At 48.3% G+C, this 60,948-nt stretch overlaps 1 long non-coding RNA gene and 1 other non-coding gene across 2 annotated transcripts; one reads left to right on the forward strand and one right to left on the reverse strand.

Moving 5' to 3' along the window:
- Positions 1–16,947: 16,947 nt before the first annotated feature.
- Positions 16,948–32,763, reverse strand: LOC134477937 (uncharacterized). The gene is made up of 3 exons (XR_010050256.1): positions 32,365–32,763; positions 20,590–25,584; positions 16,948–19,150 (listed from the first exon to the last, which is right to left on the reverse strand). It is a non-coding gene; the product is annotated as an uncharacterized LOC134477937 (long non-coding RNA).
- A 27,123-nt stretch (positions 32,764–59,886) lies between these two features.
- On the forward strand, positions 59,887–60,023 carry LOC111754648 (small nucleolar RNA SNORA2/SNORA34 family). Its single transcript, XR_002789330.2, has one exon. It is a non-coding gene; the product is annotated as a small nucleolar RNA SNORA2/SNORA34 family (small nucleolar RNA).
- Positions 60,024–60,948: the final 925 nt, after the last annotated feature.

The raw sequence follows: 60,948 nt of genomic DNA on the forward strand, positions 1-60,948 counted from the left end.
TTTAAATGCTTATTTTCTGATCCTGAAGTGCAAATAAACATTCGGTCACATGGTGAAATTATCCATGGTGTATCCCAGCACAGGCAGGCGCTGACTAATTGGATCCTGGAGGCTGCCTAAGAAACAATCCTACTTTTTAAATTGGGCATTCTTTGCAGGGAAGCAGTTGACAAGGACAGAGTTGGTGGGCAAGAAAGGAGATGTTCTAGTGAAAAGTCCTTGGAGTTTGCTGTTGGGGTATCAAAAAAATAAACCCAAAAAAAGGACAAAACCAATCTCCTCATCGTTGTCTCTTCTTTCCTAAAATCTGGGTAAAGTGCTCTTGAGTTCGCATCTAGGTCTGTCGGATTTTTAAGAACACAGAATTCGGTCACATCAGCATGTACTACTTTTGTGCTGGGCATGAGCGCTAGGGGCAGGGACCACTAAAGAAGGAAGACATAGATGCTGGTGTCAGGTGCAGGATATGGAATAAATGAAAAATATGAGAGGATGCGGTGGCATCAGCTACAGCTACACATGTCAGCGATAAGTACCCCAGCACGGGAGAGAGGAAAAGGCTTGCAAAATGAACCAAGTTTACATGTACTTTGGCGGAAACCACTTGTCTCCACCTTGGACAATGCACTTAACCGCAATGTGTCTCAGTTTCCTCATCAGTAAAATGGGCTGATTATAATACTGGGCTCACTCAACTCTGCCAGGCAGGGTGTGAGCAACACACTTGTGGTCCCAAGCACACTGGGAGACTGAGGCAGAAGGGTGGGCAATTGAGTAACTTAGTGAACCCTGTCTCAAAATTTAAGAATAAAAAATAATAAAAAATAGTAGCCAAAGGGTTGGGGATATGACTCAGTGCAAAGGTGCTGGATTTAATCACCAGGACTGAAAAAGTAAAACAAAATAAAAAGAACTTGCATCGGCGCTTGGAACATGGGAAGCACTAACCTGTGTAAGTTGGCAAATTCTTATAAGAGAAGAGGTCGCTATGGAGAACACTAAAGCCAAAAGCCAGAGCTGAAAGTGACTCTGCTGACGTAATGCTTGACTTTGTCTGCTTGAGTCCCCATCATGTCGGTGACACAGGACACTCAGGAGAGCCCCTCAGGACAGGGCCTGCCTCCTCCCTGCGGGGAGCCCTACTCCTGTGCTTGGAGCGACTCCAGCACTTACAGGGGTGCTGCAAGGCTCCAGAAGCCGTGTCTCTGTCACGCCCGGTTTCCACTCATCCCTCACCGTCCTCCAGATCCATCTGCATGCAAGCAGCAGAGCTTAACCTCAAAGCAGCTTCTGCAGGGCGTTTGCAGAAGGAGGCTGAGTATCCCCAGCTGGAGCTTTGGAAAGACAGACGAGCAGCACTGAAGCCATAGCCTGCCCAGACTCTTCCCTCTCCTGTCTGTGCTGGTCGGCTACGATCCCTCGGCCTGGCTTTCTCAGGAGGTGGGAACCTTGGCCACCAGCACCTTGTGACTCACATCTTCCTGCTTTGTCACAAAAGGCAACAGATTCCAGCTGAAAAATCCCAGAAAATGACTCTCACTAGGTCTGGCTCCCATATCCACTTCCTGGACCCATCCCTGTGGCCGGAAAAGAGCTGAGATACTGTGGCCCGGCCAGCTGTCTTCTCTGGAGCAGCTCAAGGCCAGGTGTCAGGAATCAAACAAGAAGATGCTTTGGGGTTGGAGGTAGACGGGGTCCCCGGCTCAGTGAAGTGCTGTTCCCACAGGCAGGGACAGATGTCAAGACAGCGAACCCATGGAGAGCGGTCTCAGTACAGCGTGGCAGTGTGAATAAGTGAAAGCACTTTTATGAATAAAGACTTGTAGAAGTGGGTAGAGTGTGTGGCCATCTCTTTCCCACATTCTTTATCTTTCCTCCTTTATGATAAGTCAGTCTCTACTATTTATCTCATAAAGGCAAAATGCTTGTGTGTGTGTGTGTGTGTGTGTGTGTGTGTGTGTGTGTGTCTGTGTGTGTGTTGGGGAGATAAATATCACAGATGTGGAGGGACTTCATTCACGTCCCACCCGGAGTTAGGGAGTCCCTCAGGGCCTCGCACAGATGGACACTTGATTAAGGGCTGGTCATTGACCACAGGAGTGAATGACCGTGATGTACTTTTCTTTCTCAAATGCAACAGTGGAACCGCAGGAAGATCAGTCACACACCTATGTTAAAGTACTTGTTCTTTTTTCTCAGCCTAAGGCAAGTCATGCAATCAGCATAAACCTCAGCTTCCTCATTTTAACAGGCAAAGATAGCAATCCGCACCTCAGAGGAGTGTCCCAGGACTCCACCTGCTAAGGAATATGATGGGGAGCAAACATTATGTGCATGACTCTTTTCCTATTAGCTTTGCCTTTCTTTTTCTTAATGCGCTGAGGTAAAACAGTGCTTAGTAAAAAAAAAAAGAATTTAAAACAATTTACTTATGTTCTCAAGTGCAAATTACTACCTTTTGGTAAACTATAGAATGTATTTTTAGAGGCCTCTGAGCACTTCTAACTTTTGTTTTCTCTCCTCATGCTGAAGTTAATGCAAGCACATTCTAAATAAATTAGATGACCATCAGAAAAGCAAGTACCGCCTCCAAGCTCATGTTGGCACTCAAGATCTTTTGTGTGATAAAGAATTTTCTAAAGAGATTAAGGTTAAACTTTTTTTCAGATCTCACAAGGATAGATGAATAGATAGGTGGGTGGATGGGTGGATGAGTGGATAGGTGGATGGGTGCATGGGCAGATAAGCCAATAAAATTTTTCTATCAATAATTTAGGTTATTTTCTACTTTTCTCTGTAGACTACCTAATCTAAAAACAAACACATAGAATTGCTTATACAAATTCAAATTACTTACAAGAATGGAAAGATTTATAAAGTGTACTTAGCAAACTTTTTAACACACAAGTACTTCTAAAAACAACTTAAGAAGGTTGACAATTACCCTTAGACAAGAACAAGTCATTTTTAAAGAAATCTACCATTTCCTGGCACATCTTACAATTAGCACCACAGTAGTGAATGGGTTTGCAAGTGTTTTCTTACTTAATCCTTGCAGACAGTTACCCACAGATAACCCAGGGAGATGCCTCTGTGGACCTCTCAGACCTCTTTCCTCCCATCCCAGCCTGTCCTCCTCTGTTGTACCTCTAAGCCCTGAACATCTGTGTAGAGCTTCCTGCCATTTCCTGAAATTATTTGTCACACACTTGTCTATGCTGCTAGACTGTGGGTTCTCTGAGGATGGAGGACTTACCTATCTTTATATCCTTACCCAGTACCAGATAATCTGTGACTTTATGTTGACTCAAACCGAGTTGATCCAAAAACAACCAAGAAGGCAGGAAAGAGATTCGTGAAGACGTAAGCTCTCCAGAGCCTTCTCCTTGCTGCTTTTGTGCTGGCGATTATCCCCCGTGTACAGCTCTATAGGTCCTGGAGAACCCACCTTTGTAGAAATTGCCCTCGTGAGTAGTTTTTCTTTTGTTTCCATTCCTCCATTCAACAAGTATTTATTCAAAGTTTCTAGACACATTCAGGGGGAAAAAAAACTATGAAGCAAAGGACAGAAGGATGACTGCCTTACATAAAATGTGGTGTCAGAGAAAAGAAAAAGCAAGTAAGGTGGGGGATCAGAGGGTGCCGCCCGCAGGAAGGATCGTTTGAGCCACGCCTTGAATGGGAGCTGTGAAATAGCGTACATATGTGTTCTCTAAGTCCCATGCAAAGAAAAGGAAAAGGTATTTTTCCAGGCCGAGGTTTATAAGTAAAATTGCCTTTAATATCTTAGTCTGTTGTATATTACTTAGACTGCATAATCTATAAGCAATAGAAGTTTATTCAGCTCGTGGCTCTGGAGGCCAGGGTGTCCAAAATCAAGGAGCCAACCTCTGCTAAATGACAGCATGGTGAAAGGCACCATAGATAGGACAAGAGAGCAAAAGGGCTTGAAACTTTAAACACTTCCTCTTCTTACAAAGCCACTAATGCCATCATGGATGCCTCCCTCTCATGACTTCATGTAAGCTTAATGATCTTCCAGAGTTTCCAATTCCAAATAACCACAGCAAATGAATTTAGGGCTGTTTTCCACACTCAGGTTTGGGAGGGAGACACAGTCATACCATCACACTTACCTAGAAAAAATTTTAACCACAGCATTGCCATTTCTTTTAATGTCTCCTAAAGCTACACCAAGAACCTGGAAGGCATCTTCTGCCAGTGGTGACAGTCCCTCCACAAAATCAGTCCTTACATTGTTCAGCCTGAAAGATACTGCAGCACTGAAACCGATGACTTTGTGCTGTGCTGACTGTATTAGTATTGCGAGGACAGAGCCAAGATAAATTAAACCTTAGAACACGTGTTCAGAAAACAGAAAAGGTCCTTGCATCACATGCAAGTCAGAAAAACAAAACAATGCCAGCACAAGACTGCTAAACAGGGAGACAGCATCCACAGGTGACAGAAAACACGGAGCCTGCTGTATTGTGTTATAGCGTCTCCATTTCAAACAAAAATGGCCAGGTGCTTAACAAAACAGGTGGCTTTTCTGGGTGACTGCAGCCCCCAATGAGCCTCATGAAGGGGCTGAAGGAATCCACAGTTGAACCCTCTCAGGGGTTTGTGGGAAGGCAAGCGTGGGGGGCCAGACCCTGGGAATTTGGTGAGTATTATGTTTTCCAAAAAGTACGCCTCTTGAGTCTCAGCTCGAACCGGAGCCACGGATGCCAGCCACTGTTAAGAGCTACTTGGGCCCAAGTAGCCTCGTGAGGTGGACCCAACAGGAAAGCATATTACATGAGCACCTTGCAGAAAGCAACCTCCCATAAGGAAAGAGGCAGTTATGCTGAGAAAACCGGCCCAGCAAAAGCGCTCTGACTGTTGGAGGCCATGAGGTTAATGGGCGCAAGGGCAGGTTCAGTGTCAGCTAGGAAGGCCCTGTACCTGCTCTGCGGAGAAGCAGCAGGGTCCAGGAAACAACAGGACCGAAGGATGGCTATATGTCTGTGTTTGTTTTTATAAATCCTTTCTCTGAGCTTGGCTGCTGGCTACCCAAAAGAGATCAGAGCTCTGGATACTCAGGGAAATTAACATGGGCTGGTGTGTCCTAGCGTTTAAAATTTGTAAAGAATGGCAGAAAAATTCCAATGCATTTGCATATTCCTCACGCTTGCTGCACGTGTTTTTAAACTTTCTCCATCTTCCCTTCTGATAGGAGAAGGCGGCAGCTCCACATACAAAGTTTCTTTCAAAGCTCTAGCACTGGGCAGAGATTGTGCTAATTATTTTTGCATGGCGTGCTGAGAGACACGGGCTGCACAGCCAAACAAAGATCCACATACTCCCTTCTGGAAGTCAGGGCCATGTGGAAATCTGCTCTGTCTCCTTCCCTTGTCCTAGAAAGAGCAGAAACTCAGGCGGGCTCAACAGCTCGAAGTGGGACTGATATTTGTCAGATGCACCTTAAGGCTGCATCTGCTGTGTTTCTGTAAACCCAATACTTTAAATGGACACAGTGAGAAGGTGCTAGCACTTGGGCTTTACCCCTGGGCTTCGATTTAATGACCTCCAAGATTCTTTCCAGCTCTCCAGCATGTTTACTTTGAGAGCTTTATAACTTCTGATGCGATATGGAGGCACACCAGGGTCTCGAGCACTGCTAATAAATCTGTGTTGCACATGATAGTCCGAAGAACATGGGCGTTCTTATCAATAAGTAACCGAGGAGCAAGTGTTAGGGCTCAGGCTGGGGTTTATTAGACTGAATCAAAAGTCTTAAAAACATGCCTACGCTTTGACACAGCAATGCCACCCCGAAACCGTGCCTGGGGGCAATGGTTAAGAATGTGCTCAAAAAACTTAGCACTAAAATGCTCACACGATGTATTTTTGCAAAACCGGAAAACACTTACACATTCAATCGCAAAGATGAGTGTGGTAAATTGTGGTACAACTAACTGTACACTAGAATACTGTGTGGTCATCAAAACTAGGCCATAAGTGTGCATTTATGAATGTGGAAGAACAGGCTTTAAATTCTGTATTATGTCAAGTACATTGGCACATACCTATAATCCCAGCTACTTGGGAGGCTGAGGCAGGAGGATGGCGGGTTCGAGCTGAGCCTGGGCAACTGAGCCAGATCCTGTCTCAAAAAAAATAAAAATAAAAATAAAAAATTGAAAGGCTGCAGAAGTAGCTCAGTGCTCCCTGGATTCAATCGCCAGTACTGAAAAAAAATATGAACAAACAAATAAAAGCAGTATTATGTTATGGTCTGGTGCTTTTAGCAGACATATCCACTTATACACTGAAAAAAAGATTTTTAACAGAATTACACCAAAACATTAACCGTCCTACATTATTACCTCTGGGGATGGGGTAAGAGATGATTTCTATTTTCATCTCTTTATATTCCTTTTCTAAATTTCTACAATGAGAAAAAAATCTGTGTCACAAAAATAGTTTATAAGAACCAAGTATGCCTTCATACATGCATTGATTTCTGTATTCCATGATTATTTATCAAATTCCCATGGATCACAAGGACTTATAGATGTTAATGGAACATATGTAAAAACTCTATAAAATTTTTATTAACCACTTGATTGCTTTCTTTGTAACACATAAGAGAAGGAAGCTCAGTCCAACGATGAAAATCATCCAAAAAGGTGAAAAGCTTATTTAAAGTCACATAATGAATTCAAAACAGTAGCCAGGATTTTTTACCTCAGATTTGCAAAGCTGAACCCAAAAACGTAGAACTTCTCTTATTAGTCTTAATTTCTGTTCAGTGCCCATTGGAACTGAAAGGGCTCTTGGTGTGGTCAATATTTTGAAGAAAACGTTGGTCACAACACCCAGCAGCTGCTTCCATGAAGTGTGGTCCATTCCCCCACCCCACCACGGGGCTGCTGTGGGTCTTAATGGTGCCAAGTCTGAGTCTCAGCCCCAAAAGCTGTTGCAACATCTCTCATTTGGACCCTCTGTGACCGCATGAATCAGCCTGGACCAGCCCCCTGGAGAACAAGCAAGCTTAGGAACAAAGGTCCCAGTCACCCTGCCCTCTGATCCTCAGACACAGCCAGAATAAAATATCCGGCCCCAACTCCCCAGCCAGCTGACCGCAGACACATGAGTGAGCCCAGCTAAGGTCAGGGGAGCCCAATCTACCCCAGAAAAACCACCCAGGGGAGTCTGCTTCCAACTGTCAACCCACAGTACAATGAGCAAAATAAACATTTGCTGTTTTAAGCCACAAAATGTCGGTGTGGTTTGTCACGCAGCACAAACTAACCGATACATAGGTCTGGGCTCAGCTAACCTTCCTTGTTCAAATGAGGACACCAAGGAGGTAAAGCAAGGACCCTGCTCAGAGCCATATAGCAAAATCAACATAACTGGGAGGAAAAAACAAGTCCTCTTGTCCTCCCATCCGGCATCCTACTCTGAATGCTTTTTCTGAATGTTTCAGAAAAAGGCAAACACAGTTCACACTCACAGATTGTACAGAAGCCTTGGCAAAGCACACAGTCATTGGACTTCTGGTCACCATGAGCTTCATGTTTTTCTGCCAGCTCCATAGACTGGCTGCCCAAGATGGGCAAAAACACCACTCTGTCCTACTGTGGTCCTGGCAAAGCCAGGCTTCCCCAGCCTTCCCAGAGGCCTTGGAAGCTGCCTCTGTTTCCGTCTCTGTCTCTGTCTCTGTCTCTGTCTCTGTCTCTCTCTCTGTCTCTCTCTCTCTCTCACCACTCCCATGACTCATACCCACCTCATTCCTTGACTTCTCCCACTTCCCATGTGCCTGACAGAAAAGCTAATCAAAAATCACCACCCAAACTGAGCCTCAAAATTGCCCTAACAGCTAATCACCACCTGCAGCCCTTCGGAGGAGCAGTCCCAAACATCAGCCAGTTAGTCCTCACAGACACCTTGGGTGCCATGAGGCTGCACTATTGGAGAGACAAAGCCAGGAGGAGCAACTGCTGGCCCTGCAGCCCCGGTGGCACACCCAAAGCCTCCCGCTCCCCCTGCTGCTGGCCTGAGCGTTCCGTTTCCATTCGCCCACAGGTGTGTTTTACCACAGCCTAACTAGCAGCTACTATTTATTCTCCGAGATTTTCTAAAAATGTGCTGTCGGAGGCCTGCATTCCCAGCATCGCTCTTTATTAAACCGAGCCACAGAAACGTATTGAAAATCACGAGCGCTGGGAAACATACTGAGTCCTTTATGACTGAAATAATCTAATAGACAAGCTGTTGTTAATTTACAACCTTAATTTTCAGACACACTTCTTGAGTCAAAAGTACTTCCTGGCCCGTAATTCCTGTAGGGATACAGGTGGCCGGGACTAAGTACACATCTACTGTACGTTCGAATGTATTTCTTGTTTAAACATTTCTGAAATCTCAAGTTTATGTCTAGACTATTTTAATCAGCTAAATGTCATAATAAGCCATATGTTGGTCTTGATCGGTTACATACACCAGCCCTACTCATAAAGCACCAAAAGGTGTTTTGAAAAAGAAGTCTGCGTTTGTTTTACCAAGAAAAGGGTACTTTCAGCCCATCCTATCAGGCCTGCTGGCAAGCTGAAAGGGCCCTGAGCTCCCTGGGGGAAATGGGCTTCTGCCCTCCTGCTCCTGCGGGCACCGCTGTATCAATGCTGACTAGAGACTTCAGTTTCGAAGCACTACACTGACACTGGTTTCAGATGTCACTTGGTCAGGCAAGCAGGACTGCGTGGAGCTGATACTTCGGTTCCTGGCTGCACAAGGGTTCATGGTCACCTGGCTTGGCCTGCAGCCCCAAGGACAGGGAGGGCAAGATCATCGCTTGCTAAACCAATACCCAATGCTAGCCGAGAGCCTGTGATGGTGGAGAGGCTGACAGAACAAGGGAGTCCTGGCACCTGTTCTGGAGCGTGCAGTTTTACAAGGGCAGGGGCACATGTCAATCAGTGGCAGAAATGCATTTCTACGTGAACACACTGGGTATTCTAGAAGCTCATCCCAAAGACGCAGTTAGTCCAAAGGGTCAAGGAAGTTTCCCCAAGGCAATGATGCCAGCCTTTGAGCTCAGGAATGAGAGCAGTAAGCTGGTCAGGTAGGAACTGGGGTCCAACCTGAGGGAGGGTGACTGAAGAGATAAGAATGGGATTAGGAAGGGACGGAGGGCAGGAGGAGCAGAGGGGAATGAATGGGAGATGAGAGGAGAAGCAGGAGGAGGAGGAGGAGGAGGAGGAGGAGGAGGAGGAGGAGGAGGAGGAGAGAAAAGACACAGGCAGAAGATATGAGCCAGGAGATGAGCAGTACAGAGGAGAGGAGGAGAGGGGAGGGGAGGAAAGGGGAGGGGAGGGGAGAGGAGGGGAGGGGATGGGAGAGGAGGGGAGGAGAGGGGAGAGGAGGGGAAGAGAGGGGAGGGGAGGGGAGAGGGGAGGGGAGGGGAGAGGGAAAGAGAGGGAAGGGGAGGGGAGGGAAGGGGAGGAGACGGGAGGGAGAGAGGGGAGGGGAGAGAATTGGACAGGACCAGAAGTGGGGAGAAAGAAAGAATTCAAGTCTGTTAACTTGATCCTCGTATGCGTTTAGAAACCATCAAAAGCTGTCTAAAGTAACTGTGCTCCCAATTCTAAATAAGCACAACAGAAAGAGCACTTATTAATCAAATTACAAAATATAAGCTTTCTTATCAATCTCAAGGGCTCTTAATCCAAACTTGAAGAGAAAAAAGTACACATGATGATACTTGAAGGGAAATAAGCAAATTGGATTTTAATGTTGACACTTGATAAAACTTTATAAACTGTGGATTATGAATAAGGATTCTTGGGTGTAGCCAAGCATGAAGGTACATGCCTGTAATCCCAGCACTTGGGAGGCTGAGACAGGAGGATCACCATGAGTTGGAGGGCAGACTGGGCTATAGAGGAAGTTTGCGGCCAGCTGGAACTACAAAAAGAAGATCTTGCCACCAGAAAAAGAAAGAAAGAAAGAGAGAAAGAGAGGAAAAGAAAGAGAAAAAAAGAAAGAATTCTTGCATGCAGACTTTTTTTTTTTAACGGTAAGAGAAGTCATGAAGTTTGTTCATTTGAGCCTGGCTAGAAACACAGAAGGGCTGGGGTTCTCATGGTGCCATTTAACTAGATGATTGTTCTTGGTTGGCAGGAAATGCACTGTAATGACAGTGTTTTTAAGTGACGGTGTTTCTCTGGGCAAGCTCTGGCTTCCCCAGCTGGAATAAGCAATTCCTGAGCAGAAGGCTCGCCATGGTTCCATGTGTGTCTCTCTCATTTCTCGAGAGTACGTGACACTCCATGGATGACCCCTGCTCAGCAAGGATCCGCACTCTGCCTCACCTCGTCTGGCCACTGAGGTGTTACGGGGAGTAGTTCACGGGCTCTTCCTGGGTCTTCTCCTCCAAGGCAGAGCATACAACTGGCCTTTCCCATCTCCTTGGATGAGGATTGGCCACTGGACTCGCTTTAATCAATGCAATGTCCACAGAAGTGGTGAGAATTACTTCGGGGTGAGCATTTCAGTGTGGCCACCAGGTTTATCTCTCTGCCTTCCCCTAGAGGGGTGATTTTACAAGCACTTACAAGATGGGACTCTGTCATTCTGAGACCTAAGTGGTTACAGAGTACCCTGCCACCTATCTTTAAGAAATTAAAGATCTTCCGTTAACCTCCTGAGACCGAAGGGTCATTTATAATTATGTTCTAGTGCAGTCCGGCTACCCTCCTGAGAATTGATGTCATTTTCACCGTGCTCCCTTCTCTTGTACCAACCACCCTTACACTCAAAATTATTTGTCTACTTCCTGTGCAAATGCACCTGGCAGTCCAGGAAGTACCAAGCATATATTTATTGAAACTCAAAAATTGCTGCCTCCAAAATAGCAGCATCCTTAGAAAATAGTGAACCAGCAGTAACAGGCAGCCTTTCTGCTTTGGACCTGTCCAGGGGAGCATGAGCAGGAAGGGGGAGAGGTATCTGTGTCACCTCATCTCCATCCTATAGCTGTAGAGAAAAGACACTTGCAGAACACACTCTGTCCTTCAGTCTGCATGCACTCAATTCCTGGCCCTGCTGTTTATTATCTAAGACGTTGGGCACATAACGTATGCTCTTCCTGCCTCCAGTTCCTCATCGATAAGGTGAGAGTTCTTGGTGGTACATTGAAAGAAGCAATCGAGACAGGGAAGGTAAACCATGAGTCCGTAGCCGGTGCTCAGTCATTCCCTCTGCCATTCCTGTAATGTTCAAAGTCCCCCTTGTCTCTGGTGTCACCTCTCATCCCCACCACCACAGCCATTCCTGTAGACTCTTCACACTCGTCTTCCCCTTCCAAAGCCGTCCAAGAGTCTCATTCAACTTTCATTCTGCTGCAACCATAAACCCCGCCCCAGCACTCTGACCTTCCAGGGAGGAGGTTCTGTCCAAGTGTCCACCCCTAGGCTAGGAGGGAGTGCATCTCCCCTGAGAATGAATGGCCCTGGAGGGAAAGTGCGATGGAGAAGAACCAGCAGAGGTGGCACAAGCAGCGGGCAGGTCACTCTGAGGGAATTCTTGCTCTGATTAGTGAGGCCCTAAAAGAACTACAGAATGCAATACGATGCCTTTTCTGATGAGCTGAGCTGAAATAAAGATTCTAACTGCTTGTCTGTGTCAGATACTAAATTTGTAATTGTTCTGACTGCACAGCATACTCAAGTTGCTCTTTCTAGGGGCTGCACATGCATTGAGGGCTTCGACAAGCCCTTCTCTCTCCATGTGCCTCTGTTGGTGTTTTCCTTGCACCATAACACGCCATAAATTTCCTAGAGACCTCTCATTTCTCACATACAGCTACACATTGCCTGACAAAGGGGATCCATTCTGAGAAATGTGCTGGGGAATTTTTGCAAACATTGCAGAGTGTACTCACATGAGCCATGACATCACTAAGCAGTTTACCGTTATGGGGCCACCATTGTATACAAGGTCTGTCACTGACTAAATGTCATATGACTCTACCTCTATATCTTGGTCTGCTCAGGCTGCTATAACAAAATATCCTAGGTTAGATGGTTTAGAAATGGACATTTATTGTCTCTTAGTTCTGAAGATTAGAAGTTCAAGATCGAGTTCTTAACCAATCTGGTTCTTCTTGGATTTGGGGCAGCCATCTTGCTTCTAGGCAGCCATCTTGGTTTCCAGGCAGCCATCTTGGTTTCCAGGCAGCCATCTTGGTTTCCAGGCAACCTGTGTGCTCACGCCATGGTGAGAAGTTTCCCAGGGATTCCACCCTCGAGACCTAATCTGACTGTAAATACCCCTCAAAGACCTCATCTATAAATACAGTTACTACAAATATAATTAGAATGCAATTACTTCAATACTCTGAGAAAAATGCAAATGTTCCTGCTATAAAACTATGTAAGAAGAAAAAGATTGAAATTGTAAATAACTCTGACTTTCAAGATTTGCAACATCAATTTTGTTCTGAGCAATCTTTTAGCTTATTTTTGCTTTTATTGGAATACCGTGTAGTCCCTAATAATTAATTGCATGATGGGGGAGGGGGAGTTGGTGTGTGTGCATAACACGTCTTGATTCTTTTTCTGCCCACTCCCAGCTCCTCCCTCCCTTCTCCCTCCATTTCCTGGTTCTAAGCAGTCTATTTTAATGTCACTCCTTACCAAGCATCCATTGTATAACACACTGTGTTAACAACCAAAGGGAAATACTAAGAATGAGGCTTGATATCTACCCTCAAACCTAAAATCTCCAACCTAAAATCAGAGAAAACTTCAAAGAAAAATGAAAAATACCTTGAATTAAACTGACGCCTATCTAAGTAACAAAGCTACTATACAGTATTTAGAGGAAGTAGAACAGCATTGTGAGAGAGAACCCAGGTTTTGGAATCAGATAAGAACAAGATTAGGCTAAAACTAATTAATCATTCAAAACCTGTTTTTCCACCTGTAAAATGGGGCTAATGACTTGCCACCTCTGGGGTGTTGTAACAACAGCAAAGCACTTAACACAGCAGCAAGCCTGAGGGAAACACGCAGGAACCACTAATTAAAATAAGTGTGCGTGGGGGCAGGGTCTCCAAATAAGACCTCAGGACGGCAGGGAGAGACTCCCAGAAGACAGCAGGAGTCCATGTGAGTCCTGGCTTCCAGGCCCCAGGCAGTAACAGGCAGGACTCCGTGAGCTGTAGAGGACTTGGGCAGCCGGCTGGGAAGCACAGCATCTGTGGAGCTGTGACAGAGGTGTCTGGTTAGAGGGGACCACGTAGCTAGTGAGCCATGAAGAGGTAGACCAGCAAGCTCGGCTGGGCTGCGCCCTGGGTGTCCTTCCAAGCTGGATAGACCAAGGCTATGTTTCATCCCACACTGTCCCTTCGTCAGCAGAACACAGCACCTTGTCCTCAGAGCTTGTGAAAACTGTCTTACCTCCAAGTACATTTTCCTACTCAATTCAGATACAATCACATAAAAAACATCTGGTTTTCCCCCTTTACATTGTTTAAGAGCAAGTCCCAGTTTGATTTTATATTCAGAAGCTTGTTCTGCACTAAGGCAAAAAAAAAAAAAAATACATAATGGGACTCAAGTGGTACATGAAGTGATTTCAAAGGAATTTTAATTTTAAAAATCACTAATGAAGCTCCTTCTTAACTCCTAAGGCACCAAAGATAAGCAAGTTCTCGGGCTTTTCCTCCTGTAATGGCAAAAGCTCTTCTACAAGAACAAATGTTCGTGCAAAAGTGATTTGATCTAACTGGTATGGCCATTCCAAGCTAGAGAAGCTTCTGAATTATTCACTACATTTCAGGTTATCTTAATCCTTTGTAGAACAATAGGAATCATAGATTAACAAAGAGTTTGCCAGGTAGGCATCTTAATGAACAGATAGTCATTGGCAATCGTGCCTTAATGAGTTCACTGCAAATGTATTTTGCTAAAATGGTTTAAAGAATGAATGGAAAAGTTGTTTGCTCTTTAAATATAATCATTTATCCAATTAGTCTTAACCACAAAACTGAATGAGGTAGATCCCCTACCCTTTGGTAGCTCCCAGTCTAAATTAAGCAAATGGTAACAATAGTCTCCAAACATTATAGTAGAAGTAAAACGATCATCTTATCCAAGCACTTAACAGACAGCCCCTGCATTTGTATTGTTGGTTTAGTAAACCCCGTTTTGAAGAACAGTAGAAGACAACACTATTCAATATGAGTGCATTCCACTCCCAGTGACTCTGAATTAATGGATTTCCAAGACATGAGATCTTCATGCATGAAATACATTACACTCAGCTTCCTGAAAAATCTGACCAACAGAAGCACCATCTTTGGCTCCAATTTTCTTTGCCCTTGACACTGAAAGTGTTGAAGGAAACTGTTTCCATGCCTCGAGGGTGCCCGCTTCCTGATGAGAAGGATGCAGCGCCAGTGTTTTCCATTCCCTAGAACCTAGGAGAAATCAATCCAAGGGGAGAAAGGAAGGGAACCATGCGAGGGAGGGAGGGAGCAGTTTAGGGGGAAAGGACTAGAGGATAATGGTTTCATTTCGGAAATTTTACTAATAGCCGGATGATCATACCATAACAGACAGTAACTACTGAGTTTCACTGTGCCTTGGTCTTCGGCTTCTTGGTGCCATATTTGTGTTAGCTGAGCAGCTCTGCATGGCAGAACATGGTCATCGTACAAGTGGAGAAAAGGGGAACAGAAAGGCCCGTAATTTGGGGGACGTGGACTGTCCATCAGGTCTTTACCTGGTGGCCCCCAGAGGGGCATCAGGAAACCTGCCCCTACTTTCTATGTTTGTGTGTGAGTCCTGGGAAGGAGCCATCTTTTAGTGAGATGCCCAAAGTGGCCCTGACACCCCCTCTCCCAAAACTCTAAGGTTACGTTTTGTGTATTTCAATCTCAACTTAGATGTCAGTGTTTAGTGAGCAAAAGAGTCACACAGTAAACTATCAGTCTGGTGATGATATTTGAAGCTTTCCCACACTCCAGTTTCATTTCCTCCACATTTTCTTTTTTAAAGTAAATGCAAAGGCAAAGACACTTAGACAAAGTAATCCCACCAAAGCTCCCTGGATGGCCCATTGAACATGCCCACAAGACTGAGACTGAGCAACACACTCAGGGTGTGCAGAGGCAGCCACCAGTGGGCCAGGCCCAGGAGCACCCTCCCAGGTCCCTCGGCCTTTGGGAAGCACCAGGAGTCCTGCTTTGTTCTCCTGTCTCCACGTCTGTCTTTAGTTGTCCTTCTGTCTCTCTGCTTCCTTCTGTCCAGTGCTGTGGGGTGGGGTCCCCAATCCCAGCCCTCGCTCTCTTCCTTTCCCCAAGCTTTTCCCCCAAGCTCTCCTCCAGTCTCATCCTCGGGCCCGAGGTGCTAGCCACACCGCCCTCAGTCCTCAGAGGTCACTTCTGACCTTCCTCCCAGGAGCTGGCTAAGCACGCTGGACCCCACCCTGGTCAGTTCTCACGGACATTCCATTTCCCCCTCCAGTTAACGCAGCTGAAACCTGACTCAGCCTCTGCTCCACTGAGCTCTCTCCATTTACTGTTTCTCGTTCACCAAGTTCCCATCAATATCAAGATCGGGCTTGGAATCAAGAGAGCACTCAGTGTGACCTCATTTCCCCACAGCTAAGAACCTCAAACCCCCTCCAAACTCATCTCCGGGGTTTGCGTGTGCTTGGTTCTCCTTGGTTCTCATCACTACTCCCTGAGCATCCTTGGCCTGAGTTCCATGTGTTCCCTAAAAGTTCCTTGAGACCTGGGAAGTGCTCTTTTCCACCAGTGGAACAGACTTTCCATGAAAAGGTGGACGAGCTCCACGACCCCCTATTTGACAGACGAGGAAACCGGGCTCAGAAATATTCAGTGCCTTGCCCAACAGCACGCAGTGGATCTGTGAAGGAGCACTCTGGAGACAAAGACTCTTTACTCTTGATCAAGGCTACTGCGCCCCATGCCGGGCTCCCACTTCCCAACTTGAGCTGTGCAAGAGCTGCCTGTACTTCTTCACAGCTTCCTTCATGGCCTGTGCACTGTGCTGCACAGCAAACACTCAGCAAAAATATAAAGTGGAAAGAGAGCCATTAGGCATGGGGAAGGAGAAGAGGACAACAGGGGCTGGACAGCTCAGCTCAGGCGCCCACGAGGGCCCTCTACTGGCCAGGACCCAACAGCCACCACCCAGCCAGCCCTCATCTGAGCCGAGCGTAGAGAGGTGGCCCAGGGATCACACCTGGAGCCGCAGGGACAGCCCAGCCCGGCCTCCAAGTCGTCGCCTGCCTGGACCCAGTGCGGTGGCGGGACTTTCCCACCCTTAGGCTTGCTGTGTGGCTGGTGACTCAGAGCTGTTCCTACTGCCCAAGGTATCATTTGTAAAGTGCTTTCTTGGAAGAGAAAATGTTTGGGACAGCTGGACACAGCTCCCGGGCCGGAGCCACAAGGAGGCCTGTTGTGTGCAGGAGAACACAAGCTTCTTATTTTCCTCTCCCGCTCTTCCCCTTGGCTGTTTATTTAAAGATCCCACCATCACCAGGGGATGGGGTGGCGGGGCCTTCGGGCAGAGCCCCCGAACCACCAGGGAGCAGGGCGGCCGGCACTTACTGCAGGCACCGCAGCCGCCATGGGCCAGGCACAGGGCCAGGACCGGGGAGCCGGGCCAGGGTGGCGGGAGGCTTCGGGAGAGAGCTGCTATTGTGTCTTGGGCGATCCTGTAGTTCCCGTGTTTGCTGTTATGATTTCTCTCCTCTGTTGCCATTTCTCTTGGTAAATCTGTTCCTGTCTTCTACAGAGAGACCTTTATAATTCTATATAGACGATCGAAATACACGTAAACATTTAAATTAATTTTTAAATGTATCACACTGCCAGGAATCTCCCTCCAAATTCCCCCCCTTGTGTCAAATGCACTTACTCCATTGTTCTGGCCACTTTGTTTTGTTTTTATTTTTAATTTTAAGTAGAAAAAAATAACAAAATTTCAAAACATGACGATTAGAGGGTACCTGGTTATACATGGCAGATTGCTATCTTTAAGTTAATTACTGAGTCCAAGCTATCTGCATTTAATTGTCCAAACAATATTAGCACAAACCTTTCTTTGCAATGAGCTAAGAGAAATTAGCAATATAAGTACCTTAACTATCTTGGACAGTTACACATCTATGTACACATACATATTTCTGGAAGTCTTCTTTGACGGGTGCCTCGATGTCCCAGGTTAATTCAGAATGTTTTCCTCTCCTCCGCTTTGGGTTGGAGTCAGAAGTCGCAGGGCCCCAGCTCTGGTGAATGAGCTGGGTGAGACCTGCTCCTGGTTTTGTGAGCTTGGCTTTCTGGATCGGCAACAGCATTCACTATATTTTTCATAAAACCCCTCAAAAAATTTTAAAAAATAAAAAGAGGGCTTCCAGAGCTGCTCTGGAAAGCGGCAGGAATGACAGTTCACAGCAAAGGGGGAGGGTTTGAGGCAATTAAAGGCGATGTGCCTTCTGCTGAAGTAAATGTTGTATTTCAGCATTAACTATATTTTTCGATCCTCCTTGTGTGTGTGTCTACATCCAGTCACCAGGCTGTTGGGGTCACTCCTCCAGCACCTTTCACAGGAAGTTGTGGCCCTGGGCAGCTCGCGGAGGAGGTGACTGAGGGGGCCCCCCCGGCGAGTACCCCCCAGTGCATTCACCACTTCTGACATCCGATGGTCAAGAGAGGACAAGAAATAGTGTGGCCCAGGGTCTCTCCCTTGCTCATTCCTGGGGCCTGGAGCCCTGGCATCTCAGGACAGAGGACAGGTCAACAGAGGCCAACACCGGCGAGGCTTGGTTTTAATATTCTCTCTGTCTCTGTCTCTCTGTCTCTCTGTCTCTCTGTCTCTCTCTCTCTCTCTCTTTCTCTCTCTCTGTATCTATCTCCCTCTCTCTCTCTCTCCAGTTCCAAGAGAAGCTCCAAAGGCAAGCAGGATTAGGGCTTTTTACAATGGGGAAAAACATCTTACTAATCACTGTAGCATACTTTCCGGACTAGGAGAGAAAAAGAAACTTACGTTTGGATCTCCAAATCTGATAGAGTTTCACAGTGGAGGGCAGAACCTTCAGCTCTCGCCAAGGCTGCCTCCACCGTTCCTGGCAAGTTTTAAGCAAAATTCTAATTTTCAAGTTTTTACCTGCCAGTGACTGGTTAGATCTTGGGTATTTATACAAAGAAAGAAAAACCTATTTAAGATCATTATTTGACACTTGTAAATTTAGTTCCTTTTTTCCCCCCTGTCAAGACTAATGATGCAGGAAGCTATGCGGGACCCAGGAAGAGAAAAGGCAGCTAGCACCTCCCATGAGCCACAGGTAGGTGGGCTGAGAATCAAGAGCCACCCCTACCCCACCCCCACCCTGTAAGCAAGCGGTTGTTCTGAGGACAGGCTGAGCTGATAGCAACTGAGCTACCAAAAACAACTGAATGCTTGCATTGTCTGGAGGACTTTGCAGGCCTGAGGGCCTACAGGGAGGATGACAGTGTGCCATACAGCAAATATGGGGATTTCCTTCTGCCTCATTCTTGAAGTCCAATATTATTCTGTTTTGTTTTGCTCCAATTAATTGTTTTGCTTTATTCAATGTTCTATTTGGTTGGTTTTATTCTGTTTTGTTCTGGCTTGATTCTGCTATGTCTGATGGTATAGACAGCTATTGTAAAGATAAGGAGATAAACTATGGTAGCATTGTTGATTTCCTACTGTCCTGCTTCGAAGTTTCGCTGCTTTGTTTTGATTGGCTTATTCTGTTTTGTTTTGTTGGTTTTAATTCTCTTTAAAATTTAAAAACGTTTTAAAACAAAGACCAATGATGCAATGAACATATCCCTACAGGCAGTGTCTCTGGCTTGGCTCCCACCTTTGGGATAAGCACGCAGGAGACCGTGGCTGAATCCAGCAGTAGGAACACGGCCACAGCTTCCAGCGCCCATGCAGCTCACGTGCAGCTCCCGGTCCTCCAGGGCTGGCAGAGTCCAGTCCAGGGTGACAGCCCGCCTCATACCTGATGACAGAATCCCACACCAGGTGCTCTTCTCGCTCCGCGTTGTCTGGTCATAGGCGCTGTCGTTATTTTGGAAAATGTTCAATGACTTCTAGGACAAGAATCCTCTGGTTAGTTTTATTAGAATTGTGTATTTATAAGTGGCAATGATAACTCCACTGATTAGCTTTAAAAAGAAAAGAAAAGATCTTGGGCACCTTGAAGACTCGGTGTTCCCATTCAAAAGTGCCATCTGTATATCCACGGTTTACTCCCCCTGTGGCCCGTGGTGACCGTGACTGGCGGGTGCCCAAGGTAGCTGGGGCTGTGCAGCCGAGCCCCGCACAGTGAATTATGGGGAAATTCATGGGCCACATGCAGGCCTGACTGTGACCCCACCATGACAGCCCCACCCTCTCCCCTTCTTGATTCTCATCCAGACAGAGGCAGAGGGTGCAGGGCCCTTGGCTCCCTGGTCACCATGGAAACCTTTGCTCTTAAGGTGTGTACCACTGATAAGATTTGGCCCAACTGCATCACTGCAAAGATTCTGCCCAGCTGAAAGCCTGCATTTGTGGTTAGAATCACAGGAAATCGTGTTTGCTCCTGAAGCCCCTAGCGTGACGCTTGTCCTGGGAAAACAGTGACCCCTTTCCCCACTTCCTTCAGGGCTAGTGGGGCCTCTCTTGGACCAGGGACCCCTGAATAGCATCCCAGCCCCCCATTCATCTGCAGATCATCCCTCAGTGCACAACTGGTCCCCACTTAAGAGTGGTTCCACTTAAGGCTTTTAGGCTTTATGTTGGTGAAGAAAAGATACACAATCGGTAGGATCCTTACATTGACATTTTGTATTTCTGTTTGTTTGTTTGAGCCAGGGTCTCGCTATGCAGTCCGAGCTGACCTGGAGCTCATTTTGTAGCCCAGGCTGGTCTCAAACTCCCAACGATCCTCCTGCCTCAGCCTCCCAAGTGCTGGGATTACAGGCTTGCACCATCACAGCCAGCTCATACTTTGACTTTTAAATCTTGATCTTTTCCCAGGCTACTAAAATACACGTCCCTCAGATGCTGGGTAGGGTCCGTGAGCAGGACGGAAACTGACTGAGTGAGTATCTGCAGTGTGTGATGGAGGGGAGGCTAGGAGTCTGTATCTGACTTTTTTTTGGCAGTACAGGGAATTGAGCCCGGGGCCTTTGCTGTGAGCTATATCCCAGTCCTTTTCCTTCTTTTCTTTCTTCCTAAATTGCTAAATTATCCAGACGAGGCTGAAACTCGTGATCCTCCTGTGTCAGACTCCCAGCGTGCTGGGCTGACAGGCGTGTACCTGTTCTTCCGGTGTCAAAGTTTACAGTATTTACAAAAAGCAATGGGCTTTTCAGGAGGTGACCCAACACAAGTCAGACGCGTCCACTGGTACTTAGCTTATTTAGGGTAGAAGCATTATTCAACTGCCACACAATTCAGATTTGATTTTAAATCTATTTTTTTTAATTTTTTTAAAAAAATTTTTTAAACCATATAGGCACAGTAAAGTTAATGAGATCTTTACCTTGACCTGGTTAACAAACTCTGTGTCTCTGACTCAAGGCCCATTCTGTTGTATCCACTTCACAGCCGTCTTCATTTCCAGGACTCCTGTAACAAACAGCTACAGGCAGGTTGGCTTTGGCAGTAGAAATTTATTTTCAAATGGATCTGGAGCTGCAAAGGCTGAGATCAAGGGGTCAGGCAGGCTGGTCTCTTGGGAGGCCTCTCTCGGGCACGGGGAGGGCCTCCTTCTCCCTGTGTCTGCACACCTGTCACTGTGTCCAGATCCCCTCGCCTCAGCAGGACACCGGCCACTCTGCCTGGATTTTAACATCATTACCACTTTAGCCAGGCTGAGTGGCACATGCTTGTAATCCCAGCACTCCGGGGCTGAAGCAGAAGAACCGCCAGGAGTCTGAGGTCAGCCTAAAGTGCAAGGCAAGACCCTGTTTCCAAACATTTCCTTCCCTCAAGGCTCTCTCTCCAAACACACTCACGTCTGCAGTTACTGGGGGATTAGGACCTCAGTGTGAATCTGGATACAGAACAGCCCACTCTGTAACTCCTGCTATCTTACTGACCACCTGCACCCTGCCACCCTCAGGGAGCAAGAAGAGCAAGGAGCAGGGCTGTGTTCCTGTCCCCTGCTCTGCGGTGCTTCAAGGGACCTGATCCTGCCTGGCTGTTACCCACTCATTGTGCAAGAAATAACAAAAGACTGGAGCACACACACACACACACACACACACACACACACTCACGGAGGAGGTCGATGCAAGGCCCGGTATGTGGGATTCGCAGACGACTCACAGTAGAAAGGCAGCCTGTAGCTTGGGAATCAGGAAAGGTCAGGGTTTCGGTTTAAGCCACTTAGGGAGATCTCTAGGTTGATATCTATCAACCTTCTTCCCGTACCCCCAGAATGCATGAACTGTATCAGTAATGAGCATGCATGTCGATGAAAGAACCATAAGCCTTTAATTGTCACCCCAAAACCAAAGAAAAGCATGGGAAGACGGCGCACACAGAGAGGTAGACACCACTCTGAATTGTGAACAGGTTTCTCAGTTGCAAAGGGCAGTGGCTCATGTTACTTACCATTTAAAAATAACTAGGACTGAAGAAATGAAATGAGACATGTGATTAGCGCGTCAACTTCAGCCAGAGTCCCTTTGATAGTTGGAAGAAAATAAAAGCCAGCCAAGAAATAAACATTTCAAATTCAGGTGCTGTGCAATCTGTGCTCCAAATGTTTTCCCTGAGCTTGCGAAGAGGTGGCCCGCCTGGCTCGCAGCAGACAGATTGCTGGCTTTACCCGTGGGGTCCTTACCTTCAAAATAAGAGCACTGAGGGGCGGGTGCAGCCTCGCCCAAGCCCACTAGAAAGAAAGGGCAGAGATGGACAGACATGGGGGTGGCACCGAGGTCCCTGGGGCCTGCAAAGAGACATTTGAGGCTGAGGACTTAGCTCAGTGGTGCAGCACCTGCCTGCCAAGCTTGAGGTCCTGAGTTTGAGTCCGCACACACCCTTCTGCTACAGAGATGGCTGTTTCCATCTCTATTGGGAATCCAAGGAAGGGAAAGAGTCTTCTGTGCTGAAATTAAAAGATGCCCATAACTGTAAGAAAGAAATGCAGAGACAAGACCATTCTTTTGTTATGTCTTTTTGAGACAGGGTCTTGCTATGCAGTCCAGGCTGACCTTTAGCTCAATTTGTAGCCCAGGCTGGTCTTGAACTCACAACAATCCGGGGCTCAGCCTCCTGCAAGCTGGGATTGCAGGCCTGCACCACCATGCCCAGCCCAAAGACCATTCCACACAGAGGAAGAGAGAAGCGCCCGAGGATCAGCATCCACCCTCCAGCCAGGCCACCCGGGTCAAGGGCCCGTCCTGCTCCTTGCCGGCTGCGTGGACAGAGGCACTTGAGCTCCCTGTACGTCTGTTTTCCTATCCATAGGGTGAAAGCAGGGCAAACAGCACCTACCTTACCCTCAGTCGTGGTGAGGACTAAGCCTATGTAAAACCAGAATGGAGTCTGCGGAATTATACTGCGTTACGGAAGTGTAACCGCTCCAATCATGGTGCCGTTATTTGGTAAAACAACCCAAAAAATAGAAAGGATTTGTAATGATAATGTGGGCCAGGGCTAGGGAGGATGAATGAGGCAGATCAACAGAACTCATTTCAGTGCCAAATTGAAGGCAAGAGATGCCAAAAAATTCAGTAATCGTGATAGATCATGTTTTGATGCAATGATATTAAAATCAAAGTAAGGCAAAAGTTATCCATGATGAACAAAACATCACAGATTTAAATAAAGACAAGACAAAGCCAGGCATAGTGGTGTGTCTCTCATCCCAGTGCTCTGGGAGGCTGATGCAAGAGGGTCTCCAGTCTGAACTCCAGCCTCAGTAACTTAGCAGGATCCTGTCTCAAAATAAAGAATTTATTTATTTATTTATTTATTTTTGTTGGTACAGAGGATTGAACTCACGACCACCTGCTTGCAAGGTAGGTGCTTATGCCACTGAGCTAAATCCCCAGCTCCAAAATAAAGAATTTATTAAAAAAAAAAGTTTGGGTATGTTGCTCAATGGAAAGGCCCTGGGTTCAATCCCCAGTATCACGCACACACAAACACACACACACACACACAATACAATTGAAGACAGAATCAGTATTATTGACTTTTCCCTTCTGCTCTAGGCATCAGTGTATCTTGGCGAGCAGTAAGTCCACTGATATCATCGTAAAAGAGCTGCAAGTTGATGTCCCATGCTTTTCTCTGGAAGGAGAAATACATAGGATTTTTTAACCCTTTTACCATGAGATTATATACAAAAGTCATATAAGAGAAAGCCACTCCACCCACAGGAATCCAGTAGCAAGCAGAGTTGTTGCTTCACTCTTCAAATCTACAAGGAAAAAGGAAGAAGCAATTGAGAATACAAGAAGAAGAATAAAATGCATGGAACCTTCGTGGGCCTCCTCTTCCTCTGTGAGACCAAGGGAGGCTCAGAGACGCAGCTGTGTCTGACCAGGGTCTCTGCAGCTGGGCTGGGGTCCTCAATTTTCCTGTGTCTCAGGGACTCCAGGCCTTTGGCCAGCTGTCCTACCCCAACTCAATAAGCAATCAGCTTCACATTGCTGCAACAAAGTGCCTGAGGAAAGCAACTCAAAGAAAGAAAGGTCTACCTGGGCTCAGTGGTTTACACGGACTCTGGGACTCTTGCTGGGTGCCTGAGACAAAGCTGAATGTCATGACAGAGAATGGGACATGGTGGCCCAAAGGGGAGAAGAAGGAGGAGAGAGGAGGAGGAGGAGGAGGGAGATAGGGAGGGAGGAGAGTAGCATTCCTCTCCTGCTTTTTTTTACATCCAGGGCCCAATTGGATGGCGCCACCTATATCTAGGGCGGGACTCTCCATTCAGTTGGCTGTCACACATGCCAATCACTCCTGAGCAGGCTGAACTGATTTCTCAGGGTTTCTCAATGCAATCAAGATTAACCATCACAATTCCAAAGCCTGGGCCCTGGAAGGTCCTCCAGAGCCTTTCTGTAAACTTCTGGGTGATGCAAAGAACTAATGATGAGCCCTTGTTCTGCCCTTGCCCTGTCTGCTTTCCTTTGAAAATGTCCTTTTCCTCCTCTGTGAAGGGATGATAATATTGAATTCACCTCCTAGAGTGACTTAGAAGATCAAGTAAGAAGGCACAAAATGCATTCAGCGTGGTCCCTTTAAAAACCCAATTTCCTACGCTTCTTCACATGTCAAAGCCTTCAGCTCCTTCTACTCAACCAGAGAAGCAGCCACGCATTAACACTGCACAGCAAGTGATTAAAAAAAGAAATACGGACACCGCCGTGATCTCACCTTGGAGGATGCTATGTGGTTCCATGAGGAGCAGATTCCCCTCGTAATGACATTCCTTCAAACAAATGTTACAGTTCTCTGAAATCTGATAAACAACTACAGACCTGCGAAGGTGACCCAGGAGCCTGCTGGTGACGGAAGGTGGGCTGTGTGCGGTTAATAATTTTCTGAGTTTGATCCCTGTGGCAGATCAATAGAACGTGGATGGAGTTGACCGTAACTTTTTTTTCCATTTGGGGAGAAGGCAATAACATTTCCCTAACATAGGTTAACCTTTAAGAAAGCTTCATAGATCAAAATAAGTCCGGTAAAAATGAAGATAGGACCAAGGATCATGAAACTTTACACCAGTTTTTTTTCCCCTGAAGATCATCAACAGATTGCAACGCACCAAAAGCACAGTTAACCATAAACCTTCTCTTCAGCTTTATTCTTATCCCTTTTTTAGGATTTTTACACATTTTTAATTGTATTTAGAAAGATTTCCATCAAAAAAAATGACAGAGAAAACTTGAAATGATCTCTAGTCCCTGCTGTGTAGGTGGCCTCCGGTGACACTTGAAGAATAAAATACAGAGCAAGTGCTTCCCCATGACCAGGATATCGAATATAGAAATATATTGTAAGTCAAAGAGCTGTTTCCCTCCACCAGACTCCGGCTCCTCGGCCCCTGTTCTGTTTAAACCTCAGAAGTCAGTCTTCAAAAGTTCTTTGGAGACCTTTGCAGACAGCAGTTCAGCTCCAGTGCTAACCTTTATGGCACGGAGAGGAAGGCACTGGTGACAGAATTAGCTGTGTTTTTCGTCTGTGTTGTGTAGGCTGAATTCTATTCCTCCTAAAATTCTCATGTTAGACCCTGGACCCCCAGCATCTCCAACGGTGCCCATACATGGAAAAAGACCTCTGAAGAGACTGCTGTGGCCAGCTAGAGTTGATGAAAGTTTCAAAGCTTGCTGTTCCTAGTACCGCTGGGATGCGGGGAGACGTCACTCCTATGGACTCCTGTAGAAAGTGTGTGATCCAGCATGACGGGTCTTTATTAGCAGAAGAGGTCGGGTCACACAGAGACTTCTGTGGTGCTTGTGTGGCAGGATGATGCAAAGAGGTGGAACAGCACAGGCCTATAATCCCGACACCTGCAAGCCTGCAGCAGAAGGATCGCAAGTTTGAGCCCAGCGTGAGCAACTTAGCAATTTAAAGACACTCAGTCTTAAAGTTTTTTAAAAAGTGCTTTAATTTAAAGAAAGGGTTGGGGATACAGCTCCATGCAAAGGTCCAGGATGTAGCCTGGCCCTGCTTGCACCTTGATCTTGCACTTCTAACTCTTAGTACCATGAGATAATAAATTTCTGTTACTTAAGCTCCTCTATCCATGGTATTTCGTTACACAGCCCTAGCTAACTAATACAACCTATGAGTATACATTTGTAGCATAACACAAATGTGCTTAAGAACCCACCTCATATTGTACCACAAGTTATCATGTGGTTTTACCCCTGACTTATCTACTGACATTTACACTGACTCCAAATTCTTGATGAATTCAAACGGTGTTGTGGTAAACCTCTATTTTTTGATATCCTGCATAATTATATGAGCATCTCTAGAGAGTGAAATCCCTGAAATAAAATTCTGGCTCAAAGTACAAATATACCCATGATGAACTTTTATAGTATCAAATTACACTTGAAGTTTCTGCGTTTACTGGGCATGGTAACATATACATATAATATCAGCATGTAGGAGGCTGAGGCCGGAGGATTGCTATGAGTTTGAAGTCGGTCTAGGATGTGTAGTGAGTTCAAGTCTACCTTGGGATACATGTGAGACCCTGACTCAAAAAAAAACAAAACCACAGTGCTGGGACTGAGGAGCATCAACCACGAAGCCAACTAGCAGCTCTCTTTCAGTCGCACAAGCTGTATGGGTACCAGGAAGGGAAAAGTTAGCACTCTGCATCTAACCCAACCCCCATAAGCAACCAGCTGGTTCAGAGCACAGACTGAGTTGATAGCAACTAAAATACAAAAAGCAAGTAAATGCTTATATTGCTTGCTTGATTTTGCAGGCCTGGGGCCAGCAGTCTGAGCATGTATTGGGAGATTGACAGTATGTAGTATATCAAATGTGGGGGAATTTCCTTCTGTCTTGTCTTTGAAATCCAAACAGAGAGACAGAGACAGAAAGACAGAGAGACACACAGAGAGACAGAAACAGAGAAAGACAGAAACAGAGACAGAGTTCTATGTCTCTCTGATGAGAATGATGTCTCTTATTATTTTATTTATTTATTTATTTAGAAAGAAGGCCTCCTATTCCTGTCGGGTTAGACTTGGTCTCACCTTGTGAGCTCCCACATACTGTGACGGAGTCTGGGCTAGGTAGGCTGATGGGAGGACCCCGGGTGGGAGACAGGGGTGGGGGTGCCGGTTCCCCAATGGTTTCCCCCTGCCAGCAGGCATGGATGGAGCAAGGCTGAGCCGCTGCAGACAGAAATACAAATCAGGGTGCACGTGGGTGACATTTTGAGGCTTAAATAATCTAGAGCTAAGAAAGTATGTGTAATTCTAGTCCTGCACACAAGCACAATGACAGAATTCCACACTCTCCTCCAAAGACTTAACACAAGCACAGGGCATCTTTCCCTGACTTGAGACTGTTTTTACACATCGCCCTCTATTAAAGAAAAATCCAGCGGGTGTCGGTTACTTCCTAGCTTTGTTCATTCCCACATCAAAACCTTGGTCCTGAAACATGCTTTTTCCAAATTTTAAATCCAAAATTGTAACTTAATGCAAAGCAATTATAAGTAACAGATGCTGACAGGTTTGCACTTTTTGCTTCCACCAGAAATATACACACACATCGGCTCCAAATTTTTGAATATGATATCCAAACAAAGTGAGGCGCTAAGAAAGGGGAGACGGCTCATTTTAAATCCACACCTATGAGCTTTAGAACTTGAATCTATGGGGAAACTGGGAAGCCAGACACAAAAGATCGTCTGCCGAGCTATTTGACAGATGACCCCATTCGATCGGCACACTGGTCACAGCAGAGCAGGGTGGTAACTCATGACCCTAAGAATGACAGCACTGCGGGTTCAAAACCCACATCTACCACATATCTAGTTAGGTGACCCTGGCTAACATAACTTAACCCACTAGGTCTCACTTCTCCAGCTGTAAAGGAAGGGTGACATTATCTGCCTTGCTGAGTTGTAAGACTTATGTCAGCTAAGGACTGGAAACTGCTCAGACAGGCTCAGCACGTACTACGAACTCTGCCAGTGACTGAACACCTTCGCTCAGTGACTGCCCCACGCGCATCCTTAGCCTGTCCCTGCCTTTCTCCTATATGGCATCTCATGCTCCTCACACAGCTTGGGCTTCTCCCACGGTGGTCCCAGAGGTGTCTCACTCCCTCCATGAAAGTATCAATGTCACTTCCACTATGTTGTGTTAGTCAAAGAACTAATGTGGCCCGGGGAGTCAGCAGACCCCATCCTCAGAGGAGAGGCTGCTCATTCATGGTTTAGAAGCATGCAGCCGAATTATCCACTGTAGCAACTCTGTAAAACACAGCCTGCCACAGTGTGATGGTGTTGTCATTGTTGACGATGCTCTTCTTGTTAAGAATCTTTGCTTAGCCAAAATGATGTGCACAACCCCTCAGACCCACACTCGCCCTGCCATGCTGGCTGGATGGTAGGACTGAGAAGTACCTCAATGTGAAGACCTCCCTGTGGGCCTCAGCCTCCCAAGCACAGCTCGTCTAGCCGGTGAGACTCCCTCATGTCAACTCATCAAAGCTGCATCCTAGTCAGCTTGGTACTGGGCCAACATACCTGCGAGAAGCAAGTAATATGCAGGAAAAGTTTATTGTGTCTCACAGTTTCAGAGCCTCGGTCCCTGGTTTCTTGGCCCTGCTGCTCTGATCCTGTGGCAGCACAGTGCATCGTGGTGGGAGCCCGTGGTAGAGGAAGCTGCTCACAGTCGCCAGAATACAAAAAGAGAGGCGAGAAGGGTTGGTGGCCCCTACTTCCTGCAAGGACACTGCCCAGTGACCTAATCTCCTTCCACGAAGTCCCATCTCCCCATGGCACCCCAGGCTGCCAACCCAGTCTTTAACCCAGGGGCCTTGGTGACATGAGCCAGATCCAAACTGTAACGGTTCCCTTTCCTCCAAGCATACCAAGAAACAAGAAACAGTAGCACAGGCCACCTCGGGCGGCCTCCCCCTGAGCACCTCTCCCCTGGTAGGACGCTCCCCACACCATGACCCCTCAGGGAGGGAAGTGACCGCACAGAGGGATGACCAAGAACAGCTTCACTGTCAACTCGGTGGCCACTGAGTCCACAGGGCAGAGCAACCATGCAAAGGGATTAGAAGGGTGGACCCATACAGGCAGCCAAAGTCCACACCCCAAAATACCCCCGAGAGAGGACAGTGACCAGAATGTGACTCCCTTGTCACCAGGAAACCAGAGCTGGCAGCAAGCAGCTAACCTCAAAGAATAAATGGGGAGAGGATAAGGTTGTGTGTGATGTTAGAGGGCTGCAGTGGCCATAACACTGCGTCTAGGGTGCCACCAAACAACAGCATTTCTCACACATGTGGTTCCTTTTCAGAAACTCGTAGTGCACAGGGGCAGCTTCACAACCCGTCCTTTGCCACTGTGAATTATCCTGCGCAGGGTTCCGCTCAGCTCTTGGCTGATGGAATGGGACCTGCTTTCCCCCTTCCGAGCTATGGCTGTCGGATTAGGATTAAACCCTGGCAGGGTATTTGCTCTGACTTCCAGCAGCTCAGAAAATGAACTGATTGCAAGTGGAAATTTTTAGAAGCTACGTGCCTTCAAAATTTCTTGTCATACAAACAAAAATTAATTGTATAAGCTCTTCCTCTGTTCCAGTCACCAAGACCCTGAGTGACTGTCACTCAGCACACCCCAGAAGCTCGGGTTCAAGTCTTCCTGCAGCCAGGACAACTCCAATAAGAAATCAGATGTGAAATGTGCCCAGAGGAGCAGCTTGCCCCAGGGGGAACAAAACCAAATTCCTCCAAGCTTCGTGGATTTGCAGACCTACCAACTCACTTCATTCTACCCAGCAGCACCTCCGGGGTGTGAAATGTAAATACTTCACTCTATAAGGAGTATTTTATAATCAGAAAAGCCAGTACACCTTTTCCAAACTACTGTAATCCCCACACCCTCATATCATCCCAATAAGGGGCAAAGACAGCTCCAGTGTCCACAACTGCTTCTGATGTCCCTCACAGATGACCTCGGAGAGAACCCAGCACGAAGGTGGGTTTGTGGAACAGCAGAGCAGGTTTGAGAGCACTCAAGAGACAGAGACAGAGAGAGAGAGAGAGAGAGAGAGAGAGAGAGAGAAAGAAAGAAAGAAAGAAAGAAAGAAAGGTAGGGTGTGCTGGTGCACGTCTATAATCTCAGCACTCGGGAGGCTGAGGCATGAGGATTGTTGGGAGTTCAAGATCAGCCTGGGCTATAAAGTGAGTTCAAGGCCAGCCTGAACTGCATAGTGACACCATGTCTCAAAAAGACAAAAAGTTTAAAAAATGCAGAGATTGCAGCTGCTGTTTGCCACCCAACACCAAGCCTGACTCATAAAAACACGATGCTGGGTCCTCATCTACCTCATTCACCAGATCTGGCACCACGTAGCTTACGGATTTTCCTGAAGTCAAAATGATTGCAAAAGATAAGTATTTTAAATGAATTCCGGACACTGAAGCAGCCACAACAACACAACTAAAAACACTCACAAAAGAGGATTCCAGGACGGCTTCAGAAAGGGGCAAGCAGGGTGGGACGAGTGGGTGCAAAGCGAGGAGGGGCGGGTTTTGAGGGGGATTAACAGCAATGTGTTTTGTTTGGAAGTCTGGGTATTCACTATACCATAGAAGCCCCAGCTCAAATTGGTCACCTGCTGAGTGCTTCTCACCCTCTGTTTTCTCACTGGGCCTCAAAACAGCCCATGCCAGATGGGCACCGGGTCCTGATATCAATGACATCACAAATATTCATTCATTGCCCGCTGTGTACCAGGGCCACCCAGCATGGCCCCTGCTTATCAGTCACAAACCCCTCCAAGAACCCCATATTACCATCACCATTTGTCGAGGAAATGGAGGCACAGAGGAGCGACACAACGTGCCCAGACTCCCAGATAGTAATCCATGGGGTCAGAATCAATTGTCATTCTGCCCACTTCACGGATGAGGAAACCAAAGTATGGGAAGAAGCCACGTGACCTCGCTCGTAAAACCAGTGAGAGACCAACCGAGGCTGGATGCCAAGTTTGCTGGCTCCAGGGCCCAAGCTCTGTGTCACTGACGGAGACAGAGCAGCCCAGCGGCCTTTCATCCTGAGAGCGCCCCACTGTGCTGGCTCCAGGCACCATGGCTGCTCGTGGCCTCAGGTCTGCCCACCCTGTGGTGCCATCTATGGTGCTAGGCAGAGTGACCGTCAGTGTGGGCAAAATTACAAAATCTGCCTGCATTCTGTGATTTTAAGAGCATTCAAACCAGGCCCCTCCTGGACTTAGGGAACCTCTCCTTTGATGGCACCTGGGTGCCCTGCAGAAGTAAAGCTCTCCCAATTGCACTGGGGTTCCATATCACAGATGCCTTTACCAGACTCCTCTGCAGAGAGTAAGAAAAAACAAAGCCTCTCAGAGGAGAAACAGAAAGCAGCCTCAGACCTGCCAGAACATCCAGCGTGAGCCAGAGCTGTGTCCTCCTCTGGGACTCATAGCCATCTAAACAGATGTGATGAGCTTGTCAGGCTGGGCTTCCAGCGGGACATTTGCATAAGAGGTGAGCAGCCTCCTGGGAAAGCTCTCACCCTAAGGGAAAAGAGGTCAGCAGACAAGCCTGGCCCAGGGGCAGAGCCTAAAGCACAGGAAAGCAGATGGAGCTCTGGGTACAGCACTGTGTTCTGTCACTCACATTGGCTTCTGCTTTCCATCTGGGAGTTGGGTTGTGAGGGGGAAGAGGAGGTGGTCTGAGAAGGGAATAGGTGGTCTAGAGGGGCAGGAGGTGAACTGTTCTTGCAGGAATTTACACATAGCTGGCCCTGCAGGGTAAGTTATCTGCCATGGTCTCCTGTGGTACAAGGAACCAGGATGTAAGTCAGGAGATAAGAAAGATCTATCTGAGGGGAAGTGGGCAAGTGAGGATGGCTGTGCCCTCAGGCTCAGTTGATTTATTTAAATATAATCAGAAACCACGTGTCATGGGCCGACTAAAGTCGAAAGGTGCCCCACCACCGACCAATAGGCTTGCAGCCTGGATGGAATAAAAAGGGAAAGAAAAAGGGAATCCGGTATTTGCACCTTTATTTTTGTGGTACAGGGGAGCAAACTCACACCTCACACTTGCCACTGGGTGCTTAGGCCACTGAGCCTAATTCTGGGCCCTGCTTTGCATCTTTGAAGGGGCTCCAGTCTTTGCCATCACCTTTGGACGTCTGTCTTCAGGCTTCCATTAGCAAGGGACAAAAGGCTAGGACACAGGTCTTCCATTTATGAACACAGGTCACCCAATTCCAGAACTTGTTGATAGGAAATCAATGTAAAATATACAGAATTCAGACAGTTCCTGGCCCAAGTTATAGAACTCATATGTCTTCCTATTAAAATAGCTGAATGCACACAAGTATGAATATTTTTAAAGTTCTGTGGAAGAAAAGAGACAGTGGGTGGAGAAAGTCCAGGGCTTATTGTTAAAACCTCTCCACTACATGTAAGTATATTCTCAAGAGGCAGACACTGAGCATCAACAGCCCCTCTCTAACTCCTTGCTGACACCAGATCATGACACCTCTGCCTGACACCATACTTCATGTGTTGGAATAATCATCATATATCTCTCCCTGAAGGACAAATGTCAGCCTCACCTGCAATGTCCACCCTACTGGACTCCAAGGTGATTGGTGATTCACTTTGCCATCTGATCTACGGCAAGCACTTGAGGACAAACTTATACATTTATACCCGTAGACGCCATCTTGATTGGCAGATAGAAAGTCAAGGTGAGCCTTGAAAGCAGGCAGTCGTGAGTTCGATCCCTGGTACCGATAAAAAGGAAAAAGACAAAAAAAAAAAAAAAAAAAAAAAAAGAAAGTCAAGGTGAGATAAGGGAAAATGAGAATCCCTCCTTTGGGACCCATTGTGCATTGCAGTAGTGATCCTTTGTCTCCTGATTGGGGAAACTCAGTGATTGGATCCACCAAGCCCAAAAGGAAGCAGCCTAACTCAAGCATCTCCAGCACCCCAAGGCTCCTGGCTCCCTTCATGTGGAGGTGGTCCACTGTCAAGCACTCCTGTCAGGTGATTTGAGGAGGCTTCCTGTGAGTCAGATCTTCCCTGCCTCCCTCCCCCAGCTGCCCACCTGATTTCTGTCTTCCCACGGAAAATCCCAGGTAGAAGCTGTCAAGCATGAAAACTCAGCTGTAGGAGACTCATCCTCTGGACAATTCAGCCAACAGAAATCATAATAAAGTCTGGGCAAAGGTGAGAAGCAAGGCGGAGAGATAAGCAACCAGGAACGCAGTGAGACTCAGTGGCTGGATTCTGTGATGCGTGCTAAGCAGGCACACATCACCTGGCAGCTTTCGACCTGCCCATCTGAGGTGACGTCCCCAAGCCAGCTGTCTGCACTGTCCCTTTGCTGGCAAACCTGATCCAGGCAGAGGCTCTAAAGGGCCTTGCTGTCTCATGACTCCTGAGTTTACTCTGCACCCTGACCTCCCTCCCAGCTATGGGGCTTTATCCAGCTGCTCCCTGACACCTCCACTCACATGTCTGCAGACAGCTCTAAGGTTAGCACTTAAGACGGAAAGACCAGGATTTCCTGCTCTGCTTCCAAAACTCTGGCCCTCCTCCACCTCCATAAAGGAAACCCTCGCGCATCCAAAATCCTCAGCATCATCCCAGATCACGTTTTTCCTCTCAGTGCTCCCTCCCTTCCCATACACACGGCCGATTCGTCCCCTCGGCCCGTCGGCACCTTCTCCACGTATGTCACGAGCCAGTGATTTATTCCTGTCCCTCCAGCTCCTCTCCTGACCCTGACTGCTGTCCTCCCAGGACCACTATAAACAAGCTGAGGGGTCCCCCGCTCCCGTGCTCACTTGCCTGCCTGTGATCCATTCCCCACAGAGCAGCCAGGGTAATATTTTAAAGCAAGCTCGGATCCTCTCTCTCTCTCTTCTGTGTGAAAAATCCCAGTGGCCCCTACTGTGCGGAAAACGCAGGCTCCTCTTTCTGCCTCCCCCTCCTGCAGGGCCCCCAGCTCCTGGCTGCCTCTTCATCATGCTTTTTCTCTCTCCAGCTTTGGCCATCGCTTTTCAAACCTGACTCCATCTGCTCTTTCCAGCGAGGGCAGTGAGCTCTTGCTGTCGCTTCTGCCCAGATACTGACACTGTCTCTCTCCAGCTCCTCGTGTTGGTGGCTTTCACAGCCTTCTGATCTTGATGTGACTATTTCCTTCTGGAAGAGTCCTTCCCTGGCCACCCTAATCACCGTGACCTCCCAATTCACCATCTCTACTCAGTCCCTTCCCAGAGCTTCATGACAACCCAAAAGGACGTGGTTTGTGTATCAATTCCCTGGCGCATTATCTCTGTCCCCCAGGATAATGTTACCCAGGGGCTGAAGCTGTCTCACTGCTACACCCTCGGTGTCCAGCATAGTGCCTGCAATATACTAGATAATAATGCATTGTTAAATAGATAAATAAATCAATCTAGGGGCTGGGGATTTAGCTCAGCGGCATAAGAACCTGCCTTGCAAGCAGGCCGTCATGAGTTCAATCCCCGGTACCAACAAAAATGAAAAAAGAAAAAGAAAAAAAATAAATCAATCTATAAGTATGCTCAGTGAGCATCCTTTTATTATTAAAATGAACAGCTGGACATGGTGGTGCATGTCTATAATCCCACCACTAAGGAGGCTGAGTCAGGAGGATTGCCATGAGTTTGAGGACAGCCTGGACTACATAATGAGATCTTGTCTCAAAGAAAGAGGAGGAGGGAAGAAAGAGAAAAAGACAAATGAAAAAGACGGAAGAAAAAGAGAAGAAAAGAAAGAAGGAAAGATAGATGAAAGAGAAATCTATGTAACTCTGGGAACAGCAAAGTGACCTCTCAATGTAGGAAGGGCCCCAAACTTCCTGTCCTGTGGTACCACACGCAATACACACCCGCAACATAAGCAGGTCCCCTCCACCAGGTGGCACGCAGCCAGCTCTGAGAGGAATGCAGCTCAGCTCTGCACTGGGTGCCCTTGGACTACTTGAGGAACTCAGTGTTGCCGGAGTTAGGAGAGAAGTATATGAGTTTCCCACGGCTGCTGTAACAAACTGTCACAACCGTAGCTTAAAGCGACACCAATATAGAAGCTCAAAGCTCTGGAGGCCAGGACTCTGGAAATGGCTCTCACGGGCTGAAACCCGGGCATCGCCAGGCTGCCCTCCTTCAGGGGCTGCAGGGAAAACCTGTTTTCCTGCCTTTTTAAGCTGCTCAAAGCCACTTGCCTCCTCGGCTGCTGGACCATCCCTGCCTCTTCACAGCGTACCACCCAGACTCCTTTTCCGTCTCCCTCCGTTCTCTGACTCCTTCTTGAGAGAATGCTTGGGATTACTCAGCCCCGCCTCCATAGCACAGGACTGCCCCCCCACCTCAGGATCCCTAAGCACACGGGAAAGGTCGTGGGATGCTCCAAATCAGCCTTGAGCGCAACCAAGAGCAACTGTTGATCTGAATTCTATCTGCCCATGTGTTGTCATATTAGAAATTCAAACGGGGAAAATTTAACAATTTTTTAAAATTTTAGACTAACAATAATAAACCCTATTGTTATGTAAGTAATATATAGATTATGAAAAATAATTACATTTTCCAAACCAAGAATCAATAAATAGGGAAAAGATGGAGCCTATTTTACATGTTTGCAAACCTCTTAAATGTCTGGCTAGGTAACTGACAGCTACATCTCCTCTGCCTCTGTGTTAATCTGTTGTGACATCACACTTCATATGGCTCGGGGAATCTCATTGTAAACCCTTGTGGACTGCCTTGCGCACCCCAGAAGCAGCCTCGGGGGCTCCTGTTGGGAGCCGCAGCCCCGAGCCCGGTCGCCTCACTTGGCGGACGTGAGGCCTGTAGTAAAGAGTAAAGCCTGAGGTAGATTACCCCTCCCATCGAGCACGTTAGTTTCCTGCTTACCGCGTAAGCAACCCGCTCAACGATATAGTCTGCCTGGCAACTGATGATGTTAGCCAATCAGCTTGCCTTGCTTACTTTAACATGATTGGACACTGTATCCGTATATATACTGGTGCCACCCCTGGGGGGGAAGAAGAAGCCCGGAAGTAGAAGCCCAGAAGGAGCCGCGGGGAGCGGACCAAAGGAGGCTTCGGCTGGGAGCGATCCCAGGGCAGGCTGTACGGAGAAGGAAAATAAAAGAAAAGGTTGTCCACTGCCAGACTTTGTCGTGTGTCCTTCCTGCCGGCCGGGAGCGACATCGACATTTGGAGGCCCGCACGGGGACTGATCACCCCCGAGACGTGACAGCGGACAACGCTCCAGTACAGAGCTGCGAGACAGGTGAGTTGGGGATAAGCCTGGGCTCTGGGTGGCGCGCACCTACAGGGCTTTTAGACTCCCCTCAGGCTCACGCGTAAGTGGCGGATTCCTTGGGCCTCACGCGGTGAGTAACATATTAAAAGATGGGAAACATGCTAGGTAGCAACACTAAGAGCGAGGGTGGTTGTGGAGAAAGCTCTCAAGAGCTTACAAAAGTACGCAGGGTATTTGAGCAGGCCCAGTCAGGGAGCTCCCGAGAGGGGCCCGTCAAGGGGAACAAAGATGCTAAGGAGAAGGACGGGGCTCTAGCCTCGGAGTCGTCTGACTCCGAGGACAAGGGAAAGTTGAATGGCAAGGAGGCCAAAGAGACCAGCTGTCAGGAGCCTAAGTCGCTCGATAAGGAGTCGCAGGGTTCTTTCCCAGCGTTGCGCCGTGAATTGCGCTCCGCTCAACTTGGTCTGCGGAGGAGTAGGGAGCTCCTGAGCGCTCCCCGGCGCGAGAGGGAGGCGAAGCCTTCCGCCCCACCTTGGGGGCTGTTCCCGGAGGCCATCCCTCGCCGCGAGGCGGCCGCCCGGGAGCTCCCTTCCCCTTTGCCAGAACAGGAAGTGATGCACGGGCCCCCATTTTCCGCCCAATCATGGCCGCCGTCTTATGCTCCGCCGCCGGCGGGTCGGTATTTTTACAGGCGGCTTTGGCAGGGGGGACGTTTGTCTCATGAGGTACATCCACCACCTGGGATAGATAGTGGCCCCTACGGGATATTTCCTGTACAAGTAGCTATGGGCCAGGGACGTAATGCATGGGAGCCTTTTGAGATAAAGCAGATTAGAGAACTTAAAAATGCAGTTACAACCTTTGGGCCGACTGCGCCTTACACCATTGCCATGCTGGAGAACCTGTCTTCTGGGCCCCTCACCCCCGCGGACTGGATTCAGCTGGCAAAGGCGTGTCTGCCCTCGGGTAGTTACCTGGATTGGTGAGCCTGGTACGCAGAGTTCTCTGCAGAGCAGGCTGAGAGAAACGCCAGTCGGGGAAACCGGGGGTGGAACAAGGAAATGCTTATGGGAGAAGGTCGGCACGCTGATGATCAGACTCAGTTCTCCGGCGCTGTCTATGAACAAATCAACGCCATAGGGCTCCGCGCCTGGAAGCAGGTAAGTGGTGCCGGAACAGCCTCCTTGTATCTTTCAAAAATAATTCAGGGTACCACAGAGCCATTTGTTGACTTTGTGGCCCGAATGCAAGATGCTGCCGATAAGATATTTTCTGATCCGGGAGTGGCTCGACCGCTGGTAAGGCAGCTGATTTTTGAGCAATGTACAAAGGAGTGCAAGGCAGCGATAGCTCCTCATAAGAACAAGGACCTCAACGCCTGGATTAGGATATGCAGAGAGATAGGGGGGCCGCTCTCCAACTCGGGAGTGGCTGCTCTCCTGGCCGCGGCTGTACAGCAGAGGGGACCTCGCGGGTTAGAAGGGGAATGTAAGGCTAAAGGGTGTTTTGCCTGCGGGGAGCCAGGACACATTAAACGTCATTGCCCAAACAATGCAGATGCTAGGCCTCGCCCTAGGAATGAAGAACCATATGTTTGTGGGCGATGCAAGAGGGGATCACACAAAGCTGAGGAGTGTAGGTCGGTCTTTGACGCTCAGGGCAACCGTATTTGTGGACGAGATGCTAGAGAGCCAAAAAACGGCCAGAGGGGGCCCCCTTCACAGGCGGGCCCCCGCCCCAGAGACAGGACAGCTCAGGATGGCAGCCTTCAACAAGGGCCACCCCTGGGTCAGCAGGTGTGGACCTCAGTGTCGCCTCCAGACTTATATTAGTGCCTGATATGGGTGTTCAAGTGGTTGAAACCACCTTTAAGGGACCGTTACCCGAAAATTCCGTGGGTCTGGTGATCGGGAGATCCTCCACGGCCCTTCGGGGTCTCATAGTAGTCCCGGGGGTCATAGACTCAGACTACACAGGACACATTAAAATTATGGTTCAATCTCTTGTGGGTACTATGGTAATCAATAAAGGAGACAAGATAGCGCAGCTCTTGCTGCTCCCCAGTCTCCACAAGAGATTTCCCTCAAAGCAGAAAATTAGAGAAAGTCAAGGTTTCGGTTCCTCAGGGGAAGTCTTCGAGGGACTCCATATAATACTTGATAAAAGGCCCATGCTCTCACTTAAGGTCAATGGCAAGAATATAACAGGGCTCCTAGATACAGGAGCTGACCGTTCCATTATCTCCAAAAAGGATTGGCCTTCCAACTGGCCCACCAACACTGCAGATAACACGCTGCAGGGCCTGGGGATGGTGTCAGCTCCTCAGGTTAGTGCTTCAACCCTGCTCTGGTGTGATGAGGAGGGTCATCAGGGCCATTTCCAACCATTTGTGTTGCAGTTGCCAGTGTCTCTATGGGGAAGGGACATCCTCACTCAGATGGATGTCACGCTTACGTCAAACTGCTCCCCCCAGGCTAAGGATATACTCAGGAACCAGGGATATACCCCCGGCAAAGGCTTGGGCAATGCCCTACAGGGTCGGACATCCCCAATACCAGTAGAGAACAAAAAAGGTAGGCAAGGGCTGGGTTTTTCTTAGGGGCCGCTGAAGAAGCTCTCCTACCCACTTCGATCAAAATCACCTGGAGGTCAAATGATCCGGTTTGGGTACCTCAGTGGCCCCTGCCTAAGGAGAAGCTATTAGCCTTGTCAGAAATAGTCAGTACACAACTTAGATTAGGACACATTAAGCCATCAACCTCCCCATGGAACACCCCCATTTTTATAATTAAGAAAAAGTCTGGCAAGTGGAGGCTGCTCCATGATCTAAGGGCGGTCAACGCGCAGATGCAGTCCCTGGGGGCGGTCCAGAGGGGGCTGCCAGCTCTCTCAGCCATCCCTCAGTCCTGGCCAGTTTATGTTATAGATCTTAGAGACTGTTTCTTCTCAATCCCCCTGCATCCAGAGGACACTCATAGGTTCGCCTTTACTTTACCCACCATTAACCAAGAAAGCCCTGATCTCAGATACGAGTGGATAACGCTGCCCCAAGGTATGGCCAACAGTCCCACTATGTGTCAGATTTACCTTGATTCCCTACTGGCCCCCCTACGGAAATCCTTTCCCAAGATAAGATGTGTGCATTACATGGACGACCTTTTACTCAGCGGCAGGGACCCAGACATGCTAAATAATATGCTCGGCCAGTTGGTCGAGGCCCTGAGACAAGCTAATCTGCATGTTGCCCCCGACAAGATTCAGGGAGGAGAAATGGTGACTTACTTAGGCGCGAAAATCTCCCCTATGCTAGTCTCTCCACAGAAGGTCACCATTAGGACGGATGGCGTTAGGACCCTAAATGACATGCAAAAGCTATTGGGAGACATTAATTGGATTAGGCCATATTTACATATACCAAATTCAGATCTCAAACCCCTGTTCGACCTTCTGAAGGGAGACCCAGATATAGCCTCCCACAGGAGGCTCACTCCTGAGGGAAGAGCTGCCTTACAAAGAGTGGAAAAAGCCTTAGGTGGGGCTACCTTACACAGAATTGAACCAGGGCGACCCTTTGATGTCTGTTTGCTACAGACTAGTCTACAGCCCACAGCGGTGATTTGGCAGAAAGGACCATTACTGTGGATACACCCTAAGGTCTCACCTGCAAAAGTCATAGAGCATTACCTGGAGGCAGTCGCTTCATTGGCCCTTGAAGCGCATGATAGAGCTGTCCAACATTTTGGCTCAGGACCACAAGCCATCCGAGTACCCTATACCGCCAGCCAGATCAAGACCCTGGCTGCCTGCATAGATACATGGGCCATTCTGAGATGTGTTTTCCATGGGGATATAAACAATCAATACCCTAAAGACCCTATCTTGTCATTTGTCACTCAGCACCCTATAATTTTTCCAAAGGTTACTGCCTCTGAGCCATTAGTCCCAGCAACTACAATATACACAGATGGCTCCAAGACGGGGATAGGCGCCTATGTGATCCTAGGCAAGCCCCCGGTTACCATACAATTTGAACCTGATCAGCCTCAGGTGGTAGAACTGCAGATCGTTAAAATGATTCTTGAACGGTTCTCAGAAGCCATTAATATTGTCTCCGATTCTAGGTATGTGGTCAATGCTATGCAAGTGCTTGAGACTGCCGGTTTAATTAGATCCACTTCCACAGTGGCTGGGCTGTTCCTGTCTATCCAGACATTGCTTCAGAACAGACACCATAAGGTCTTCACCACCCACATAAGAGCACATACATCCCTGCCAGGGCCTATGGCACAGGGGAATGCGGCTGCTGACACTGCCACTCGCCCGTTATGGATTTTTACCTTACTAACACCAATCGAGCGAGCCTGTGCCTTCCATGATAAGTTTCATGTCAATGCCAGGACACTAACAAACCATTTCCATGTTTCCAGAGCAGATGCACGAGATATCGTGCGACTATGTGACTCCTGTGCCACATACAAACCTGCCATACCGATGGGAGTAAACCCTCGAGGTTTGATCCCTGGTGATGTTTGGCAGATGGACATCACACATATACAGGAGTTTGGGACTCTTAAATATGTTCATGTTTCCACAGACACCTGTTCTCACATCATATTCGCAACAGCAGAAACAGGTGAAAAAGTGTCTAATGTGATCAATCATTGCCTGGCGGCTTGGGCCGCATGGGGCAAACCAAAAATATTAAAAACTGATAATGGACCAGCCTATATAGGCAAAGCCTTCAATGAGTTCTGCAAAATGATGGAGGTTCAATTAAAACATGGTATCCCATACAATCCCCAAGGTCAAGGAATCATTGAGAGGGCTCATAGAAGCCTCAAAGAAATTTTACAAAAACAAAAAGGGGGAGTAGGCCAAGGCCTGGCCCCAAAGGCACGATTATCCATGGCACTATTCACACACAATTTTTTAAATTTAAATAATGATAATTGCTCCCCAGCCGTGGAGCACTGCAACCCTTCCCCCAACCATAAAGGGTGGGTGAAGTGGAAAGATGTCCTGACAGGACAATGGATGGGCCCGGATCCAGTGGTCAGCTGGAACCGAGGCGCGGTTTGTGTTTTCCCACAGGAATCGGGACGAGAACCACTGTGGGTACCGGAGAGACTGACACGGGCGACAAAGCCCTCGACTGAAGATCAGACCTGCCCTACCGGAGATCCATCACAGACCAACCAACAAGATGAATAAAAATAGCGGTAGCCCGAAATGGACAAGAAGATCCTCAGGCATATGCATGGCTCGCTCGCCTAGCCTACGACCGAGTCTAGGGGTGGTGAGCTTCCCACACTCCTCCTCTAAAAAATTATGACATAGCTGGGTAGGAGAGTCAATGACGGGTAAGAGCGTACTCCCCCGGTGCGACTCAACCTAAGCCAGGCCCTACCCCATCCTGCACGTAAGCCGCTGGACTGTTAGATGCTGCCCAGGTCTAAATTTCTCTCCGAGGGGATTTCTTTACGGAGAGAAAATGAGTGCAAGCTTGTGTGCATCCAGGTTCCGTCCAGTTTGTGCCTGGCCCTAGAAAAAGGACGAGGGCCTCAGGGCCTTGGCGGACCATGAGACGGCCGACCAGGGTCTAAGCCAAGGACCTACGGTGGGCCTACACATAGGGCATAAGCCTCTGCACCCAGTCCAGGAAGGGCTACGATGCGCACATTCATAAAAAATAAAAAAGGGGGAGATGTTGGGAGCCGCAGCCCCGAGCCCGGTCGCCTCACTTGGCGGACGTGAGGCCTGTAGTAAAGAGTAAAGCCTGAGGTAGATTACCCCTCCCATCGAGCACGTTAGTTTCCTGCTTACCGCGTAAGCAACCCGCTCAACAATATAGTCTGCCTGGCAACTGATGATGTTAGCCAATCAGCTTGCCTTGCTTACTTTAACATGATTGGACACTGTATCCGTATATATACTGGTGCCACCCCTGGGGGGGAAGAAGAAGCCCGGAAGTAGAAGCCCAGAAGGAGCCGCGGGGAGCAGACCAAAGGAGGCTTCGGCTGGGAGCGATCCCAGGGCAGGCTGTACGGAGAAGGAAAATAAAAGAAAAGGTTGTCCACTGCCAGACTTTGTCGTGTGTCCTTCCTGCCGGCCGGGAGAGACATCGACAGGCTCCCACTACAGGAACCACTTCCCGGCCACCTAAAATAGGTGCTGCTCCCTGGATTCACTTCCGCTCTCCCTCTGAGACTCAAACATCCTTTCTGCTAGGAAGACTCTGCTGAACCCCGAGGGTGAGTTGCACGCTCCTCTCAGGCTGCAGGATCTCTTTCATTCTCTTTCTCACAGGGCCCTGGAACAGCAGCTCTGCTCTCTGTTCAAGATCCCATGGGCGCACCTCGTGGCGAGCTACCGGAGGCCCACAACCGTGCTCCAGTCCCATCTGTGACCCCACAAGGGTGGTGCACTGTGCTTCCTCAACATGAAGCGATGGATCCCCTCTCACGGTGGTGAGGGCTCAGCAACCTTTTTAGGGGGCACAAGCGCTCACCCTGGCAATGGGTCTGGAGATCATGGGAGTCCCCGAGCAGAGGAAATGCCCATGGAACCCCAAGATTCTGCCCCATCTGCTCTGCAGCCTGTCTTCAAGCAAAAAGCACCAAAATCCATGAAGATCCAGTGTGAAGAGTGTTCAAGAAACAGCTGCTTGGTGATGCCAAGCGAACCTGGGAAAGCCGACTGGATGCGGGACCACTGAGAAAGCATAGAGACCGCCTTTCCCTGTGCAGGGACCTCGAAATGAGGGAGACTGGGCTCAGCTCCAAAAGCAGCAGAGGCGAGCGGGGATTTACAGCCAAGGAGCACGGAAAACCTCTGCAAGGAGACACCAGGGGAAGGGGAGTCTGGCTAACCCACCCCAACAGGATTCCTGCTGACACAGAGCAGGAGGACTGGCCCTCAGCCGGGACGGTAGAGGTGCAGGATCCTGACGAAATAATGACCAGCTCGGCAGGCTTCCTCCTCAAACTGGATTTCACGGCCAAGTGCACCAGTGGGCTTAGCAGAAGGCTTGGGAGCCTGCCTGAAATCTGACCAAGGAAAGCAGCTTTGTCAAGCGTGTTTGCAAGGTGTAACTTGTTAAGAACTCAGGTAATTTAATGTTCTAGAACACATAGGTGAACTTAACCAGCAGCCTTCTTATCTGCACCCTGACAAAAGTGGAAAAGACGGCAGGGCAGGGGGCATGGCTTGGACCCCTTAGTTCACGGTAGAAGCTTGTCTATCAGGCCTGAGGCTGGGCCGCCCCCATCGGAGGACACCCCGCTGCCTCAGCCGCATGGCTCCAAGTCCTCTGCTACCTTGTGAGAAATGGAGGACTTCGCCATGTCAATCCCAGTGTGTCCCAGAAACTTAACATATTCCTACCTGCTGACATGTCTATGCAAACACGGAACTGAATGCACACAGCATGAATCCTACTATGGGGTACGGAGGTCTTGGCAAAGGGCTTGTGCCACGTCTAACCAAGGACCCTGTTCTGAAATCCCCTGCTGAACCTGTGATGAGACCACACTTTCCCTGGGCTGCTCTGGAAGCAGAGCTACAAAAGCTAGCTTCTTTCTGCAAGACCCAGATTCCCCTTCTGGATAACTGAAGTTTATAGACTCAGCAACAAACCAACCGGGGCTCTCTTTGGATGCAGGGCAGAGTCGGGTCATCACCTGCTGACCGTGGATTGCCCAAGCTGCCCTGGCTCCCTCCTCATGGTCTCTAATACAGGTATTTCCCCTAAGAAAACCCTTGTGCATGCCAGCCTGTCTTGGCGTCTGCTTCTTTGGGGATCAGGACCACTGTCACGGACAGTATCAGATACCACGCTGAAGACAAAACATCCAGCTAGAAAATGCAAGTGCAGACCACGGGCCAGCTCTGCTCCTTCCCAGTTTTATCAACTTACTCGAAAACCCAATTTTCCTCATGTTCCAAATGCTGGATTAAGCGTCTCCAAGTTCTTTTATTTTTTCAAATTTTATTTTAAAGAGAAAAAGGAAAAAACAGAAAAATCAAGAAGCAAAGAAATTTAAACAAACAAAAAAGCAAAGCAACAACAAACAACAATAGCCATATTAGATTTTCAAATGTAGATGACAGGAATCTATGATTGTTACACTGCATACTGTTATCTTCAGAATAGGTGCTCGGAGTACCAGATACAGGAATAAAGCAAAACAGTAAAATGGAGCAAAACATTGGATTTCAAAAACAAGACGGGAGGAAATTCCCCACAGTGCCACAATGCACACTGCCATCCTCCAAATAGATGCTCAGACCTCCTCCCAGGCCTGCAGAGTCAGTCAAACAACACAAGCATCCAGTTCTTTGTTCCCCTCAGCTGCTACCATCTCACCCTAGTCCTCCAAATCTGCCAGGTGCTTTCCAGGGTTTCCCAGCCCGAGTACCAGTTGGCTCATGGAGAGGCATGGTTCAGCTTCTTTCCAATTCTCTTCTACATCAACATCTTAGATTCTCTAGCTCTCATCCTACCATTTATGACTCCAGGTTACTGTAGTCCAGGAGATGTCATCTTCCGTTCCAGTTGGGAGTCACATTTCCTCCCGGCTGAGAGATCTCACCCAGAGGTATCTGAGAGCAAACAAAATCCAGCCAGTCGACCACCTAGTATCCCTGGGCATAAGCGAGGGGACAGCTGGCCTCTACCTGAGTGACCAGTGGTTCAGAAACACACACACGCACACACACATACACACACACACACACACACACACACACACACACACATACACTCCTGATTCTCAGTGTGGAACACTGAACTGGAACAAGGACCTCCTGGGATGATCTGTGTGAAATCCTGTGTGGGAGCAGGAGTCCCTGTGGAAGGCCCTCCCTGCTCCTCCAGCCACTGGAAGACTTTACGAGAGTCTTCTTTCCTGACTATTGTAGTCAGGGTTTGCAAGGAAAATGATTTAACACAGGACACATAATTTATAGGATTACTTTATAATATTCACTCAAAGAAGTGAGTATAAAAGAGTACAGGAGATCTGTCCACACACTAGAGATCCAAAGAATCCAGCTGAGGGCCTGGATCCCATGGTAGTGTCCTGCATGAGTCCAGCTGAAGACCTAGAGCCCGTGACAATGTCTCATGCAAGCCTGTGTCATGGATCTGTGCTGGGAAGACCGAAAGGTCAGTGGTGGCAGCTTAGAGTCTGCGCCAGTGGGATGAGGGATCTGCACTGGGGCCAGGAAGTGATGCTCAAAGTACGGACCAGAGCTCCCACAAACAGAACCACAGCCATCCTCAGGGACAGCAAGGGCCCACGCTCCTCTGACGATGAGAACAGCCAAGTTCTTATCAGGAAAACCAATACAAGCTTCTCCAGGAGAGGCAACAGCATGCCATTTCCCCTCCAATTCTCCTTTAAGCTGTTGGCCAAGATCCTCAGGTGGGCCTTCACACCCAGCACCACGCTGACTCGGTTCAGCTGGGCGTTACAAGTTGACCGCCAGCTGTCAATTGATCACACTGGCTAGAAATAGTGAGAATGGTTTATGTTAGCTGCTACTAAATCTCATCTGATAATGGAAAAGAGAAATTCAGAGGCACTAACTGATTCACCCAGACATCCCCTCAGAGCTGACTGAGTGTGGGGCTGGACTGGAGCTTGGTTCTTTAACACTAAGCCTCCTCCATCACATCCAAGTGGGGATGAAATAGAGAAAGACACTCAATCAAAAGAATGAAGCTTGGGACCCCAATACCACTCCCCAGTTTGTCATCTCCTCCAGCATTCCTGACCAAGGAAGCACTGCTGAGGGACAAATATCTAATAAAAATGAAATGTTCTTTTTAAAGCAGAACAGCCACCAAGGAAATCTGGGGGCTTAGAAGCTGGGCTTTCTTTCCCCTCACACACAAGTGGGGGACCTGCACGGCAGACACCGAGCCACGCTTGGGGAGGGGCCAGCCCGACTGGGCTCCCAGCCCTGGGTGGGTTCTGCACGGGAGTCAGGCCTGCAGGAATCATCACCACTGTGGGACCAGACTGAGGACAGCCCCCCAGACATCTGAGGCTCCCAACTGTGCTCATGCTGGCCCAGAACACTGGACTCCTGTCCCATGGTGACAAAGGAGATAGCATGCAAGCAAATGTATTTAAAAGACACAAAGGCCAAGAAGGAAAGCTCCCACTAGCTGAGAGGAGTCAAGGCTCTTTGTCTAGGGGTTTTAAGTGATTTGGAAGGGAACTCAGGCAGGTGTGGAGCAATATACTCTCTACCCTACAGGAGACCACAGATGTTTAGGGTCCAATCCACTCAGTATTCATGCAGTGCCCAGAGAGGGCCGTGCACCCTTGAGCCAACCGCCCTCTTGGTCACGCTCTGGGGACGTCCCAGGCAGCCACAGGGCCCTGGCAGATGTCTGCGTGAGTCCCTGCGCGGGGGGCCGCCTCAGCAGACTCCATGCGGAGCCCCGTCCTTACTGCCTGGTAGAATCCCCACCGTTGCCTCGCTAACCTCCGTCACATTATCTGGGCAGAACTGGAGAATTATTAAGTGGCACCAAGGGCACCAAGGAGCAATAGCTATCAACCCTTCACCTGCTTTGGAACAGGGAGAAGACACTGGGCATTCTCTTCCCTGACAGAAAGCGGGTTTTCTGGGCAATCATGGAGGTACCCATGGCAAAATGGGAAGAACAGAAAAGGAGACAAGTTATCAGAGAGATGCAGAGCACTGACCAGATCCTTGTTTATAATCCGTGTTTATAATCCCAGTTCTTGGGAGGCTGAGGCAGGAGGATCTTAAGTTTGAGCTAGCATGGACTACCTAGGCTGTGCTACACAGAGAGAACCTGTCTCAAGACAGCAAAGCAACAACAATCAGATTTCAGAGCTCTTGTATCAGCTTTGCTGTAACAACACATAAACCCACACAGCTGATGACTACATCTGCCAGGTTGGGGGAGAACTCAGGTCTCTCTGTGGCAGGTCTGGGGTTGCTCTGACCTCTTCTGAGGTGAAGCTTGTTAATAAGCTGGCATTTGTCTTACTCTGGCGAGTTTATTTTATCACAGACTTACTGGGAAAGCGAAAAAAACACCCAGTGCAACTTCCCCCAATGAAGTAAATATCACAAGATAAATGGCAGCGCTGGCACGGAAAGCACTTAGGGACCGGACCGGTCAGAGGCAAACAGTTTCAAGACTATTAGCTGTTAAAGGTTACGCCTTGTGTCACCCCAAAGGGCTTCCCCCTAGATTTATAGTGTGATCTCATGGAAGATTTATGGCCATCTTAATTTTTTCCCCCATTTTAACTTTCGGAACAGTCAGCCTGGGATTTTTTTTTTCCCTAGGTAGTTCAGGAAGGAGAAGCCACTGGTTTTTAAGAAATGCCTTGCGGTATGATGTCAGCAATCTTAGCGGCCTTATTATGAATCAGTTGATGACCGTAACGCCTCCCATGTGCCCCTCCGGATCACTCTCTGCCCTGTTTGTATTCAGTTTCCTGTTCCTGGAAACTGACGCTGAGGACCAGCATGAGACCTCGGAGCAGGCACCGAGGACCAGGCAGGAGCACAGGTCAGAGGAGCAGGCCTGGGGCGCCATGCCCTCTGGGTGCCCTCTGGGTGCCCTCTGGCCTGGTGCTGTGCTCCGGGCGGCCCTGTGCTCACATCTCCCATCTCCACTCCAGTACCCTGCCCTGCCTGTGACAGATTGCACCATTTGGTCACAAATACTCCTTTTTCTCTCCCAGGGCCACACTCCCGCCACTGATTTTGCACTTGGACCCTTGACTTGCTTTGGCCCATGGAAGGAAGGGGGTGTGACTTCTGTCTCTTTGGAGCAGCCAGGTCTTTGATTTGTTTGTTGGTTTCTTGCCAGTCTCACTATATAGTTCGGCTGGGCTTGAGCTCACGGAGATGCTTCTGCCTCGGCTGGGATCAGGGGCGGCCACTGCCCACAGCCTGCTTGGAGCAGAAGTGCAAAAGCTCCTGCACCCTTGCCCTCCACCCCGAGACACCACGGGGAAGTAAGCCACACCCAGGACAAACGTTCACGATGTCATCCACATGTGAAAGCTAAAATAGTCCTGGAAAGGAGGCTGGAGTGTGGTCGTCAGAGGGTTGGGGAGAAGAAAAAGAAGAAACGAAACGTAATCATACAAGGTGGATGAGAGCTGATGTCCGCTGCATAGCGGCGCTAACGCCAGGGCACCGGGTACCTCAATCGCCAGGCAGGTGGACTGCCCTCACCCTAAGGCGGTCTCACCAGACAGCGAGGGGAGGAAGGGTAGCCAGTGAAAGAAGGAACCTGTCAGCCTGTGGAGATTATTCCACGGTGAATACATACGTCACACACCCGCTCCCCACCTCTACTACGTACAATTTTGTCACTTACACCTCAATAAAACTGAGAGTGAAAAAACACAATTCTTTATCCTCATTTTGCAGCTATTTTTTGAGACAAAGCTTTTGATGTTTAACGACAGCTCAGATTCAGATTTGCTCCGACATCGTCTCTCTTAGTCTTTATACAACTTAACACCTACTCTAAAAACGGAAGAATATAAGGGCATTCAGGAAGAGGGGGAAGCCAAGCATTTAGGGGCCGCCTAGTTAATACGTGCATGCAGCAAAGGGAATGTTAAGAAAAATCAGAAACAAAGCTTAAATATCACACGGTTTCTCTTACATGAGAAACCCAACGTATAAATAAATTGAGGGACAAACACACCAGTCAGCACATGGGGATGGTGGGGGTGCTCCACTGAAGGGCCCATGGGGGCTATGGACAATGCCAGCAGCTGGCTGTCACCCAAGGGCCGGGCTTCATCTCCCTCACCAGTCACACACAGTGACAAAATCACTGAAGTTTATTATTGTGTAAGAGAAGCCAGGGAAGCCTGGTGTGGTGGCACATGTGTGTCATCCCAGCACTCTGGAGGCTGAGGCAGGAGGATCACCATGACTTCAAGGCCAGCCTGAGCTGAGACCTGTCTCAAAGAGACAGAGAGAAGGAGAAGGCCATTGTGAAGCTCTACCAACCTGGACTCACCTATGTCCACTCTGCTGGTGTATGGTGACTCTTTGTCTCCCTCTCAGTGACTTAGTTGGAGCCACACACACTGAGAACCCCCAGGCCGCAGCTGGGAGGCTGCATGGGCTGGGGAGACCCTGGTTCATTTCGGAACATGAGGTGCCTCATGGAGTCCTTGAGATTCGCCGACAGCACATTTCCTCTTCAATTCCATTTCACTATTAAGATATTTACTCTCAAGTTTACTGTTTAAATGAGTGTGCTGCAATGCAAATAAATATACTCACCGCGGGGAATTGGTACAGGTATACACTGTGTCTTGATATTTTTTAGTTTTTCTATTTCGAATCCAGTGGAGACAGCCAGCTCCAACAGGACCTCAGAAACACACAGAAGCAGAGAGCTGAGGGTGCCAAGCGGAGTGCCCCAGGGCCAAGTGGCCAAAGCCCCCTGGTGGCTGCATTTGCATAGCTGCCCCTCTGTCGCAGAGCCTGTCCCGAGGCCAGTGCCCTATGAGCAAGTGTCCACCCAGCAGGCCAGCAGGTGCCAGCACCATCCAGGGAGCAGATCAGTACTGACTTTTCGAGCTCTCTGGCATTACGGGGTCTCTGCTGGGCTTACTGACGTCTCTTCTGGGACAGGGCTGGGGGGTCTTTCGTTTTTTTTTTTTTTTGGAAACAAAATAATCCAGCATCAAGGACTTCCAAGGGAAAAAGCAACAGGAAATGACCCTCTGTTAGGCCCTCGGGATTTCCGTGGTGATCCTGGTCCTGCGGAGTGCTCAGCCCCTTCCAGCTTTCCTGCCGTTCCACAGGGTGGCCCCTCCATAATACCATGACACAGCCTCCTGTGCTCCTCCCTGTGGCCCTGACCACCTCTGCACAGCCCCAGGGCTGACGGGCTGCTGACAGTTTGACCCCCCTCCTAGACTTGTAGCCTCGAAATGCGCTGCCTCTGGCCAGGTACAGCAGTTCACGCCTGTAATCACAGCTCGCAAGAGGCTAAGACAGGAAGCTTGTCGTGAGTTCAAGGCCAGCCTGGGCTACCTAGCCGGATCTTGTCTCAACAAACCAAACAGTGAGGTGCTGCTCAGTGTCCTGCTGCAGGGAGAGCAGGTGACCAGCTGCCCTGCCTGCAGGGCTTTGAATCCATCACCGTCTAGTGTCCCCAGCCACACCTCCGGGGCTCCCTTTCCGCCTGGCCCAGGCACTTGTGGAACTGGCTGCTCCTGAAAGTGCTAGCCCGAGGTTCTCCTGTTCTCTCCTTCACATCGGTGGCTTCGTATGGGGCTCTGCAGGCTCCTGCACCTGCGCCCACACCCTCCCATGTCCCATGGAGGACCTGGAGAACCCCATGGACGCACGCCAAATAGGCAAAGGCTTGCAGACATGGTGAACAGTACGCACTCATGGGTGTGGAGATCAGATTGAGTAATTGAGCCTCACAGAAACAACCCCAAGGCAGTGTCCTACGTAAGCCACCTGCGGCCCCTTTCCTCAGAGCCTTTGCCGTTTTTACTTTGTTGATACTAGGTCTTTTTATATGGCCCAGGCTGGCCTCAAACTCATGGTAGGTACTCCTCCTGCCTTGGCCTCCAGAGGACCAGGGTGAAGGCTTGGGTCAGCACACTCCACCCATCTCTAAATGAACACTAAGTATGGAGAGGCGCTCCCAGTCCTGTCTCAGCCCGGGAAGTTTATATCTGTAATCAATTCTGTGAAAAGCAACTGGAATTCTAGCAACTTAATTCCAATACACAATTATATCTGTACTTTGGGGGAGCTAAGGGGGCCCCAGGTCCAGCTAAGGTGATCAATCAAGAGCTGAACCCAGGTTTTATTAGTTCTCAGCACTGGGAGTGGTGTGCGGACGAGTGATGGGAAACCAGTGATGTCGTCAGCCTTATCAGACAAGCACCTTCAAACTGGTCCTGATCCCCTAGACCTCCACACCTGGACTGGTGATGAGCCCTGCTGCAGACCAGGGAGGCTGGTGACAAATGACCCCAGCCAGCTAGAGGAGACTCTTCTCCAGAGACAGGGACCAAAGCCATGAGAAGAAACCCTGAGCCTGCCTGACTGCTCGGTCCACTCACTCTAGCTGAGGGGCTGTCCATGCCTCTGTCCAGAAGCGACATCTAGTTTCGCAATTGAAGCCTCCACTGATCCACACCCATCCTCTCCCCTGGACTTCTGGTCCCTCAGATCCTCCTGAAGCTTCATGGGAGTTGTGTTTCTATGCAGGCTCAGCTGGAAGCCTGTCCCTGGGAGGGTGTCCTTGGTCCGGAGCCCAAGGCACACTGGCAGTGTCACCCTGACTCCAGTATCCAGCATCCAGCCAATCCCATCGGCTTTCAGTGCCTCAGTTTCCCCACCCATAAAGCTCCGCTGTGTGTCCTGGGAGTCTGTAATGAGCAAGGGACTTTCCTGGATGAATTAACCAGGTACCACAAACACCTGTGGCTGGTACTAGAGAGAAGCCAGTAAGCTTTGTGACCTGAGGGACCACAGTGACAGCCTGGACCCAGCCTGGCTGCTGCACCCCAGCCGCTCAGCGCGCATCTCCTCCTCTCTGCCGACCAGGGTGCAGTTGTAACACTGGCACGGAGTTCAGGTTGCCTTTATCTGATCTCCATGCTCTGCTTTAAGACTTCACGAGGGCAGAAAGTACTAAGCCACCCAGTGGATCACATCTGAGAGAGGTCAGCTTGCCCAGTCTGTGGAGGAGGTGGAGCTGAGACCTGCATCTTCAAACCCAGCCCACTCCCTTTCCCTTTATGACACAGTTAGGGGCAGAAAACCACGGCCCAGGGGCCAAATCCAGACCAAATTCTGCTTTTGTAAATAAAATTTTATTGGAACCCAGCTATTCACACAGAACTATCGCAGGCTTCACATTCTATGGAGAACATGTGGCCCATGGATGAATCCTAGGGAGTAACTACCAGATCACTCACAGAAAAAGGCTGGGTGAGCTCTGCTGCCTTCTCCCGAGTGCTGGGTACGTCCTGGGATCTGTGGTTAAAACAGGGCTTCTGTAGAGGACACGGCTTTGCTCATGGAGCCACCACAATCAACCGCCACTTCCTGGACTCTCCAAATGGTGAGACCAGACAGCTTTTCTGCCCACATCAGCTCATTTAATTCTCCAGGCAATCTACAAGATCTGCACTACTACAAACCTGTATCAAGTGATGGTGGGATGGGCCTGAACCATTTTGAATAGACTGAATACTGGCAATTCATCTTCCCACTGTTCTTCCCAAGCAGCACCTGTGACTATTGTGTACACACAGTATTCCAGGAAGAGACTTTTTCGGTATTCTGGGAAGAAACTTTGCTGGCTCCGTTACCATCACAGCGGGCGACATTTCATAGCTGCTGCAATCTCGTCCTCCTGCTGCAGCTTCCTGTCACCCCCAGAATGCCCACACCACCACTCTGGGCAAATCCAAATTGAGACACGCTGTTCCTTGCTCCGACAACAAACCAAACTTCATTTTCACTAAAATCACCAGAATAGTCCATGCGATTGCTGTGGGCCAATTCCATTTACAGGAATAACGATGCTCCACCCTTGTGTGGCTTTGGATGGTTGGTTATCTCACACACTTTAACTATGCTCCCATTTGTGATGCAAATGAGCGGCAGCTTCCATCAGCACTGCTCCATGCCACTCTGAGTAGAGGTTCTTCGGACTCACGCACCAGACCCATTACCAGCTTTTCCCGACTGTAGTGTCTAAAATCAGAGTTACGACTATCCAGGTCAATTAAGCAGCATAGCTGTTATTCAGCTGGGTTTTTTTTTTTAAACTTTGCTTTCCTACTTTTTAAGAGAGAGAATAATTGCTTGTGTATGTGAGGTTCACAGTCCGAGCCTCACTTGCTATATATTTTCCTTAGGAACAAGTCCATAATTTGTCATCAGCATCCTTCCCTGCCCCTTCTGGAAATAGTAACTTGAGGTTAGAAATCTGTCATAACCAGTGACAGGCATCTGTGCACAGAAATAGCAAGTCTCAAGTTTAATATTTTACTGCCACATTTTGAAACAACTGGCTATGCAGCTGCCACTGTTATCTTCCAATTACTTCTCATTTTCTTCAGGGTTTTAAATGCAAGCTGTAACAAATTAAATCTAAATTTCTATATGCTGTTTTTTTAAAAAAACCACCATTTCAGAAAGCACAGAAAAAAAAAATTAATCGAAATTTCCGTATGTTATTTAAAAAAAAAAATTTTTTTTTTTTTCCCGAAAGCACAGAAAGGGGAAACTGCAAACTGTTCCCAAAGCCTCCGTGCCCTCTTTCAGGAGCTGCCAGGTCCGCGTATTCTTCGTTCTCAATAGGCTCGGAGAATGGAAACTGCCGTTTGCTACAAACATACCTTTTCCCGCAGCTTTACAAAGGTGCTCAAGAGAAACCCTTGCACCACGTTCCGCTTCTTGCATACTCTGGTGTAGCACTCTGTCGATGGTGCTCAGATACACACAGCATCTCTCTGAGGACTCAGGTAATTTTGGAGAAATCTCAACTCAAAATTGTGCATGACTCTGATGAAGTATCAAAGGAAGAGAGCACTGTGATTACTGTTCGCCAGCATCAACCTGCTTTTCATCATAAGGCGTGGGCTTGTGTCCAGAAATTACATTTTTGCGAGAGCTAATAAAAAGCACATACATTTTTTTTCACTTTTTAACCTGATTCCTGGACTCTCACTCGGGGGAGCTGAGGGCTAGCACAGAAAGCAGAGTGTCAGTTTCTTTCCTTCCCAGTGCTGTGGTTCGGCAGATTTCAAGACAGAACTCAGGGCACCGGGGCTTTTCCCAGTGCGGTGTGCGGTGTGACCACACTTGCTGTTCTTGGGGTGAGGATTGTACCCTGCCAGGCTTGGGGGTCACCACCATCAGTGCTCAGCGTGGTGAACCTGCTGCTGTCCCTGGCCATGGCATAAGCACTTGGGACCAGTGGCTCCCAACTTCTGCCTTCCTCCTGCGGCCAGGCTTGTGGTTAACTCTCTCCTAACCTCTAGATGGGTGCTTACTCTTTGATGATTTATTGCATTGTCTTCCCTGTCTTATTCGGCAACAATAATAACAATAACAATAATAATAATAATAATACTTAAGTCTTCACATTGGATTTTCTGAAAAACTCCCCAGACAGGACAGGACTACTGTCACACAACAAACTAACGAGCAACAGAGCAACTGGGGATGCTGGTGAAAACAGAGGCGTTGGCTAGGCTTCACCTCCTAAGTTCTGGACTCCTGAAGTTTGGGTTGAGGACTGGGAACTGGAATTCCTAAGTGTGTAGTGATCCACACCCAGAGGCCACCCTATGAGAGCTACTTCTCTTAGCCAGGCCCTAGAGGGTCCAGACTGAGAATCCTTTCATCCCAGAGCCAAGCATAGGGTCTTACATGTTTGTTTTGAATGAAAAACAGAAAACCACTGTGACACAAACCACCAGGAACCCAACGCTGAGCACAATTCTGAGTGTGAGTCTGTAACTTCCCTTCCATCTCTTTGCAAGGCTGCTCCATGCTTGCCAGATTAGTGATGAGCGACTCAGAAGCACTGGACTGACAAGGTGACCTACACCGTTCCTTTTAAGGCAAGTGGGGTTCTGACTGTTTGGCTAGGTGTCGGCCAGGTGGTGGGCTGGAGGGCTTTTCTTCAAGGTAATGAGTATGTGAGCACTCCAGGAAAAGAGCATCTTTTGTCCAGGTTCGATTTAAATTGGGAGCCGTGACTCACTGCAAACACTGAACACATTCAGAACCTGGGGGTTCACACCCGGGCCCCATGGATTCTCTGTGGAGCCCCACGGTGCTAGTTCCCTGGTACAAGATGGAGATCGTCATCTGTGATCTGCCACTTTAGGGTCTCATCGGAACACAAAATCAACACCTTCCTTTTCTCCCTCTCCTGCCCCAGTGATTTCTGTATTTCTGTGCGTTTGTGAATTCACAGAAGCAGGAACAAAATGACAGCAGCCCCGTCAATACAAATGTCTTTGTTTCTAACAAATGACGCCCATTTCCCTGCGTCTCCAGGACGGAGGGAACTGGACCCCACACTTACATCCCAAGATGACCAAGTTTAGAGGTGACAGGCAAAGGTTAGTTTTCCTTGTCAGGAGCAGCTTGTATACACACACACACACACAGTCCATTCCATTGCTGATTGTACTTTTAACAAAACTGACATCTGCATCTCTAAAGAAGTACTTCACTGTCAAAAGAATGTAGCTTAATTTTGTTTGCTTGAAATGTTTTCATCTCAGACCAAATTTAGAATACCCAGCCACCTGTTTATACTGCCAAGCTCCAGCAAAGCAGCCAAAGCTCACCTCTCCCATCCACGCCTCAGCTGCAACAGTCAAGGCGATGAGGACAGGCAAGTTGTTTCTCATTAGCTCTCCACATCCCGGTTCTTTAGTGTGCAGTGTGTGTCCCAATGCGATGCACCTGACTCCCAGGAGCATCGGAGAGCATCTCACACACTAAAAAGTTCAGTAAAACAAGGGCATCGACCTCCCTGAGAGGCTGAGGCACAGAGCAGCACCAAGGAAGGATGAATGATCTCTTGGTTATTTTAGAAACCATAACTAGAGCTCTCGGTACCTGTCTCCACATCTGTGGGTAGGGATGCTAGTGGTGGCAGAGACAGGGCCAGGTGTCCCGCTGTAAAACACTATTAGCAGGTCTGCAAACTCCCTTTCACTCTCTGTCTCTGCCTCCCAAGGCTGCATATTCGTTTATCTGCAGGGAATAATAGCAAACACATCTTGGCTTTTGGATTTGGATTTTTTTGTTTTCAGGTTAAATGCAACAGAAACTAACACAAAGCTGATGAAGAAAAAGGGGGCAGGGCTACTAAGAAAACGCAAACGCATTTCTGGGTGCTCCAGAGGCAGGCATCTGAACAGGTTTTAGAGAGAGGCAGGACACAAAGTCAAGTATCAGAAGCCCAGAAGCATCCATCTTTCATTCTAGCTCCTGCTGTTTCTTCCCCTCAGCTTTTCTCTCTGCCTCTCAGCTCTGAATTACAAAATCAACAGGAGCTTAGATTTCTGTATGCAAGAAAAGAACCTCGATGGACACTCAAATCCCATAATGTCACTCATCAGAAAAGGGTCACTGGTGAGCATGGTGTCCCCTGCTCCCATCACACACAGGAGCTCAGCACTGGTATCCCAGGAGGTTAGAGACTCCTGGGTGAAAGCTCCCACAACTGGTGCAGGAGAGGGAGAGCTCCTCGCAGAGTGAAGACCCCACGCCTGTGGGCAGGTGTGTCACAACAAGCGACTTCCTGGTGGCAGTGAGAAGGGGAGCTTTGTGTGAGAGCACACAGCACACGGTCGGAGGGCAGCAGCAAACTCGGTCTGCCTGGTAACGAGGGCCAACTTTGGGGCATCGCAGCCTGGTGAGGCCGGAATCGCCATGCCTCAGCCTTAGTCTCCTCAGTACGAAGGACACCAGCCCCTACCATGGGCGTGCTCCTCATTCCAAATGAGCAAATGCAGGAGCAGGAACTCTGTGAACTGGAAAACAATACACTAATGAAGGAGACTGCTCTGAAAAGCTGCTGTGAACACAGCGTAATGTGTTTACTTCCTTTCTTTTCCAAGTACTGGAGTCTTCAGCCACTGTAACAGGGCTTCCCTTAAGCATCCACGGAAAACCTGAGTGAAACCTCTCCCCCATGAAGATGAGATGAGATATTTCATGTAGGCAGCACACACATTTTGTATTTCTTTGGCCCACTGCCTCGTAAGGACATGTGCTTCTGTTACAGTACAGTGGGCTGGAAGTGGAAATCGTCAGCTGCGATTCCTCGCTGGGTCTCATTCCTCACTGAGTTCTAGTCTTCCCTTAATGCACACGAAGACCTTTCATTACCAGTAATGGTAGCTGCATGCATCACGGAGAAAGACAGACCCTTACCTTCGTGATCTAGACGAGGTTACTGGGACACTTGCCTGCCTGATTGGAGAATTATGACACGCAGAGATGCAGGATTAGATTAGGGAACAAATTAAAATCATTGTGACTATTTCAAATGTTGAAATGCAATTTTAAAAGCTCAACATAGAGCACACACACACAAAAAAGCCAAAGACTCTTAGGCAGACTAAAATTAGGAACGAGTTAAACAAGTAAAAGCCAAATGACAAGATAAACAAAGGTAGGGAAAGATTACTCAAGGGACTTGACAAAATAAGAACTATTTCCAATACACACAAAGACAGACACTGGCAGGAGAGACTGGAGCCCAAGAGAAGGCAAGGTTCATTTACCGCCAGAGCCGGAAAACACTGCCAAAGCTAAACAAATCCTTGGCCTCCGTGTCCACAAAGGAAGATGCGAGATGCCAGAAATGGCTGAGCCCTGGAGAAGGGTCAGGGAAAAAATATTACCGAGGGAAGTCAAAGCGACACCTGAGTTTCTCTTGAGGCTGACACACACAAAGGAAGCTACGAGAGCTCCTGCAGTCCACTTTACATAAGGTTATTTGGAAATGGACCACTTTGCCTATTAAAGATCAGATGAAGCAGTAGCATCCTTCGCTCCTGGTTCAGACACAGAAACACCAACTTCTGAATTAAAAGGAAACAAACTCATCTTTTTCCTTTGGAGGACACCAGAGAATCAGAATTTCCTTTTTATAGGGAGAGCAGGGAATGCCCAGGGAAAGAAAGAAACCCAGCATGTATCCAAAAGCCGCACCAGAAGACTTCCAGCAAACTCTAGAGTAAGATGAACTCAGCACTTTTTCTATAATCTTCTAAACAAAGGATGGTTCCAGGGAACACTTAGTAAGGCTCTGAAGCCATCTGACTGAGCAGACAGCTGGCTGCTCACTAACTCAATGAAAAGACTGAAAGCAGGAAGACTAACTCCTAGAAAAACTGACTTCAACATCTAATCCCACAGAATCAAATCGTGACTTTAACTGATCCCATGGCAATCAAAGTGAGCGTTCAAGAGTCTCTGAGAACAAGCAGGATGCACACACTCAGGGAACGAAACCCTTGGCTCCAACTCCTACGCCATGGCCCAAACTCCTCAAATTGAGTGCTGGCTCTTGGAACCACTCCTGCCTCCAGACTGCATCCCTAAACTCCCCGCAAGGCTGCTTCGTGGCCTCCTGGATTCGTCAGTAACTGTGGGGTCCCACAGGCTTCAGGTACAGTGTGAAGAGTGTCTACCCCGGTTTAAAAGGGGGGCGCCAAGGCAATGGGTAGTAGGCCACAGTAGTTTTATTTCCTAGCTGCTCTGGCTTCTCTCCCCACTCCGTGTGGAGTAACCCAGAGATCAATCTCTTTCTGTCCACCCGGAGGTTCAGGCATCCACCTGGGATCCTCGCCCCCTAACTGGGTCTCACTCCTACAATGCAACACGACACGGGAATGGTTCCCACACACCATTCCCCCAGCTCTACAATATTCACAGACCCTGATCTTTAGCCAGCCCTTCCTTCTGCCTATAACCGTGGTCACCCCTCCAACACCCCTTACGGAAGACTGTGCGATGGCCCCAAATACTCTCCACGGTACCAAGCCTTCGCCACGAGGGGAACCAGCTATCAATACGCTGAGGAACAGAACCTGTGTCCTGCTAATATGCTACATAGTAGATCACTTGATTAAATGAAAATGATGGAAAACACAGGACTGTCACAAAAAAGGGTTGGCAATAAGGATAAAAAGAAAATTTTATAACTCGACAAACGGGATACTACAGAACTTAGCTGAGAACAATTTACCATGAAAATAGGATTTACAACTAAAGGTTTAAAAGGATTCTTCTACAATAATCTGACAATCATAAGCTACAGATTTCAATGCCAACATAGTTTCAAAAGCAAAGCTAACACAAATTTTTAAAGAGTGTTACAAAGCTATGGTGTGAACGATCTAGTAATATTTTAAAACACATGAAAATTTAAATATTTAGATGCTGTAAAGCTTCACTGATTAACAATAGATAACCATATCTCAATCACGTCCCTTCCAAAAAATGGGTGAAACGTTCTTCTAGTTTACACTGATCACATATCTGGGCATCGTGGCACACACCTGTAAATCCAGTACCTGGGAGCTGAGGCAGGAGGATCATTAAAATCCGGGACCAGCCTGGGCTACCAAATGAGCTCAAGGCCAGCCTTAACTGCATAGTGACACCCTATCTCAAAAAGACAGAAAAAAATAAATTTAAAAAATAAAGGAGCCAGCAGTCACTTTCGGGTGCTGTGGAAGGAACTGACCTCTGTATGTTAGAGCCATCTCCTGCCCACAAACCCGGTGCCACTATCCCAATGGCAAGTTACGGAACCGACCTCTGTCCACTAGAGGACTGACAGCAGATGAGGTGGAGATAGAAAACACAGTACTATGTAGCCTTTAAAAAGACTCTAGCTTCCAACATGGACAGAACTGGAGGCCATTATGCTAACTGAAATAAACAAAATACAAAAAGGTATCGCATGCTCTCAGCTTTAGGCTGCCACCTAAAGCCACTGAATTAGAGCAGCAGTGAATAACTCGTTGTCACTGGAGGCTGCAGAGTGGGGAAAACACGGAGATGAGAACTAAAGGAGGTGAGGCCTCAGGCAGGAGGAGGAGGAAGAGGGGGAGGAGGCCCTACACACTGGGGTCAGCGCCTTACTGCAGGAGTACAGTAATCTCCCATCCCCGGGGAGGGTGGATCGCTAACGACCCCATCACAGGTGTCAATGCTAGAGGGGTGCGAAGCCACGAGGCTTGGCTGACTGGGAACTTTCACACTGGATTCAAAACTCCTAACACCCTGGCCCTGAATCAAGGCTGGCAGCTTCCTGACGCTGCTGGTTTCAAGTAGGAGCCTAAAGAGAGGTCTTTCTATGGTCTGTTGGCCATTTCAGAACTTGGGCAGTGAAATGGTCAATTCATTAGAAAGCAACAGCTTGACAAAACCCCTCCACCCGAGTGGCTGTGAGCTTGGCAGGATGCAGTGGCCCAGGACAGGAGCCACCGGCGTTTACTGGGATCTGCAGCAAGGGGAACCAAGCAATGTCCTCCGACCCCCATGAGCAGCTGTGAGCATGGCAGGCTGCAGTGGTGCAGGACGGGAAGTGTCCAGCATTTACTGGGACCTGGAGCCCCGGGAAACCCCTCCACCACTGCCTGTTTTGTTTTGTTGAACTTCAATATACATGAAAGTATGGTCAGCTATTTTGAAGAGAACGTCTACAACAGCCATTAGTGACTTCCCTATTGTCTGGTTCTGGAGACCTAAAATGCCTTCCTCATTCTGTCTGGATCAGTTTTATACTATGTTGTTTTGTATGAATTCTCTGTACGCAAAGACATGGACAACTATTTGGAAGAAAACAGACAATATGATAGACAGTGAAGATCTCAGGTCATCTAGCTTTGAAATTTATATCTCTTACATTGCTTATGCCCTATTTTGTTGTGTTTCGTTGTGTTTAATTTTACCCTTTAAAATAAAAAAACCCTCCTAACATCACTTTGTACCTAATGAAAATGTTCCACTATAATTCACCCGTTTTAGTCATTTTGCCATTCCTGTCACGGCACCCGAGAAGAGTGTAAAAGGATGTTACTTTGGTACATGGCTGGCTAGCTCCCGTGCTTTGAGGCTTGAGGTGACAGACACATCGTGGCAGGATTTGTGGCAGCCAGGGAGAGAGGAAGAGAAGGGGGCCGGGGACAAGACACGGCTCCCAAGGGCACATCCCCAAGGAACCCCTTCCCTGTCCCACCTCCCCAGTGTCCCAGTTGCCCATCCAATTTCCAGCCCATGAACGGATCAACCCACAGATGCGGGCAGAGCCCTCCTGCCCAGGCAACCACTTCCCAAAGCCCC

Source organism: Cavia porcellus, unplaced genomic scaffold, assembly GCF_034190915.1.
Source record: "Cavia porcellus strain 051 isolate PalLab524CR breed Dunkin Hartley unplaced genomic scaffold, mCavPor4.1 scaffold_10, whole genome shotgun sequence".
Lineage (NCBI taxonomy): Eukaryota > Metazoa > Chordata > Mammalia > Rodentia > Caviidae > Cavia > Cavia porcellus.